Source organism: Amphiura filiformis, chromosome 11 (genome assembly GCF_039555335.1).
Source record: "Amphiura filiformis chromosome 11, Afil_fr2py, whole genome shotgun sequence".
NCBI lineage: Eukaryota > Metazoa > Echinodermata > Ophiuroidea > Amphilepidida > Amphiuridae > Amphiura > Amphiura filiformis.
In genome coordinates, this window is record NC_092638.1 from 33,367,210 (window position 1) to 33,439,298 (window position 72,089).

At 35.4% G+C, this 72,089-nt stretch overlaps 2 protein-coding genes across 2 annotated transcripts in view; both read right to left on the reverse strand.

Annotated features, from left to right (window-relative positions):
* Positions 1–40,766: 40,766 nt before the first annotated feature.
* On the reverse strand, positions 40,767–51,099 carry LOC140164751 (peptidyl-tRNA hydrolase 2, mitochondrial-like). Its single transcript, XM_072188117.1, has 5 exons — positions 50,781–51,099; positions 47,022–47,120; positions 44,616–44,737; positions 44,174–44,286; positions 40,767–41,357 (listed from the first exon to the last, which is right to left on the reverse strand). The coding sequence occupies exons 1-5, from the start codon at positions 50,925–50,927 to the stop codon at positions 41,308–41,310; spliced, it is 531 nt and encodes a 176-aa protein (XP_072044218.1). The 5' UTR covers positions 50,928–51,099; the 3' UTR covers positions 40,767–41,307.
* Positions 51,100–61,337: 10,238 nt separating this feature from the next.
* Positions 61,338–72,089, reverse strand: part of LOC140163640 (calcium-responsive transcription factor-like) — a 15,428-nt gene continuing 4,676 nt past the window's right edge. The window contains exons 2-7 of the mRNA XM_072186955.1: positions 71,212–71,393; positions 68,451–68,573; positions 67,348–67,497; positions 64,888–65,072; positions 61,781–61,879; positions 61,338–61,395 (exon numbers count right to left, since the gene is read on the reverse strand). Of these exons, the coding sequence (XP_072043056.1) occupies positions 61,338–61,395; positions 61,781–61,879; positions 64,888–65,072; positions 67,348–67,497; positions 68,451–68,573; positions 71,212–71,393 (797 nt within the window). The remainder of the gene's footprint in view (positions 61,396–61,780; positions 61,880–64,887; positions 65,073–67,347; positions 67,498–68,450; positions 68,574–71,211; positions 71,394–72,089) is intronic.

The following is a 72,089-nucleotide window of genomic DNA, read 5'->3' on the forward strand; positions in this document are numbered from 1 at the left end:
TAAATATTTTAAATATGTTTAGAATGTCATAAGGATCATTGCATTTAAATTTCAGCTCAATCGGAGCATTTTCGGTTAAAATGACCTTTTTTGACCCCTGTGACCTCTTGGATGACCTCTGACGTTAAACAACCCATGACTTTTGTAGCCAGCTACCCAATACTGCTTGTGACTGAGTTTGGTCAAAATCCGATCAAGGATGTGGAAGTAGTAGCAAATTGTGAGAAGAAGAAGAAAGAAAGAAAGAAAGAAAGAAAGAAGAAAGAAATGCCAACTAGAGCAACTGTGCCCTTTGCAAGGGCACGAGGTAAGTTAGGCGGATGACTGTGACGATCTGATCAAGCAGCAACACTGTGCTGGATAGTATTAATTTTAATAAGACTGTTTCATTAATTGCCGTTTTAATATACCTTCATCGTTGAAAGTTGGCATTTTGAAAACTTGATCTTTGACCTCTGTATGACCTCCTTAATGACCTTATATGAATTTTAAAATATTTAAAATATGTTAAGAATGTCATAAGGATCATTGCATTTAAATTTCAGCTCAATTGAAACATTTTGAAAACTTGACCTTTGACCCCTATTGCCACTTAATGACCTTAAATGAATTTCAAAATATTTTCAACATGTTTAGAATGTCATAAGGCTCATTGCATTTACATTTCAGCTCAATTGGAGCATTTTGGAACACTTGACCTTTGACCCCTTTATGACCCCTTAATGACCTTAAATGAATTTTAAAATGTTTGTAGAATGTTTAGAATGTCATAAGGATCATTGCATTTAAATTTCAGCTCAATTGGAGCATTTTGAAAAACGTGACCTTTGACCCCTTTATGGCCCCTTAATGACCTTAAATAAATTTTTAATATTTTAAATATGTTTAGAATGTCATAAGGATCATTGCATTTAAATTTCAGCTCAATCGGAGCATTTTCGGTTAAAATGACCTTTTTTGACCCCTGTGACCTCTTGGATGACCTCTGACGTTAAACAACCCATGACTTTTGTAGCCAGCTACCCAATACTGCTTGTGACTGAGTTTGGTCAAAATCCGATCAAGGATGTGGAAGTAGTAGCAAATTGTGAGAAGAAGAAGAAAGAAAGAAAGAAAGAAAGAAAGAAAGAAGAAAGAAATGCCAAGAAAGAAATAAGTTAGGCTGCACGCCTAACTTAATCACCGGGATGGGAATAACTGCTATACACATCGATGATGACATAATGAGGTTAATGAAAGTCGATTCCTTGTTTCCCGTTACCCTACTCCGCTCAAAACTAATTGCTGGCCAAATATTTATTATTTTGAATAAAATGTTGATTTCTAAAAAACTTGAACATAAAAAACATTGTAAAAAGCTCGCAGGCGAACTCAAGGCCTATAAAAATCAAAAATATCACACTAAAAGATACAATTTGATGCTTAATTTTAACACCAGGATTTAAAAAAATGTATATCCAAGCACCATGTACCAAGTTTTTAACTGACATTACTGAAGAAGAAAATATTGCTTTATATTTGACCGAGAAAATTAATTTCATAGCAAAAAGGTGTATCTCTGAATTGTGCTGATTTTAACATGTATCGATCGACTTTTAGCGCGACTAAGCATTTCTAAAGAATCGGTTGTCCAGGTAGGTGACTGCACATGCTCTTTTGTTAGTGAAGACTGTATTTACTACGAACCAGCTATTTACTCTTCCTTGTTTGACATGTCTTTTTCAAACGCGCGCGCAAGCTTTGAGACGAACCTTTTTCGCCAGCCCATTCGGGGCTGGTACCTGTTTCAGGGATGGGGTCAGTTTGCTCAAGAGATTAACTTTTATTGGTATTGGAATGACTTTTTTTTTTCTTGTGGTGGAATTTTTTTAATTATCGTAATTCGATTTGTAAGGAAAAGTAAGTATGTTTTGCCGTTTCAACGAATGAAAACGAGTGAGTATTACCAAAGTTATGTTTGAATTAATTATGACTTTAAAAGTTCTAGGTATAGGCCTAAATGTAACAATAATAGTCAATATACAGCATCATGGTCAGCAGAAGAAAATTACATCACCAATAATGTCATTTCAGTGTCCTTGACCCGGGGTCCTTGACCACTGAACAGTGTGATATCATGTTGATAACAGATCTAAGAATCAAAATCTTCATCATATGAACCATATTGACGTCAAAGTAATTATCTATCCTATCCTGTGTCGTTTTATGGATAAAAATGACTCAAAATGTTATTGATGAAATAGTTATTATCATAAACATTAGTTTTGTCTTTTCAACGGGAAAAATCCGATGCAAAATAAACTTTTTAGGGCCTAGCTATAATATAGGCATAATTTATGCATGTAGGCCTTTAGTATTGAACAATGTACCCATTTGACATGCACTTATAGATAAATAAATTGTCTTACTTTATTAATTTAATAACTTCTTTATTATAAATATATGACTTATGCATGTAGGCCTATAGTATTGAACAATGTACCCCATTTGACATGCACTGATAGATAAATAAATTGTCTTATTTTATTAATTTAATAACTTCTTTATTATAAATAAAATGACACATAACGTAAGTGAAGCTACCGTCTTTTTTATTTGATTCATAAACTTACATTCAACAAGCTGACATTGAAACACACAAGAGTGAAGATTGCAGTGAGTAATCAGTCCTTTATAAATGTGCTTGCCACCATCTATCAAATAGTAAACTATACATTGCGAATTAATATCAAATTATTTTAAAATAAAATGTACATGTAAGGTGAGTTTATATCATGTTATATGACGAATTAACTAAAACCTGCAGTCAGTGCAGTGTATTTGTGACTAATATATCGAAAGCAGACACTTTTGGGCAGGATCGTAAATCATTGTAAATGGAGAAATAGCCAAAAATCTGCCCGGGGTGATTTTTTCACGATTTGGGTTTATGATGTTATTAAAATGGCATCTTGTATTTTTGAGACATTTTTCAAGGTAATTCCTACTCTCAACATTGTCAATTATATTTTTAAAGGCAGCTTATCTATTATTAATATTAAAGGTCCATTCAGTGATTTGCTCATCCGGACGATCGTAAAAATCATCAAAATTTTGGTACCTTTGTTTTTACATAGATGTGCTAACATAGCCTGCGAATGGTTCAGCCAAAAGCCGTGTAGGCCTATTTGAGACAAAATAAGACATTATACGAATCTGTATTTTTAGATACTGACAGTGTATAAATTAGCTACATGTATTTGAATGGCGGGGCTTCAACTTCGTCATACTGCTGTTTTCTTCGTTTTTTGCCAAAGTTGGCATTTTAAAAACACCAAATGACAATTTGAATGACTTATCCTTCAATTTTAATTTTTTACTCTTGCGCTGGAATCACTGAATGGGTCTTTAAGAAATGTGGCGTATCATGTCAAAAACAGACATCTTTTGGGCAGCTTATAAATTTTGAGGCTTTTACATAAAGAGCTATTATGCTCCACAACGCAGTTTTCCCCAATAAAAATCAGACATTCCTAAGCGAAGATATTGAGTTCGTAAGTTATGGTATTAAAAAATTGGAAATTGAGATATCGTGGGTAAAAAGCTGAAAAAACCCAGAACAGAACAATTTGGAGAACAATAATAAATTAACAATAATGAACAATAATGAATTAAAGAGTTGACAGGAGATTAGGAGTTAATGTTTTCTGCTGTTTCAGTGTATAGTTCTCATCGTTGATGGTTTGGTGGACTGTCATGTAACATGGATGTAAGCCGTGATGCTAAAAATGCCTTTCACATTGACCAAAACTAATTACAAGACCTCTTCTACATTGAGGCTGGCTTTCCCTTTTAAAGGGAATTTTTATCATGTCCTTTTCTGCAGATATGGTTTCTTCTTGTCAGCTTCACGCACGATCAATGAGTCCTCCCAATTGATAGAGTGATTTGTAGAGGCCACGTGCGGGGATCGGTGATGGCAGATTTGCAAATATCTAAGTTCATTCTACAAATCGTATACTTCGAGAACTTGCTTGATTTATTGTTGTTGATGAGTTATGAACGTTTTACAAAAGTGTTGTTGTTTCAGCCCTCTTTACAACATAACTCAAGAACCACAGGACCTACAAAGTAGATCTGTGATATTTCAATTCTTCTACACACTCGTTATGAAATGATCAATGCAATTTTTGCCAAAGCTCACTACCATTCGCAAGATGCTGTGAACTACCAAATCGCAACAGTTTAAAACACAAAGAAACGTATGAAAAACGTATAAAGACGTATAAAGTTGTTCTCTAAAACAGAGTTTTCTCAGTAATCAAATATCGCAGCGAGTGAAATGTTGGTGCATTGGATTTAGCTTAACATTATTATTGTGTGTGTATACAAATTTTTCAGAATAAATTTGAAAATCCTTCGTTTAAATCCTTTTTACGTACCATGTTCACAAGATCAAAAACGCTTTCCATGACGTTTTTTTTTTTCAAATGTGCGCCTCGTATAAAACCACGCCGAGTGATTGTTTTCTTCAAGTTTTGACTTTTATTGTATGAATTATTGGTTTATAATTATGTACCCATGAAGTTGCGGATGCAGGGGTGTCTGAGGGGGATGTGCCCCCTCAGAAGTGAGAAAGTTTTGCAAAATGAAGACCTATCCTAATTGAAGCCATTCGGTGGTCTATTTTTGCCCTATTAAGCCTATTGTGTAAAATTCCAGGGTAAAAAAGTTTGAGAAAGAAACTTTTGGAAAATAAATACCCAATTAAAGGCATTTGGTGGACCATTTTGTCACTATTATTGTGTAAAATTTTAGTTTGAAAATGCCTAAAATTTGCAAAAAGACGGCCCAATTGAAGCCATTTGTGGACAAGTTTTGACTTTTACAAATTGTATGAATTATTGGTTTATAATTATGTACCCATGAAGTTGCGCATGCAGGGGTGTCTGAGGGGGATGTACCCCCTCATAAGTGAGAAACTTTTGCAAAATGAAGACCTAATTGAAGCAATTCGGTGGACTATTTTTGCACTGTTAGGCCTATTGTGTAAAATTCTGGGGTAAAAAAGTGACCTTTATTGTATAAATTACCCGGTATTGCTTTACATGTAAACATAAAGTTGCGCACGCAGGGGGGGGGGGTGGTCAGAAGTGAGAAACTTTTGCAAAATGAAGACCTAATTGATGCCATTTGGGGGACCATTTTGGCAATATTATTGTGTAAAATTTTTAGTTTGAAGAAGCCGAAAATATCAAATTTGTGAAATGACAGGCCAATTGAAGCCAGTTTTTATCGCTGTTATCGTATTTGGTTTAAACATCAAGTGCTGGGTATTAAATACAGAAGCGAAAACGGGCAGACTTTGTTATACGCAGGGGTGTCTTGAGGGGATGTTCCCCCTGAGAAGTTTTGAAATTTGGAAAATGAAGGTCCAATTGAAACCATTTGGTCCATCATTTTTACACTTTTATCAAAAACAAAAAGGGCCCGAACTCAAATTGTAAAATTTTAAATGTTACATTTTAGGCCTAAGACTTGAGATTCGCAATTAAAGCATGCATAGATCGATGTTGAATTGACAGTGTGGAGTCCGTCTTAGGCCTACTGACGTTGGTGACAAAATGTGACGGGCCCTATCGGCGGGCCCGCCGTAATTTTCACATGCTTTGGGGCAGAGGACCCGCCTTCAAGCCGATGATGCCTAATTTTTTTTTGGGGGGGGGAGGGGCCGGGGCTGGGCCCGCCGGCCCTCTGAATCCACGCATGAACGGTATACAACTAGTAACTGCTCAAAAATGCTCAAACTATATTATACTTGCCCGCCCCCCTGGCCCAAACAATGCTATGATTCGTTGTGCCAGAAAGGTGTTTGTTTATGATACTTATTGATTACGGAATATAGTGCATACACACAATATGTTTTCTCAGTTAATTTAACAAATTTTTCGTTATATTTAATATCCCGTCAAGTTTGAATTCGTCCTTAAAATTTGGAAGTGTCTATTTGTAAACTTAAATTTCGTCTTTGGTCGAATAAATTCATATTTTGATCAAAAAGATTCATACAATGTTCATTTGATTTCGTCATAGAGCGCATTGAAATCGTCTCACCTGCTGCATGGACAGTACTTGCACAAATATGATTCGTCTGTGTTCATTAATTTTCATGCTTTGATCAAAGCTATTCGTCCTCCATAATGCATCGTAGGCCTTCATTAATTACATCTTAGATTTCAACCAATGGTATTGAGTTCTCACTAGTGTTATTTCGATTCAGAAAATTAATTTCAATTCAATTCAGATTCACTCTTTTATTATAAAATCATTTTGATGCAATTTCAATTCAATTCTTCTCTACTTAAAATCATTTTGATTCAATTCAAATTCAATGCATTGAAAATAACTGCTAACCAATTTCAATTCCAATTCACAGCATTTGAATTCAATTCCAATTCACAGCATTTGAATTCAATTCATATTCAAATTCTTATGACCGACACTGATATATTCTACCGGGCATTTGGCTAGCTAAAAGCAGTTAAGGAGGAAAGTTCATTGCAACTGATAAGCTGACAATACAGGTGAAATGGTAGAAACAAAATACTTGTTGTATGCATTTTCGATTCAATGAATTGAATTGAAATGAACAAAAAATACATTTCGATTCAATGCATTGAATTGAAATGAAAGAATAAAAACGTTGAATTGAAATGAAATGAATTGAATTGAATTCAAATGAAACAAAAAAAATAAACATTTCGATTCACTTCACTGAATTGAAATGAAAAATGGCCTAAATCAAATTCAATTCAATTCCTATTCCAATGCATTGAAATAACACTAGTTCTCACCTTGCTGATATAAATCCGAACAGTCGTGTCTAAATAACAGTTATCACAATAATACGGGAGCGAGACAAAGAGGGCCATACAACCACGTTTTAAATATATAATGATATAAAAATTAGAAAGAAACAAAAACAAAAAACAAAACAAAAAAGAAAAAGAAAAGAAAAGAAAGAAATAACGAAAGAAAGAAAACAAAATAAAGAAAATAAAGAAATATGAAATATATATAAATGGAAAGAAAAACAGAAAGAATGAAAGAGAAAATGACAGAAAGAAAAAGAAAATATGCAGGCCTACTTCTACATGCTTTATGTTAAAGACGAAATTAAATGACCCGAATATGAAAAGATTTGATCAAAGACGAAAAATATTTACACATTAAGTTGATAACCCCTACATTGGACGAAATTAAATACATTTGGACGAAATTAATTGAACAATGCATGAATATGTTTGATCAAAATATGAATAAATTTGACCAAAGACGAAATTTAAGTTTATAAATAGACACTTCAAAATTTTATGGACGAATTCAAACTTAACGAGATATTAAATATAACAAAAAATGTGTTAAATTAACTGAGAAAACCTATATTACTAGTATATAAGTACTAATAAATACGAATATAATCCTAACCCTAACCCTAAACCCTAACCCTAACCCTAACCCATAACCATAACCCTAACCCTAACCAAACCCCCTAACCCTAACCCTAACCATAAGACCCTAACCCTAAGACCCTAACCCTGACAATAATGAACCTTGCCTCGGACTATGCGGTTAGTGATATATTGCGCCCCATTATGGTTGCAGAAAGAAATTAAGCGTCCGGCTGTATGTGATATAGACTATGGGACATGGGCATTTATCTTTCACTTCCGTAGTCCACTCTTGGGCAGAACATAAAAACATAACAAATCAAGAGTAAATATATGTCTGGATTAATATCCAAAAAGTTCCCACGTTTTACTTTACTCATTTAGGAGTTATTTGGGGTTAAAAATGTGTTTTTCGTGATTTTTTTCCATTTTTGCCCAAAAATGTCAAATATTAAAATAGCTGTAACTTTAAAAATAAATTGAGTAGAAATTTCATTTCTATTGTAGATGTTACATGTCATATGGATTTCCAACACTGGTGAATAAAATGTCATAGCACAACTCTAAAATATAAAAAATGGCAAAAACCATATTTTGTGCTATTTTTGGCCATTTTGACCTAAAATGTAATTTTGCATGGGAAAAAAAAATAAGTATATATTTTCTTGATTTAAAAAATATGTCATTATATCAACCTAGTTATTCTGAACAAAAAAAGTTAATGATGGTGAATGTCTGTGACCTATAGTTTTTTGATCTATGGTCCTTTCAAATTCACATATGGACTAAAATAGCATGTTTTTGTCAATTTTTCCAATATTAGGCTGAAAATGGTACTTTTTTGTAATTTTAACAAAATTTTCACTGTTTGGAAAGTGGGAACTTCACATTTATTATGGATATATTATAGTACTTTCATTTTAAGCTAGTTGTAGATCCACTGGTAGCTCGGTTTCCATGGCAGAAGCAATTATATCGTCGATTTTACTACTTTCAATGCAGCAAAATCATTTTAGTCATCATTTTACTGCATTGAAAGTTGCTGCTACCACGGTAGTGGGCATACTAGTGGATCTTGAAATAGCTTAACATTAAAGTACAATTACATGTTCATATTATTAAGTGAAGTTCCCACTTTCCAAAAACTAACAAGTTGGTTAAAATGGCCATAAAGGACCATTTTTGGCGTAATATTGGAAATATTGAACAAAAACATGCTATTTTAGTCCATATATGAATTTGAAAGGGCCATAGATCAAAAACTATAGGTCACAGACATTCACCATCATTAACTTTTTTGTTCAGAATAACTAGGTTGACATAATGACATATTTTTAAATCAATAAAATTTATATTTATTTTTTCCCCATGCAAAAATTACATTTTTAGCTCAAAAATGGCCGAAATAGCACAAAAATATGGTTTTTGCCATTTTTTTTATATTTTAGAGTTGTGCTGTGACATTTTTATTCACCAGTGTTAGGCATCCATGTAATATGTAACATCTACAATAGAAATGAAATTTCTACTCAATTTATTTTGAAAGTTACAGCTATTTTAATATTTGACATTTTTGGGCAAAAATGCACGAAAAACACATTTTTAACCCCAAATAACTCCTAAATTACACAGTAACGTGCAACTTTTGAAAGTGGGAAATGTTATATTATTGATCAGTGATATAATAGCTATATTTTCATGTATAAACCATCCTCTACCCAGAAAGGGAGAACGAAAACTACTTTCTGAAGCACTTAGCAAGCCTTGTCCCATGGTCTAATACTTTTGACTGAAGTTTCGGTCTTATATGAATAGTTTAAATCCTATTGCAACCCAACTTTGTTGGTCATAGCGGCACTATGTTTACATTCATGTATTGTAGTGCAATTGGTTTCAGTTTACATGCACTACAATTAATCGTGCAAATTATGTTAAAGTTGTCACAGTTGGCAGATAATATATAGGCTATGGAGGCATTTTAACAGTATAATTCTAGGAAAAAAGGTCATTGAACTTTGCACAGAGGGTCAAGTTCAAAACTACTCAGACTTGTTCAATACTCACACCCATCGTGATCCACTGGTAGTAACGATTCAGAAAAAGTATACTTTGACCTATCTATGATTTACGGTTATAGAGTTATGGGCAAAATAGTAACATTGTGACGATATGCCTAATTTTGCCCCCGCTGGGGGAAAATAAAATTTGCTCTGATTTTGATTAAATTGGTCTCAAATTATTGGTCTTGTTGCAAGAAATCAAAAAAAAAAAAAAAAAAAAAAAAAAAGGATAATTTTAACTATCTTGGGTGCTTTCTTATCCAGGTAACACAGCAATTTTTCAAGGTCAAATTGATTCAATAAAGAACTCAATGCGATTCAATAGGTATTAATTTTCTGATTGATCATGGAAAGGCCAATAATTTGGGACCGTTTTCAACCAAATCGGAGCATTTTTAAATTTTGGTCCATCTGGTGCCAAAATTAGATATGACTTCACAATGTTACATTTTTGCTCGTAACTCCATATGGAGTATAGCCGTACATAGGTGAAACTATACTTTTTCTGAATCCTTATGACTAGAGGAACACATTTTAGTCAAGTCCAAGCAAATTTGAACTTGACTTCTGTGTAAAAGTTCAACGACCTTTTCCCACCAAATATAAGGGTGCTGTGCTGTTGAAGTGCCTTCATAGCCTATAATGATAAGGGCTATAGGTCAAGTACTCCATCTCTGCAAAATATGGCGAATTTAACATGATTTGCACGATTGTTACGGGGATTTATTGGACTATTGGTGGTATCGGAGGTCACATACATACATCGGCTTTGGGCCCCCTGAAAATGTTGAATTTGCAATAAATTTCATCTTCATGAGGGCGCTGTTCGAAATGTAAATGAGTTGTGACCTCAATTTTTTGGATATGCATTGTATTTATCCTATATAGCATCAGTGATAACAAAAAATAATTAATCTGACAAAAAATGTGAATTTAGGGGGACTAAACTTGCCAGTTTACAAAACATTACATTTTTGCTTGCATATTTAATGACCCCGTGACACAACGCGCAATTACAGAATGTTTTTATTTTTTATTTTTCGACAAATTGCATGGGCATGCAGTTAGTGTGTATACAAAGTTTCAGACCTCTCCTTCTTTTTATAAAGAAGGCACTGACTCCCAAAGATGAAATTTATTTAAAGGGCAACTTTTGGGTCCAAATTTAGACCCCCTACTCCAACTTTAAATGGCTGCCACAGAAAATCCGTAAGAGCTACAGACCTCAAATTTGCAGGTTTTAATATTTTTACAGGTACAACATATGACTAAAATATAAAGCAAATCTGAGGGGGTCAGGTGGGGCGCCTCCTTGATTTCATATGGAGTGACCTCAAACTTGGGCCAAGTTGCACTATGGGAACTTTCAGGTAATGGTGGTGTTCAATGTCACGCCGGCATATAATAGGCTTAAAATTTCAGTTAAAATCAAATGAATATTTACGTTTTACTTCTGTAACCAAAATAGACCGAAAGCAGGCGGTCGTGAAAGCAGGCGGTCGTGAAAGCAGGCGGTCGTGAAAGCAGGCGAGACCGATCACGACTCGTGGTTCGAGAACCGCCTTCTCTTTTGCAATAGTTCAAAATGAACGAGATCCTCTGGTTTTTTCGGAGACAACCTATTTTGAAAATCTGTAGATTCACTGACCATTTAATTTGAAAGGTTTAGTGACTAGTGTGCAGGTATTTTCGTTGTGTCCTGTTCTTACTTTCACTAAAAAGTTGAATGTTTGTGATCTTCTCCTGACTCTATAGGTGCATTCCAAGTTGTGACGGCGGGATCAATCTGTGACCTGTACTAGCTCCACCGCATGAAGATTCGGTATGTGTTAGTTGTTCGCACACTCTCAGAAAAAAAGTTCTAGGATGTCCTGAATATGCAGTATGTAGAACCCTCTTGGGAAAGACCAGGTTCTGGGAAATTGAAAGAACTCAATAAGCTCTAAGATGGTCTTTCCAAAACCCGTTTTATATATATATAGTTCTTCCTATAATGATTTAAGGCTCTGCATACAGGACAGTTCAGACAACATGCAACCTTTTTTTTTCTAAGAGTTGATGCATTTTCTTATCTTGAATTATAAAAGTACATTAAAATCAAAACTCATGATATTTAGGATTCCACCAGACTATAATTATTTACACGTAACATTAAAGTACTGATTTTGTTCCATAAATTTCTTCACGTTATTAAAGTGTTAAAGGAGTATTTCCTGATCCTAGCATCCTCTTTTTATGACATTTGTCAGTACATATCCACGAAAAAAGCATATTCCCAAAATTTCAGTTGATTCCGATTTTGCGTTTGCGAGTTATGCATGATTATGTGTATTACACTGCTCCATAGACAATACGTTGTAATTTCGTTCTGGTGCACCAGAACGAAATTCAAATTTCGCGATATCTTTGCTAAACGAATTAATCTGCAAGAAATATTTTGTACATAAACATTATGTAGCCAGAGTATTCCAGTGATATAAAAATCTCAACTTTTTTGAGAAAAGTGGGGGATGAGGCTGTGGATCACGAAATGCCCCTTTAAACACACGATTTCCACGCATGCATAGTGTAAATTTGATGATGAAAAACAGGCAGCGAAGTGATTCCTGATCGACCCCTTGACGTAAGATGACCTGGCACAACCGTAAGAATAAATTACCCCTTAATGTTGTACCTCTTTAACCTATATAATAGGTGTATCCTTAAGTTAGCAGTAATAGGGCGGAAAACCTATTTACTTTCACCTCAGAATCCCGGTTCAAAATGAGGCAAGAATTAATGAGTTAGGTGCGGGATTGTAACTTTTTTTTTCATTTTTAGATAATTTGGATAATTTGTGTGTTGTAGTATAGGGTGAAAAATCTGCTATTTTAGATAGTTACAAGGTTGTTTTTGGCTATTTGGCTATTTTTGTGGATCATAATATCTCATATTATCTAAAATATCTGATATTTGTATATTAGGGACTTAGCAAATTTTTTGTGAAATTTTTTACTTAGTAAGTGATGGATATTAAGATATTATCGGCTATTTAGCTATTATCTAAATTAGCCAAAATATCTGCTAATTTGGATATTAGCTAAAATATCCGCTATATCAGATATTTGTATATTAGGAACTTATAAAATTTTATTTGAATTTTTTTTACTTAGTAAGTGATGGATATTAAGATATTAGCAGCTATTTAGCTATTATCTAAATTAGCCAAAATATCTGCTAATTTGGATATTAGCTACAATATCCGCTATATCAGATATTTGTATATTAGGAACTTATAAAATTTTAATTGAATTTTTTTACTTAGTAAGTGATGGATATTAAGATATTATCAGCTATTTAGCTATTATCTAAATTAGCCAAAATATCTGCTAATTTGGATATTAGCTAAAATATCCGCTATATCAGATATTTGTATATTAGGAACTTATAAAATTTGAATTGAATTGTTTTACTTAGTAAGTGATGGATATTAAGATATTAGCAGCTATTTAGCTATTATCTAAATTAGCCAAAATATCTGCTAATTTTGATATTAGCTAAAATATCCGCTATATCAGATATTTGTATATTAGGAACTTATAAAATTGTTATTGAAATTTTTTGACTTAGTAAGTGAAGGATATTAAGATATTATCAGCTATTTAGCTATTATCTAAATTAGCCAAAATATCTGCTAATTTGGATATTAGCTAAAATATCCGCTATATCAGATATTTGTATATTAGGAACTTGTAAAATTTTAATTGAATATTTTTGACTTAGTAAGTGATGGATATTAAGATATTAGCGGCTATTTAGCTATTATCTAAATTAGCCAAAATATCTGCTAATTTGGATATTAGCTAAAATATCCGCTATATCAGATATTTGTATATTAGGAACTTATAAAATTGTTATTGAAATTTTTTGACTTAGTAAGTGAAGGATATTAAGATATTATCAGCTATTTAGCTATTATCTAAATTAGCCAAAATATCTGCTAATTTGGATATTAGCTAAAATATCCGCTATATCAGATATTTGTATATTAGGAACTTGTAAAATTTTAATTGAATATTTTTGACTTAGTAAGTGATGGATATTAAGATATTAGCGGCTATTTAGCTATTATCTAAATTAGCCAAAATATCTGCTAATTTGGATATTAGCTAAAATATCCGCTATATCAGATATTTGTATATTAGGAAGTTATAAAATTTTTATTGAAATTTTTTCACTTAGTAAGTGATGGATATTAAGATATTATCAGCTATTTAGCTATTATCTAAATTAGCCAAAATATCTGCTAATTTGGATATTAGCTAAAATATCCGCTATATCAGATATTTGTATATTAGGAACTTATAAAATTTTAATTGAAATTTTTTTTCTTAGTAAGTGATGGATATTAAGATATTAGCGGCTATTTAGCTATTATCTAAATTAGCCAAAATATCTGCTAATTTGGATATTAGCTAAAATATCCTCTATATCAGATATTTGTATATTAGGAACTTATAAAATTTTAATTGAATTTTTTTACTTAGTAAGTGATGGATATTAAGATATTATCAGCTATTTAGCTATTATCTAGAGTTTTGGATGTAAATAAAATACATGAGATGTGCAAAAACACTGCATTAAAGATACACTTATGCATAATAGTTGATGAATATTCAACAAAATGTTGTAATGCCTTCATAATGTATATTGTCATCCATCATAATAATTGACATTTTAGGTGTTATTGCATAATAGTTGAGCTATGTGTATGACATACATGTTGCCTTATATTTCATAATAGTATTTTATTGTGAAATTGCATATTGAACAATATTATGACCAGCCTACATCATGCATGTTGTCCAAAACGATGGATATAGTTGGAAAAGGCTTTTAAAGAACGACGCATACTATATTGTACATTAAAGTTGCATATGCATAAAGTTTCCTAAAGCACGTATAGTTGGAAAATACTTTTTAAGAACGACGCATATTGTATTTTACATTGTGACGCATACATGATGCATGTTGTGTTAGTTCATAACCGGATTATAGTATACATTAATGTTGCATAAACCAAAACGATGGATAAAGTTTGAAAATACTTTTAAAGAACGACGCATACATCATGCATGTTGTGTTAGTTTATAAAAGATGTGAAATTAATATGCCTGAGAACCATTTAATGAACAGCCTACAATGAATCATGCATGTTGTCTTCTAGTTCATAATAGTGTAATCCTAAACGATGGATATAGTTGGAAAATACTTTGAAAGAACGACGCATACTATATTGTACATTAAAGTTGCATATGCATAAAGTTTCCTAAAGCATTTATAGTTGGAAAAGACTTTTAAAGAACGACGCATATTGTATTTTACATGTCAGTGTATTTATGGTGATGATGATAATTAAAGTTGCATATGCATAAAGTTTCCTAAAGCATGTATAATTGGAAAAGACTTTTAAAGAACGACGCATTGTATTTTACATGTCAGTGTATTTATGGTGATGATGATAATTAAAGTTGCATATGCATAAAGTTTCCTAAAGCATGTATAGTTGGAAAAGACTTTTAAAGAACGACGCATATTGTATTTTACATGTCAGTGTATTTATGGTGATGATGATAATTAAAGTTGCATACATTGTATGCATAAAGTTTACTTTAATGTACAATATTATCATCATCACCATAAATACACTGACATGTACAATACAATATGCGTCGTTCTTTAAAAGTCTTTTCCAAGTATACATGCTTTAGGAAACTTTATACATATGCAACTTTAATTATCATCATCACCATAAATACACTGACATGTAAAGTACAATATGCGTAATTCTTTATCAACTTTCCTAAATCATGTATACTGCTGTAAATATTTTAAAGAACGACGCATACACCTGTACACTAGTGAAATTGCATATTGAACAATATTATTAACAGCCTACATCATGCATGTTGTGTTTTAGTTGATAATCCTACACGATGGATATAGTTGGTAAAGAACTTAAAGAAGGACGCATACATGATGCATGTTGTGTTCGTTCACAAAACATGTGAAATTAATATGCCTTTGAACCATTGAATGAACAGCCTACAATGGATCATGCATGGTGTCCGATAGTATAATAGCATAATAACGACCTGTCTTCAAGCTGGACAATCTGATTGATATCAATTGTTTCTCATGGTCAATACACCATGAAACATGCATGTTGTCTTCTAGTTCATAATAGTCTAATCCTAAACGATGGATATAGTTGGAAAATACTTTAAAAGAACCACCCATTTGCATATGCATTAGGCTGCGATCACATAGAAGTATACGGTATGCGGTATGCGCTATTCGCTATACGAAATACGCTCATTCGATCAGGCTAAGTTCACATAGTATACTCCTATATGAACTCAACCTGATCGAATGAGTGTATTTCGTATAGCGAATAGCGAATACCGTATACCGTATACTTCTATGTGATCGCAGCCAAAAGCATGTATAGTTGGAAAGGACTTTTAAAGAACGACGCATATTGTATTTTACATGTCAGTGTATTTATGGTGATGATGATTATATTGTACATTAAATCCGAATGGAAGTTTTGATGTTAATCAGTTGGATGCTCGGATGGAAGTCAAACAAAATTATCTAAGGGCAAGCTCACCAGAAAAACACTTGAAAACCAACTTAAGTATCATCTCTGCAACAGTCTACATAATAACCCTAACTATTGTCTGTCCAATTAACTTAGACACCCAGTTTTTGTTACTTATTTGAAAAAATATACACTTTCAAAGAAAGTCATGAAAGAAAAGTGTTAACATTCGCTGAGACCTAACGGGATTTTTGTGTTTCCAAAGCATTGAGTGAGTTTACCAGAAATTCTATTGAAATTGGAAGGTTTTTCTCAACACTTTAAAAATAATCCGGTAGAAGTTGGGTACCATTATTTTGGAAGGTCTCATTATACAGATTTGTAGGTATGGTGATTTTGGATAGTGAATGGATGAATAGTAAATTAATTATACTCCTCACCAAAAACATTTTATAAAAATGAAAAATATAATTCAGGTCATAAAATTCAGACAGTGTTTCTAATTGGCATATATTTATTCTTAGTGTATTAACTCAGTGATCCCAGCTGTCCCTCAACCAATTACAACAATTCGGCGCAGTATTTGAATCTTCTTCTGTGCATGCTTTTGGCTTGGCACAATTCTAAGAAAATGCAAATTGTATGCCATATAAATGTTCTGATGTTATTGGTGAGGAGTATAATTCACAATACACTCCAGACGCATAGTAACTTGCCCTATCATTTGTTATAATGCACCAACTGTGACCTCTTTTGAGTTATAGAGGTTGTGCATGAAATTATTGATTGGCTCCAAACAAAGGATTTGAACCGGTGTCTTTCACCGAAATCATGGCACAGTGTAGTCCATTCAATCAAATATTGTCATCAACCTATTTGATCGTAGTGTATTTGTTATGCGTGTGACGACCTCTCGCGGTAGATTGCAAACATGCTTTTGTTGAATGCATTTGAGCAGACCGCCATTATTGTGAATTAGTAAAAGGATCAAAGAAAAAAGGGTGGAATCACTGATCAATATGCATGATTACAATGTTCAAACACCCCTTACTGTAAATAGATTATCCCATCAAAAGTTTCAAGTCATTAGGAATATTCGGCTGGACCCAGATATCTTGCTGTAAATTGGTCAAAATTGAATAAAAGTAGACAAGGAAGAATATTTGTTTATCGCTTTACTTATAATTTCTGTTAGGTCTGACCGTGTTTAGCCACTTTTCTTTCATGACTTTTTGCCAAAGTAAAAACTTTTCGAAATATATCCTAAAAACCTGGTGTCTAAGTTATTTGGACCATTTACTTAAGGGATCTAAAATGAGCGTTTATTGCGTTTCGATAGTATTTTTTGTGGGACATGAGAGCACCTCGGACCTATCGAATTGCATTCTGAATACGAAGCATGTCTTTCTGATGTCAATTAATTTTCATTTTCTGAAAATCACAATATAATACAAATTTTATGACAAATTATAAAAATTTGATATTTTTCAAATTTTTGATATATAACAGTCCTCGAAGTAAATTAAATAAATCTAATGATATATTCTTAAAGTGTATGTAGCAGGGATGTAAATTCGACGGTCAATTGAAAATTTTGACTTTCATATTGAAGATATGGATTTTTTTCCCAAAAAGACCTAATTTTTTTTTTTTTTTTTTGTAAAAAAATCCATATCTTCAATACGAAAGGTCAAAATTTCATTCGTCGGCTTTTCATTCCACCTACATACACTTTAAGTATAAATCATCAGATTTATAAAGTTTCCTTCAAGTACTGTTAAATATCAAAAATATAAATTTTTAATGATTTGCCATAAAATGTGTATTAAACTGCGAATTTCAAAAAATCAAAATTATTTGATATCAGAATGACATTCTTCGTATTCAGAATGCAATTCGATATGTCTGATGTTCTCTGATGTCCCAAAATAAATACTGTCCAAACGTTCATACCCCAGCCCTTAATGACTAATCTTAACAATACATAACCTGATAAAGAGATAAAACTTTCTCATGAATAATTCATAAGTAGATCACCTACCATATTAAGTTAGTGTGGCACTTAACTTATTGGGATACAATACACACTCATATGAAAGGAATCACTTGAAATAACTTAAGTGTACTTAACATAAAACTTCTATGAATGGAAGACAATAAACAATGAAGACATAAAACATTTGATGAACTCATAAACTTGAGAATCAAAGGATGCAGCGTGTTCATGATCAATGCATGAGGTGAATGACCTTTTCAAATTAAAGATAAACCATGATCTATTAAAATAATTTCAAAGACAATGATGATTATGATGGAAAATAACTTAACTTGATGATGATCATGATCGATTAATTACACAACGGATGGAAAATAATAATTTGATATGAAACCAAAACCTACATTTAATAAGAATGACACAATCAAAATAAACAAAATAATAAACATGGCAAATAATGATATTACCTTGAGTCCTAACATTTCAAACCCTACCCTTATTATTACGACCAACCATTCTGATGCCGGTTACATATCCAAAATATCTAAAATATCCAAATTATCCAAAATAGCCCTAATAATATCCCAATTATCTAAAATATCCAAATAGCTGAAATATCCAAATTATCCTAAAGACCCATAGGGCCTAATAATATGAAAAATATCAGAAATATCCAAATTATCCTAATTAGCCATCATAATATCCAAATTATCTAAAATATCCAAATTATCCAAAATAGCCCTAATAATATCCAAATTATCTAAAATATCCAAATAGCTGAAATATCCAAATTATCCTAAAGACCCATAATAATATGAAAAATATCAGAAATATCCAAATTATCCTAATTAGCCATAATAATATCCAAAATATCTAAAATATCCAAATTATCCAAAATAGCCATAATAGTATCCAAAATATCTAAAATATCCAAATTATCCAAAATAGCCCTAATAATATCCAAATTATCTAAAATATCCAAATATCTGAAATATCCAAATTATCCTAAAGACCCATAATAATATTCAAAATATCAGAAATATCCTAATTATCCTAATTAGCCATAATAATATCCAAAATATCTAAAATATCCAAATTATCCAAAATAGCCCAAATAATATCCAAATTATCTAAAATATCCAAATAGGCCTATCTGAAATATCCAAATTATCCTAATGACCCATAATAATATGAAAAATATCCAAATTATCCTAATTAGCCATAATAATATCCAAAATATCTAAAATATCCAAATTATCCAAAATAGCCCTAATAAAATCCAAATTATCTAAAATATCCAAATATCTGAAATATCCAAATTATCCTAATTAGCCATAATAATATCCAAAATATCTAAAATATCCAAAATAGCCCAAATAAAATCCAAATTATCTAAAATATCCAAATATCTGAAATATCCAAATTATCCTAATGACCCATAATAATATGAAAAATATCCAAATTATCCTAATTAGCCATAATAATATCCAAAATATCCAAATTATCCAAAATAGCCCTAATAATATCCAAATTATCTAAAATATCCAAATATCTGAAATATCCAAATTATCTTTAGCCATAATAATATCCAAAATATCAGAAATATCCAAATTATCCTAATTAGCCATAATAATATCCAAAATATCTAAAATATCCAAATTATCCAAAATAGCCCTAATAATATCCAAATTATCTAAAATATCCAAATTATCCAAAATAGCCCTAATAATATCCAAATTATCTAAAATATCAAAATATCTGAAATATCCAAATTATCCTAATGACCCGTAATAATATGAAAAATATCCAAATTATCCTAATTAGCCATAATAATATCCAAAATATCCAAATTATCCAAAATAGCTCTAATAATATCCAAATTATCTAAAATATCCAAATATCCGAAATATCCAAATTATCCTAATTAGCCATAATAATATCCAAAATATCCAAATTATCCTAAATAGCCGTAATACTATCCAAATTATCCTAATTAGCCATAATGATATCCAAAATATCCAAAATAGCCCTAATAATATCCAAATTATCCTAAATAGCCCTAATAGTATCCAAAATATCCAAATTATCCTAAATAGCCCTAATAATATGCAAAATATCTAAAATATCCTAATATCTGAAATATCCAAATTATCCTAATTAGCCATAATAATATCCAAAATATCCAAATTATCCTAAATAGCCGTAATACTATCCAAATTATCCTAATTAGCCATAATGATATCCAAAATATCCAAAATAGCCCTAATAATATCCAAATTATCCTAAATAGCCCTAATAGTATCCAAAATATCCAAATTATCCTAAATAGCCCTAATAATATGCAAAATATCTAAAATATCCTAATATCTGAAATATCCAAATTATCCTAATTAGCCACAATAATATCCAAAATATCCAAATTATCCAAAATAGCCCTAATAATAGCCAAATTATCTAAAATATCCAAATATCTGAAATATCCAAATTATCCTAATGACCCATAATAATATGAAAAATATAACAAATATCCAAATTATCCTAATTAGCCATAATAATATCCAAAATATCTTAAATATCTTAATTAGCCATAATATCTAAAATATCCAAATATCTGAAATATATAAATATCCATAATATACTTGATAATATCCAAATTATCTAAAATATCCAAATATCCAAAATATCCGTAGGTGCAACTATTATCCAAATTATCCATAATATCCTTTAATAATATCCAAATATCTTAAATATCTAAATAGCCTAATAGCTGAAGCTAATTGGATATTTGTCGGGATATTTTAGATAGTTACAATCCCGCACCTTAATGGAATTAATCGCACCAATCCCATTTCTTCTTTTAAATATTCACAGAAAAAAACATCAAGACCAGTAACTGAGCGGACGTTCCCTATACTTATACTGAACTTAATATGGCGAAGTTTGCTCTCGAAGGTCTAATGCTTGTCATATTGATTACCGTTGCTGCACCTAAGCGGGCTAAGAAGATACAACAGGATATAGGTACCAATAATACAACGACCGTTGCGGGGTTGGTTGTCACTCTGGTAGCTCTGAAACTTGTACTATAAATAACTATTCGGACGGAGTCTTTTTGCATGGCACAGTAAAAACATCGAAACCAGTAACTGAGCGGAGGTTCCCTATAGGGCCCCCACCCTTTCTTATACTGTACTTAATATGGCGCAATTTGCTCTCGTGCTGCCTCTTATTACTGTTAGTGTTACTGTAAAGAGCATACGACTGGGGGCACTCCAACTTTGGAAGTGACGCGTATGTAGGGCTCAAGACCCCCTTTTTCAGCGTCGCTATCACCCAAAGACCCCATGTTTTTTTAAGAACACATGTTCTGTCAACCGAAGACCCCATATTTTTTCATTTGATCTGTCACCCAAAGACCCCTACAAGTTCAATTTTAACAGCATCTTTCATTTATCACTGATTTTGTCACTTATTTTGAAAAAACTAAGAAATTTGAAGCCATATAGAACTAGAAACTCGATTTTCGAGGTTTCTGTGGCGCTGTTTTGGCTCTCACCCTAAGATTCCATTTAGAAAAATGGTCATGTTCTCACCCAATGACCCCATATTTTTTACAATTTGCTCTCACCGAATGCCAAAAATCATGCTCTCACCCAATGACCCCATATTTTTTACATTTTGCTCTCATGACCGAATGCCCCTTAGTGCGAAAGTGCCAGCCCTACACCTATATCCATTTCAAATTGAAGTGCCCCCCGGGACTGGATGTAGCTATCAATGGCCATTGCGGGGTTGGTTGTCACCCCGGGGGCCCGGGGGGGGGTGTTCTTCCTGGTTGAAGGTATACGGGGATGTGCCACGGTTTTGGGGTACCTTTTCAGCAATTTTGGTATATCGATGGGTGGGTTATCAGCGGAGACCAATGCGCCCAATTGGGCGCATTTTCGAAAAATTGCACTTAAGGCGCCCAATTATGGCAAATTTGGGTGCTTTTTGGGTGCTTTTTCTTGAAAATTGGTATACTGATGGGTAGCAAAAACAGCAAAAAGTAGGTATAGAGAAAGTCAGCATCCGAAAGTCTGCGTGGCACACCCCCGTACAAAATTTTTCGAAGAACCTCCCCCGGGCCCGGGGGTTGTCACTCCAATTTGGAATCATAGTAATGGTAGCTTTGAAACTTGTACTGTAAAGTAAAACAACCATACGGACGTAGCCTTCTTGCATGGTAGGAATTACTTTTGCAGTGTGCATGTCAGAGCATCTCAAGGTTTTGCAGTGTTGGTTACACTTCTAAACGGAACGACTCCCACTTTGGAGGTGACGCGTTAAGACCCCCTTTTTCAGCGTCGCTGTCACCCAAAGACCCCTTATTTTTTTACGAACACATGCTTTGTCACCCTATTTTTCCATTTGATCTGCCACCAAAACATCCTTCCCAGCAAACACAAAAACGTTTTTAAAACGTTTTAAATAAGTTATATTTTGGGTTTTGGTTTAGGTAAAAACGTTTTAATAACATTAATTTGAAAATGTCGGGTTATATAAAGGTCATGAAATCGTTTTAAAACGTTTTGTATGAAAACACACTACAACAATATTTTTAAAATGTTTTCGAAATGTCATTGTAAACTTTTTTTGCAAACATTTTTGGCCAAATATTTTGTCAACACTTAAATAACATTATGTTAAAATATTTGCACCCAGCAAACGCAGGAATGTTCTTAAACTGTTTTTTACAAAACGTTTTAATAACATTTGATTTAAATGTCGGGTTATATAAAGGTCGTGAAAACATTTTAAAAACGTTATTGTAATACAGACTTGACATTTAATATGGAATATTTTTTCTCAAAATTCCAAGGCTAGTCTGGATCGAGTCTCATAAACCGCACGGGCTAAATATTAATTGGGTGTGTCGGGAGATGGTGTAAAATAATTGTTTGGCAGAAAATGTGCTTTCCATTAGTTAACATTATGGCTCTCATAATGTAGCGAATTTGCCTAAAATGGCGGATTTATGGAAGCTGAATTTGAGCTTTGTGGGGGACACAATTTCGGACTTTATGCAACATTGTTCTGTTATTATCAAATTTATTGGTGTTTGAGATGATTTTTCTTTAACTTTGTCAGTAATTGGCATTCATCACAGCTGAAACAAGCTTGCAATGTACCAATTTTTTTAACATGGGAGGAGTGTAATAAAAATCCCTTTAAAAAGGGATGTACCGGCAAAAGGATGAATTACAATGAGTAACATTAGATTTCGTTTTTAAAACATAAATATTCAGTAAAAATAATTTTTAAGTGTAAAGATTATGGTTGTATTTTGAGCCAAATTCCATTTGTTGCTATTCTCTCAAAATCAGTCTTTACGTTGTTACATAAATTTGAAATAAGATGAAATAAATTCCAAACATTTAATAACATTTAGCACCAACTGTGATCATTTGGTACCAAATGTGATCGTTTGATGTGATCCCTTCTACATCCTTAAGAATTTCGGAAGCTAATTCGTTAGCGATTTTGCCCAATAGTTTATGTATTCTTCTCTCACTTACGTCAAAACTGTCTATATAGTATAATTGTGACACAATCTGGTCCATGGGGGCCAAAGGCGGCAAATTTGAAACTGAGATAAAGGCAAAAATATGGAGTAAAAAACAATGAAATACATAAGAAAACAGACATCAAAAAACTTCATAACTTTGGAACCAAGTATGCTAGACCTTTGGTGTTTACAGTAAATGATAGCCTATTGTATGTATAATGTGATAATTACAGTAGCTCAATTTTCAAAAATGCCTCCTTTGGCCCTCATGGACCAGATCATGTCACAATTGTGATTGCACAAATGAAACTTGTCAAAGCAAACAACATTCGCATCTTTTAGTATAGATTAATTCATAACAATCTAGTTTTGAAAATTTAAACACACAGAATATTAAACACTATATCAAGAATAATTATTTTTGGAATATATATATAAACAACAAATATATTATAGGCTTAAAGCTATTTTATTAATTTTGTTAGCATGGTTAAAGACTAGTGATATACGTATAGGAATATAATTCGTTACATCTGCATTAAAGCTCCATTTTTCTGATTTATATCATCATTATTATAGACCAAAATATATGAAGTTAATCAACTTATCCAAAAGAAGGTAATTGTTTATCATGTGTGCAAATAGGTTTTAATAGCAGACTTTTGATTAAGGGCATAACATTACACCCTCTTCTATCATAACATCTAATTATTATCCTGTGAGTGTGAAACTCCTATTAAAATGTGAGAACCAATTGTCCTTAATTTTCATGTGTAAGTTTTCTGGAATAGAATGTGTAATGACATCAAAACAGTTTCATTAACTTATAGCAAGATCGCTGCTAGATAACCTTGACCCTGCTTGAAAAGCACTATGACCACAGACTGACACACAGATATTGGAACTTGCACTGAGTATTATACTGTCCCCTGTGCATTATACTCTAATAAGGTCAACGTGCATGGTAAGAGGACCAGCGAATTTGCCAAATTTTTAATTTAGAAAGAAAGTTCCTAAAATATATACTGATTTAACCTTAGTAATGCAAAATCAACACAAAACTTCTGTTGTCTTCACACACCAATTTTGGTATTTCTATTTGCCTTGACAACTTGATAATTTTTTGACAATATTTTCTGTTTTTTCATACGCTATATCTAATAGAAAGTTAGAAAACAGCAACAAACTTGAGCCAATTAATAAGTACCGGCCAGCTGTGGCTGGCCGGTACAAAAATAGGGCTCTTATAAGTGTTACGTACTCAGAAAGTTTGAATGGCCCCCTGGGGTCAAATGTTATAAACTTATGGTACAAAAACCACTGCGCTGATTCTTGGTTGTCCAATGAACTCACGCTGCTTCTTTGTGTACAGTAAGTTTATAACATTTGGCCCCAGGGGACCAGTCAAACTTTCTGAGTACGTAACACTTTTAAGAGCCCTATTTTTAAAGCTCCTCCCACTTTCAAAACTGGTAGATTACAAGTGCAATTCAGTTCTGACGAACACTTATTGGTATTTAGGTTCAGTAAAATATCGCCTCAAACCTCAATAAATTTGATAATATCAGAAAAATGTTGCTAAAATTCAGAAATGTTACCCCCACAAAAATCAATTTTAGTCTCCTTAAATCCGCCATTTTAGGCTAATTCACTACATTATGAGCGCCATAATGTAAACTAATGGAAAGTACCTTTTCTGTAAAACAATAATTTACACCATCTCCCGACACATCCCGATTAATATTTAGCCCGTGCGGTTTAAATGAGGTAGAAAAGTATACATACCTGGGTGCAAATGTCAGCAACCAAGGTGGATGGGGAGAAGACATGAGGAACAGAATTTGCATGGCAATGGGATCATTCATGAAGCTCAAACAAATCTGGAATGCAAGCAAACTCACTTTAGGAACCAAACTGAAGCTGTTCAAATCTCTGGTAATTTCAGTATTATTATACGGCTGTGAAACCTGGAAGATCAATGATAGTGATAACAGGAAGTTGGACACTTTTCAATTCAAATGTCTCAGGAGAATACTGAAGATTAGATGGCCATATGTCATCTCAAACAATGACTTACTAAAGAAAACCAAAATGAACAGGATATAAGTGAAGAAGTAAAAAGAAGGAGGTGGAAATGGATTGGCCATGTGCTAAGGATGGAGGATAATATAGCCACTGCATGGCAGCACTTTCCTGGGCTCCAGAAGGCAGAAGGAAAGTTGGTCGCCCTAAGACAACATGGAGGCGGACAGTGGAAAAGAAAGGAAGAAATTAGGGTGGAGGTCATGGAGTGAAGCCAAGCTAGTAGCTAGAGAAAGGGACAGCTGGAGGAGGAGACTTGCAGCCTTATGGGCCACAGGGCCCGAAGAGGATAGGTAGGTAGGTAGGCGGTTTGTGCAGACCCCTACCAGGCCAGCCTTGAAATTTTGCGAAAAAATATTCCATATTAAATGTCAAGTCTGTATTTTGGGCAAACATTTTTTGCAAAATATTTTTTCAACCCAAAAATAACATTCTGTTTAGAATGATTTGTACCAAGTTTTCAAAAATGTTTTTGGAATGTTATATGTGACCCGGCAGCACAAACGAGCCGTAAATTCCCTTGTATTCTGAGTTATGGTGTAAAATGTGTACGAAGGTCGTATTCATCGGTCACTTAAGCTGCCGCGACATCTGTCTTATTTTGATAGTCACAACACCAATCAATAATCCTATTATTGAAGTGGGTAATAGCTTCTACCTTAGATGGCTATAGAACTTTTAATAGCTCTGGTCTTTGTTTGCTTTTGCTAAATCCTTTTCAAGTGGTGGGTTATTTGTATAGGTATGCATAACCAACAATTAACAATGAGAGAACCTTCTTAAACCTCGTTGACTTGGGGATGATTTGAAATGACCGCCAATTATGACTGTTTGATATTTATTGCCAGCAATGTGGAAAAACAGACACATAGAAACGAAAAAGCTATAATTTTGTTGAAGGAGCAAAGTTTAACTAACCATAACTCCGCTTCTGGATATCGTTTGAAGTCATAGGCTATACCATTTTTAAGTTTATGATGTTTATTTTTTAAACACGAAATAAAACAAAATTGACCGGGGGAGGAATTTACGGCTCATTCGCCGTGGACGGTCACATATAAAGGGTATAAAAACGTTTTAAAAACGTTTTAAAAAACGTTTTATACCCTTTATATAACCCGACATTTAAATGTTTTCTGTAAAACATTTGTGTTTGCTGTGCAGTAAATTACCAACAAATGTTATTTAATGTTATGAAAACGTTTTATACCATTAATGTACCCTTTATATAACCCGACATTTAAACGTTTTCTGACAAACTTTTATAACCTTTTGCGAATGATGTCGAAAACGTTTTGTGTTTGCTGGGTTATAAGTTCAATTTGAATAGCAACTTTCAGTTATCACTGATTTTGTTACTTATTTTGAAAAAGAAAAAGAAATTTGAAGCCATTTAGAACTAGAAAGTCAATTTTCGAGGTTTCTGGGGCGCTGTTTCGGCTCTCACCCAGAGATTCTATTTAAAAAAAGGTCATGTTCTCACCCAATGACCCCATATTTTTGTACATTTTGCTCTCACCGAATGCCAAAAATCATGCTCTCACCCACTGACCCCATATTTTTTACATATTACTCTCACCGAATGCCCTTTAGTGCGAAAGTGCCAGGCCTACACCAATATCCATTTCATATTGTACGGGGGGATCGGAGCTACCATGACATTGGCAGAGCGCTTAGGACCACATGATCATGTATGCTCAGCTAAGTATATCGCTGTGTAAGATCCACAACAAACCTGCAACATTCTCTTCAGACATTCCAATATTCAGCTTGATCTTATATTTCAATATTTTTATTTTTATTATCAACTATATTTATTAAAACCAACATACCGTAAAATTCCGTCTACAAGCATATATATGCCTCTAAACGAGGTTTTTTTGACACAAGAGACAAGAGGCAGACACTCTCAACAAAAACGTTATTTGGAGTTTGAACAACTATATTACTGATAAAGGCGGCTGTACAAACATGTATATTTGTAAGACCAATGTCTTGCAATGTTTTTGAGAAGGGTATTGGCCTTTCATATCTTTCGTTAAAAAACCCTCGTTTAGAGGCATATATGCTTCTAGACGGAATTCTACGGTATTGTGACCCGAAGGTCAAATCAATGTACAGATAAATAAGAGTAAAAGCATTAATTAAAAATTGATATAAACATGAGTGAAAAAAATATAATATAAAATAACATAAAATGGCAGTCATAGGTAAATACGATAAATTCGCAATATTATTGCACAATTTATGAACACTTTCTAAGCATATGTGAATGTGTGCGTGTGAAGTTGGGTAATTTTACGCCAACTAGTACCCACATTTAAGCGTCTGAACATGCCTTTTTACATGTTTAATACCTTTATAGAATATAATTATGTTCATCAACTGCATTGTGACTGACCATTTCCAATTAAGGTGGTACAAGCGTTTAATAGAAACCCAGAAATCATCATTATATCAAAATGTTTTTTTTTCAATTATTAGTACATACATGTACTTTTTTAGATAATACATTTAAGGGCTGGGGTATGAACGTTTGGACAGTATTTATTTTGGGACATTAGAGCACATCAGACATATCGAATTGCATTCTGAATACGAAGAATGTCATTCTGATATCAAATAATTTTGATTTTTGAAATTCGCAATTTGATACACATTTTATGGCAAATCATTAAAATTGATATTTTTGATATTTAACAGTACTTGAAGTAAACTTTATAAATCTGATGATTTATACTTAAAGTGTATGTATGGGATGAAAAGCCGACGATCAATTGAAAATTTTGACCTTTCGTATTGAAGATATGGATTTTTTTCCCAAAACCCCCAAAAATTAGGTCTTTTGGGAAAAAAAATCCATATCTTCAATATGAAAGGTCAAAATTTTCAATTGACCGTCGGCTTTTCCTCCCTGCTACATACACTTTAAGAATATATCATTAGATTTATATAATTTACTTCGAGGACTGTTATATATCAAAAATTTGAAAAATATCAAATTTTTATAATTTGTCATAAAATTTGTATTATATTGTGATTTAAAAAAAAAAAATTATTTGATATCAGAAAGACATGCTTCGTATTCAGAATGCAATTCGATAGATCTGAGATGCTCTCATGTCCCACAAAAAATACTGTCGAAATGCAATAAACGCTCATTTTGGATCCCTTAAGAAATTACAAATTATGTTTATGCAAATTGGATTTTAAAAAAGCTCTGAAAACAATGTGTTTTTATTATTTTCTTTGTTTTTCTTTATTTTCAAACACATTTTTTAGACTATTTCCTAGTCTTGGACCTACAATCAAATTGAACTGGGACATTGATCATGTTTATAGAAATATTTAGTCAAATTAATTTACACAATTTGGTACATACATTATTACAAAAACACAAAACCCTGATGTTAGCTGAGGTCCATGATATCTTCGCCAGTTCTTTAATTTGACACCTCACGTATCTTAATAAGACATTATATAGTGGAGCTACATTTTATTAGTTTACAGAATTTTCCCTAATTAAATATGCAAATTAGCTAATTAATATGCTTAACATTTGAGTTAATGTATTTTTGTTTATATCAGTTACTTTGTACCAGGTTTAGAATTTCTATGATCTTCACACAAAAACCGATTACACCTGTAAAGCCAAATTTTTACGAGCTGCATAGTCAATAAGATAACAATAATGTTAATTGGACAATTAAGTACTAATCTTGGAGACAAACATCTGCATGAGAAGGAAAACTAGAAACAATTATATTGAGGGTTTAGGACCATACACTGCAAACCATAGTGCCTATATTTCAGCAAATCGACTAGAATTGGTTTGGCAGTAACAATGAGGGATTAATTACTAAATATAGGCACAAATTTAGACCACTATTTGGGGAATATACCTCAAATCCAGAGAAAGTCAGACCTCAAATGTAGTTGATAAATAGACTCAAAATTAGACACTATAAGCCCAAAACAGCATTGGTGGCTCTAGAATAAGAAGCAAAATGGGTATCATTATGGGCTCTTATAAATAATTTCCAGTTCAGTGAATTGCTAGCAAATAATAAACATGGATTTCAATGGTGATGTTATTAATATTATTATTTGAACAGTAATTTTACATATAGTTGTACAACAATCAACATTGAATAATCAGGGCTGTCAATTAACTCTCACGCATTGGCCGTGAGTCTCACGCATTGGGTCACTTTCTCACGGTCTCACGCCAAGGTAGTATAATCTCACGCCCAGGTAGTACATCTCACGCAAAAAGCTGGAAAATGAGTAAAATCTCACGCATCATCATGAATAATTTGTTGCTCCTCTACCCCCCCCTCGCTTTTCACATTCGCGAGCGCCGTGGCTCAAATATTCATGGTACAAAATGAACATTGGAGTCGGTAAATCACGGTACGCCTCTGTCTCACGCCAAGCAATTCCAAAAAGTTGACAGCCCTGGAATAATAGTTAGTGATCTTCAGAAAAAGTGTATTTAAACAAAACATTTGGGCTGGTAAATTGGGAGCTAGCCGACCATGAATGTGTCTATAATTGTTACCATAGGTAATTTTGTCCAGTATCAGTTTAACAAAGGCTAATACTCTATTCATATCTAATCTCCAATACTAGAAGTTTTGCCGAATTTAGACGTTCTGGGTTTGCAGTGATAGCTGCTCCATAGACATTTGGGTAATTTCTGCATTCTATATTGTACACATTTTACACCTGGCAGCTATTGCAGATAGATATTTCTTGCCCTAAACCCCTGTGTACTTTAAATCTCTTATAAACAAAATTGTAAAAACACATATCTAGGGTTTATGCAATAGCTGGTTTATTTTTAAGAATATGTACAATATAGAATGCAGAAATGGTCAAATTGCGGATACAACCTTCTCGATATCATTACAACTTTCGCAACATGTTTGCCTGGCCTAATTAGGTGTATTTAATTAGCTCTCAGTTTCTTTACTCAGTATTTTATGACTGCTAAGCCTTTATAGTTGTTTACTGGTCCCCCAAAAACCTCCCAATTGGAAACATTACACATATTAGCACATAGTAGAACCATTGAGTTATTAGTTGGCCTTGGTGCGATATCTTATGGACTTGCCGAATGTAAGGCAAAGCAACCCTGAAAAGCAAACATTGAGTGAGAATATATAGGCAAAATTCAACATCTCTTTTACAAAATGCAACAGCATCGCCAGATCAAGGAGTTTGTACAGTGTTTGTAATGATCAGCAGGACAAACAGTCTGCAAAGGAGACTATTCTCTGAAATTTATACAAATTTTCATAACAAAATGCTCCAAAAATCACATTTCCGGTCCGAATTTTTCTAGCTAAATAAGTAACAATCATGCACAATCATGCAAAGACCGTTCCCTCAAATTACCAGCTCCATTACTCAAACGATGTAGCAAGAGAAAGTAAACAAGAGCACCAATGGTGCTGTAGCTCATTTGTTATGGGTTATGGTCAGGAATTGAAATTCATTGTGTTGGTGGTTGTGTGCAGGTTTTATTTGTTATGTTGTTTGTAAGTGCAGTTGTTAATTTTTATTAGTTTGTTGACAGGACTGTGATGAAGAGTGTTGTTAAGTTTAGTTTATTACTTTCATTGCACATAAAAATATCAAAAGGGCAACCCCGGACAGGCACGCAAGCCCACTTGATGGGGTCCGTTATACACACACCAAATAAAAGAACTAAAATTACACAGTACATAATTATAGACATATTTAAAAAAAAACACTATAAACTACATTAGAAATATAATATTATACTAAAATTGAGTTGCCAAATTACTTCAGAATTCAAATAAGCACTAGTGAAATTGCACAAAGTAGGTATACTGACAAGTTAATTTGAGATGTAGTGGTTAGTAGTGTACCGGTCTTATTAATTGTAGATATTTGTTAGTGTACTTAAGTTGGTGCTGTTGACACCTTTTTGGCTGGTTGCATTGGGCAGGCAATGTAGATTTGGTATAATAGAATTGTTTCATGTTTGCTGGTTTGTAGTTTATAGTTGAAGGTATTTTATAGGGATGCGTTGTGTAGAGTTGGTTGCTGGGAATGTTAGAACTTTTGTTGTGTGAGTGAGTATTTTTGAAAAGAAAGAGGAGAAGTACATTCAAAGAAAGAACCAATATAAATATTTATAACATTTCAATAAATAAATCCAAGTAAGGTAAATCATCCACAGTAAAGTGCTCAACCAAGAAGGGAGCTGGAATACATTTAAAATAGACTTGGTGATTTATTAGAGCATTATTTACAATATTGTTTCATGCAAGCCAGCAATAAATAGACATTCCACAGTTCACACAAGAAATTGATAGTTGGGTTGGAAATGGGTGAGGTTATTAAATAATGCCTAAATTTTAGATGTAATTTTGCTATGTAATGTTTTATACACTCGGTATGTGGGAAGTGAACCTGTGTACTTTGTTTGCTGCTAAATAAGGGTGGTCTTATTCAAACAAGTATAACTTGGGTTTGCTAGCTGTGAGCAGTTACATCAATTCTTTTATTTATTGAAACATGTAGAATTTGCTCTTTTTAATTAATGCTATTTTCATTTACAGCCTATTATAGATCTGCAGTTACAGCCCTTTAAACATAAATTTACTTTTTTTTAATCAGATTGTATGATCATCTACTGTTTGGAATTAAGGCCAAAAAAAATTGTTTGCTTTGAAAGAGGACGTGCGGGCGGGCAGATTTTTTTCCTTCGGATTTGGCGTATTCCTGGACCTTGCTAGAGCTAAATGCTACTTAGGGATGACCTTCATAATTTCATGTTGCCCCTATTGCTACAAAAGATTGTTTTCTGGAAAGAACTCATCAACAGAAGTATTTTGGTGGTTAAATGGTCAAAATCGGTCAAAAACTTTTCGAATTATGAATTTTCAAAGTTTCCCATTCCGACCGGTCATTGGAACGAAATAAATTGACAAAGTCTAAAAATAGCAATGTGAGCAAAATTGGTATAAGCATATATTTACCTTTTTATATTTCTTTATAAAAATTATTTTAATATATATGCAAACATGAAACAAGCATATTGTGAAAGTATCAAAGGGTTTCTTATGAAATGGCACTTTACTAGTCAATAGCATTAAGTATTTCTTCAAACCGAGGCACTGAAATCATGCTTTTAGAAAACATTTGCTCAAAATCATCCATAATGGCCGAAGTGGCACAAAAGTCCAGGTGAACTTTTTTCCACAACAATATACACTACACATAATTAGAAAAATACTAATGTACTACAAGAGATTTTCAACATAGCAATCCAAACAATCAAGTGCCAACATGCACAGCTTTGTCCTGATATCAATTCTGGGGTTTTAACAAAATGTTTAACCTCTATTGTGATTGGTAGCAGCATAAGGTATCTCTTTGTTAGCTGATAATGCCCAGCCATTCAGCAAGTGGCTAATAACTGACCTTGATAGGCTTGAATGAATACTGTCATCTGCTACAAAACCATCACACTCTAGGACCTGGTCACTCCATATGCTACAGGGAGCACAGTACTTTAACAATGGAGTGAAAGACTCATTATTGATTAGGCGCGTATTTTAAAAGTACAGCTCCTGTGCGTGTATAGCAGCAAGTCAATGCAGATGGTATAAATATAAGAAAATGTTTAGGGTTGAGATCAGGTGAAAAATACATCAAATGAGCACGAAACTTCACATTTATGTTCAGAAAGGTGTCTATTTAACATGATTCGAAAGGTGTATGGAAATTCCAAAGGGAAGCCGGTGATTCAATTTTTAACTCGAGATCTACTTGTCCATTTTTGTTAACCTTTTTACAGATGGTATGATAGAGGTAATAACGACAACTTTGCCAAATTACAGCTCAGTAGGTCAAGGTGTTCACCTGATCTTATTCATCTGAATATTTTGTGCCATTCTGAGCAGTGCTGCATTTTGCCACTGGCAATTAAGCGCACTGTGGCGATGGACCAATTTTGACTCACACTTACAGAAAAACCAAATAAGTTATGTTGCTGTAATTTGCAGGATAGTTACAAAACATAGTTGGCATTAACATCTCCAATTTTTACAGAAAAATTATGAAAAATAAAAGAATGAGCTCAATTTAGAAATGTCTGTGCAAGCAGTGCACAGTTGAGCTCCCTGCATGTCTATGGGAGTGTTCTAATCAAGTTGATGGTTCATTTTGGTCATCCCTACTACAATCATTCATGGCAACTTTTCAAAAACCCAACATTTTGTTTCTTTAATATGCAGTTAAAGTTATAATTTGTATTCATGTCATAGTCTTTTAATAATTTCAAATAGACTATGACATGAAGTTATAACTTTGCATATTGAAGACACAAATTGTTTTTGGAAGGGCTTTTTTTAATTTTCAACCATGAAAGATCTTAGCATTTAGCTCTAGCTAGGTCCAGAGATACTCCAAATAAAAAAAAAAATTGAATTTTACTTATTTAAAAAAAAAAAAAAAAAATATTGGTCAGGCCTTAATCGGAAGAGCGGGCGGTGGAGGACAAACAAACAACTTTTTTTTTTTTGCCTAAGGGTATTTGCTCCACACATATCTAGGGCTAGGGTTTATGCAATAGCTGCCAGGTGCTTTATTTTAAGATTATGTACAATATAAAATGCAAAAATTCTCGATATTGTTACAACTTTTGCAACATGTTTGCCTGGCCTAATTAGTGTATTAGCTCTCATTTTATTTACTCAGTAGTTCTGAATATGCACAAATTGGGAGAATTTGAGACACTAATTGCTCATGGCTCATGCACAGAAGTAGGGGCCTATAGACAGCACGAGCCCAATTGGTGCTTTATCTATTGACTTGCTGAATGTAAGGCAAAGCAACACTGAAAAGAAAACATTGTAGCCGCACTGAAGCAGTAAAGTTCAACATCTCTTTTACAAAATCACCAGATCAAGGAGTTTGTACAGTGTTTGTAATATGAAAAGCACCACAAACAGTCTGCATAGGAGACTATTCCATGAAATTTGGTAAAAATTTTCGGAACAAAATGCTCCAAAAATGACACTTTCCGTCCAAATTTTCCTAGCTAAATAAGTAACAATCATGAACGATCATGCAAAAATCGCCGCCTCAAATTACCAGCTCCATTTGCGTTGCAAATGAGCTAAAAACAGAGAGAAATCCGGAAAGGACCCATTCATATACCAAAATTGGCCTAGAGAAAAGGGTCATTGATATACATAAGGCTGAAAATGCTATAGCCGTATACCTTCCTCGAGTCAGTAAAGTAAAATCTAATTATAAGATTTTCTCTAAAACTGTTGATTTTTACAGGAATCTGTTATGCCAGTTAGACACCTTGCATAGTTTCCTTTCTGAAAATTTATAGTTTTAAATAACAATATCTAAACTACTGACTCGAGGAAGTTATACAGACTATACCCATGTTTGTAATTTAATTACAATAATTTAATTTCAGTAATTTAAGAGTAAACAGGAAAACATTATTCTTTCTGTAACAGACACCTTGTTTGGATTTATTAAGAAAATGAGAAGAACAAGTGTATTAACAAATTTATATTTGGTAATACAGGGCGAGTCAAAAAAAGTGCAATAGAGAAAAGAATCCATTTTTACTTAAGAACCGAGTTGAAACATTTTATATACTATATGGTATATTCATCAGTGACCTTGTGTGAAAAAATTAAGGAATTAGCATTTACCGTTTTGTTTTTATGACACATTATATAGCGCTACCAAATTTTAATGTTTGTCCAAGAGACATCTAAAATTTGAATGTCAGCCCACTCTGTGTAAGGTAGATTTGGAATAACTGCCATTTTCTTAACCTCATTGGCATTAAAATAAAATGGAGCACCCAAAGTGTTATTGCCCTTGGTCTTGTTTAAGGAGAAGAAACATTATTTGTTGTTATTTTAGTTTTACCTTACTTTAAAGATATTTATTCTCTATCAAAAACATACAAATTTGTAGGCGGGTTTTTCAAATGTCAAAATGAAATACGCGCAAAGTGATTTACAAAATATCCAGTAAGTTGTACCTATTTGGATTTAAAAAACTAGAGTTGGAGTCGAGTGAGGTATGAAGTATTGTTAGAAAGTTTGTTTGAACAGAACAAAAGAAATTAAAATAATACAAAAATCAACCTTATTTAAGTTAAAGTCAGTTTCAGATATGGTGCCTTTACCGCGCACTGTGTGCTCTCATTCAAAATACATGGTACCTCATGGACAAATAACGAAATTGGGTATCGCAGCAAAAGGACTCATCAAAATTAAACGGTAGTCGCGATTCACTTCATATTTTCACAGAAGGTGGCCATTGAGAGGTGCATTTATAGAATCTTTCAATATTGGGAAAGTTCAATTTGGTTCTTACATAAATATCGATTCTTTGCTCTATTGCAGTTTTTTTGACTCACCCTGTATGTACACATGTATCAGTAAAATATTATAAATATGGAAAGCAATACAATCTGTTGTATTTACTTAAAAAAGAATTGCATTTAAAAAACTTGGTGTAAAAAAGAAGTTTAAATTGCGTGTAATGGCAATACTGAATACTATATGAATTATTGTACGAAGAAATGAAAAACGAAAGGTAATAAACTATTATGAAATACGAAAAAAATGATAATGGCACACAGTGTGACTCATTCAAAGTATGTGATATATGTCGTGGTCGGGAACCTGGAATAAGTAATAGTTGCAATTTTCTTCTTCTTTTTTTTTTTTTTTTTTTTTTTTCTTGATTCTCTGACATGTGCTCTGACTGATGCCACTTTGTCATCATTGAGCAATTTAAAACATGACCAAAAATTACCAAAAAAGGTTTTTATGTATTTTAAAGTTTTCTGTAAAGCATTTTGTTTGCTGGGATGGTCTATAAAGCTCCTTTGACCCATGATCATCCTTTTCTTCCATGTTTGCAGAGTTGTAACATTAAAGGCGCGGCAGCGACAATAAGAACACAGCACTTATTTAATTAAACTGTTAAAATATACTCCTCAGTTTAAACAAAGTGTAGTGTATTCTTCCACAATATTCCATGGGATACCATACCATATGCTGAAAAATCTGCCCAATGATCCTTTCCCAACAATAAACTTTGAGGATTTTTACCACCTATCTGATTCTTCATGAACTATGTACACCTTTGTTTCGGATGGACGTTTTATTGCTTGTCATTGTACGAGCAATACGATAAAAAAATTCCACATAGCCCTCGAATGAAAAGTATTTAATGTCATTGTACAAGCAATACAATAAACAAAATTCCATATAACCCCTGAATGAAAAGTATTTAATTATCTTTGTTATCACTCAAAAAGCATTTTGTGTGAATTTTACATCCGGACTAAGTGCTATTCAATTTTTATGGGCCTTTTTATTTTACTTGTAGTCTATGGGGGGTGACGATTAGAAATGGACGGCAATATTGAAAAACCCTCATTTTGGGCGGCCATTTTAAACACTAAAATGACTATAAAAAAGAATAGCACTTAGTTTGATGTAAAATTCTCACACAATGCTACCTGAGTGAGTACAAACATAATACATTTAATTCAGGGTCTATCACAAAAACAAAAAATGTCCCATACCTTAATGGTTATGGAACAAAGGTGTGTATAGTATATTTTGAGGACTGTAGTGGAAAAAGTGCCCAACTGTGCACTGTCTAGGTAGACATGACTGTAGTGGTCCCCACAGGGGAGTGTGAATTTCATATGGGATTACCAGAATTGAGGCTTGATCTATTCGAAATTTACAACCCTCTGTCAGGGAGTTTAAGGTTGTGTCTTCAATAGTAATAGGGGTTTCAACTGGAATAACCCATTGTAGTTTCAAGAACATACAGCAGCTGTGGATCAGAAATGTCGCTCCGGTTTTAAACTTTAGGTACAATCTTTTGCAAGGTTCCTTTTTAAGCGTATATACCATCATGTATATGTGCGCGACGTCAAGCATGTGCATAATAATATGTGCTGGATGGTTAGCAGCATACTTCATTTGTAAGAGGAAATCTACAAAACATATCGTCGCTGGGCAGGAAAAACCTCCTATATGGTTTTGGCTCCTGAGCATGATTAAAACAAAACTGCCAACAGGTTACATAGGTTTTTCAGGGGCCAATGACACATAGGTTTTTCCTGCCCAACGACGATATCAACATTCTGCATAACTGCAGGCTATCTGTAAATTTTTGAGGTCATTGTGTCAAATCGGAGGGGTTTGTTAAGGGCCGATGTAATATTCTGAGTGAGAATACCGCAAACCAACACAAACCCCGATGATTTCACGCAATTACCGAAAAACAGGTGGTAGAAAGTTATTGTCATTCATTACCACAAATTTGTTTCATGAAAAGAACATAATGTGATCATCCAGTGTAAAGTTGCACTTTTGAGTATCTTATGGGTTAATAAACAGTTGAAATATCCATTAAACAAGCTGTAAAATGATATATCGTATCACTTGTCATAACTGTTTGGGAAATAGGTGCTCAAAAATTTCTATTTATATCTGTAACGGTTATTGGTCCATATGTTTTGAATAAGCACAGGCGATTTTATACTAGGTTCATCATGGATGGTCACATATTTTGTTTGTTAAAAGACGATTGGAAAAAAAACCCATGCCTTTTGGTGCTGTATCAAGTGACAAAATCAAGACTTTTAATAAAACAATGTGTCCTGTAGCTTTATTCACACATACGAAAAATTAGTAAAATGCATACACATGTTCATAACACTTATGCACTGTACGTATATGGCATGAGGGATGGTCAAAGCACATCAAAGGACCGAATTTAGCATGACCAACGAAGTGATACACATCGGGTTACGTCATTTGTTCCGCTCAAAATTAAAATGGGACATATCTGACATTAAAAAATAACATTTTCTGGACAAGAGATGCAAATACAGGGTGGTCCAAAACAACTTTACCCAATTTCAAAGTTTCATATCTCAAAATTGTAAAGTCTATTTAAAATTGTTGCAAATTCTTAAGAGTATTTGATGAAAAAATTAACGAAGAATTTAAATTACGAATGTGATGGCAGTTTTAGACAAAGGGTCACAATTGAGTTTGTCCACGCGTAAGCCTATGGCTGCTACGTCACAGCACATTATATATGGAATGTGGACAAACATTATTTTGACCCTTTAGCTTAAAACTGGTGCCACATTTGTTATTGACATTTTTTCTCAATCAACTTTTCACAAAATACTTGTTCTTTCAGGATATTTAACAAAAATTTGAAACAGATTTTTCAACTGTGAGAAATCAATCTTAAATCAAATTAAATGATGTTCTGCGTATTGCGTATCGCATGCATTTTACACGTCCTGTATGCATGCGAATCGGGCATCTTACCGTATTTGAATGATGTTCTGCGTATTACGTATCGCATGCATTTTACACGTCCTGTATGCATGCGAATCGGGCATCTTACCATATTTGCGTACAGCGCCAATACGCTCTCAATGACTAGATAAAGCGTAAATATGCGCTCACTGACTAGATACAAAAATATATCCGGTTAGCGATGTTCTTTGGCGTTCCCCTTAGTGGTATGAAAAAACAAAACATACAAGAACCCAGCAAACACAAAACATTTTAGACATTATTTGCTAAAGGTTAGAGAAGGTTGCCAGAAAACGTTTTAAATGTCAGATTATATTAAGGGTTTTAAAACATTTTTACAACATTCAAAAACATTTTCTGAAAACTGTAAAATATTCTAACATGTTATTTCAATGTTGACGAAATATGCTGTTATATAGTGTGTTTTAGTACAAATCGTTTTATGACCTTTATAAAACCTGACAGTTAATGTTATCAAAATGTTTTTACCAATACCAATGCCCACAATATAACCTGTTAAAAAAGTTTTAAAAAACGTTTTTTGTTTGCTATACGCTGGCGAGTTATTTAATAATTGGATTAACCACCATAATTGGTGAAAACAATGTTTGAATATACCGCACTGCACTGGTACGTACACGTGGTACCTCTGCATTGAACCATATCATGCTGGTCACTTGCACCTGTAAGCTTAGTATATTTGAAAGGACCGGTATTGTATTCAATCTATGATTGCAGACATGTAAAGGTGATTAGTGCAATCTGCGCGATATATTTAAAATTGTTTTCACCTATTGCTATGGTAGATTTATTACGTCACTTCGCCAGCATATAGAAGCATTATCAGCCAAGTGTAACAGTGTCTTAGCTATGGTCACCAAGCCACCTGTTATTTACATGTGTACTCTTCGGATAGTCAAAATTAATGTCATTGACAGAGAATTAACTTTTTGGAAAAAGTTTAGTGAGCCCAGAAGTGAATTAAATTCATAAATGAAGGCCATAGCAATAGAAATTTGAAGTTGCTGAACCCCTAGTAGGTTGTAGAGGCAAACCTTGATTTCTAGATGCAAGACACTTTTGTGTGATTGTACTGTAATCACTTCATTCTGCATGTATGTCCCCTACTGTCAAGGGGCTACAGGCCTCGGGCTCATTTCATCATTCCTGTTACGTGCCTACTGTAGCTCATTGAGTATAAAAAGCACACCACCAGGGTACAACTCGACTTAATTATTAATGTGAACCACGGACTCATTTTTTTCACAAAACAGGTCTTTATTTTCACCCTTGCCTACAGTAAATCATCTATTCAACAGTCTTGGTCTTTCATCTCTGAAGCACATTATTTTGAGTTATATCCTTCAAGACGTCAACTTCCATTTCACTTGAGAAAATGAGCTCAAGTGATGTTCACACTTCGTAACTACCTCCTCTGTTTGATGAGTACATACATGTACTTATACACCCGAGTCACAGTGAATTGCAGATCTGATACACATGACCCCACATGCACACAATAGTAAAAGCTGATGAGAGTGCATTGTATCAGTGAAAAAATAAGATTGGGCAGTGACAGCTCTATATGAAAGAAATAACGCTATGGAAGCCACCATTACCCTGCCATCACACAGGCCTGGAATGTTGCCGCGATCTAACAAGTGCATCACGCATGATCCTCACGCTTTCAAGCCCTAATATTGTCATTTGCTGCATCCACTGTTAGACTGTTTTTGGCCTGCTATGTGCAATTTTTCAAATGTTGAAAAGGTACAAAATGTACTTCTGTTTTTTTTTCTTCAAATTTTAGCCTGGTTTTTAAATTCAATCAACATGAATCAAATAGATAAAACTGACCAAGGTCCACCCAAAAATAGAAAGAAATACAGAAAAATTGTTCTAAATTACAATCATAACATGTCCTGCACCGTTAGACTTGGAATCAGTCTATTCAGAAGTCGTCGTCAGGCTGACACTGTGAACGCGTATTGTACAGGATGCTGATCGCGTAGTCGAGGGTGCAAACGGAGGCACTGTTAGCACCCCCCATGCGTGCATCAAATATTGTGAATCACTACCACTTCTGTTCCAGGCTCTGTAGCGTGTGCAAGTTGGCTGGTCCGCATTTCACAGTCAGAGCCTTGATCACAGGCAATACATATTATTGTTTGGAGCAGTGGCTTCTCGATGGATGACTAGCCAGGCTTACTATTAGAAGTTGTTTGGTCAGTAGAGTTTCAATTCTCCTGTAACTCGATCTACTAGTGCTGCAGGACCTGAAATATGAGAAACAGAGGTGAGTAAATATGTGTTGCAGGTCCCCTGCATTCCCCTTCTATCCCACTACTCCTCTCTCATCAATCCCTCCTTCTGTCTCTTCCCACTCCCTTACTCTTTATGATACCATACAAAATCATTTTTATATGCAGGCAGGGTTCGGTTTTGCAGGTAAAGTGGCAATAACAGTTTTTGCCTTGCTTAAACCGGCAAAAATGGTGAAAACTGGTAAAAAACTCATATATATCTATAGTCGCTCAAATATTAACAAGTAAAACAGAAAGCTCATGAACAGTAAACATTCAACATATTTGATGTCCTTCTAGGTTAAAAGGAACAAGTTTTGAGCTTGATATGCAACATTTCAGTTAAATGCACTAGTGAGCAATGAAAATGCATGCCTTTAATTTCTTAATATGTTACTTATAATTGGCTCAAAATATGCTAAGGTGTCATATTATAGCCATATATTTTGACATCTTTTTTTTAAAATAATAATTATAGAAATGGAATATTTGCTAGTTTAGTGGCAAGTTTAGGTAGTAAAGACATAGCATACACAATTTAAGTAAAATCCTTTCACTCTAAATAATAAAAAAAATAAAAAATAGCTGTAAAAATGCCTATTTTTACACTTTTGTTTGTAACATGCCAAGAGACGCCTTTTTTTCAACAGCTTTTAATTTTTTTTATGGATCCTTATAGAAATTCATGTGACCTGTTTCCCAAAATGGTGCAGTAAACCAATCAAAAAAACAGAAAGAGGCATTATGAATTATAAGTTAACAGATCAAGAAAAGGATTTAAAAGTTTGCCTTGCGTATGTTACTATTGTCTGTCAAACTTTTGATTGATTTTGAAGTCCCTCAGTTTTTTATAAACAAAGACTTGAAGCATAAACTAAAGGGTAAATCTATTGTAAATAACTTCATTTCTCCATATTATAATCAATTTGTAAGTGGCTGCCATCTTTTTTTGAACATATAACAATTTTAAAATTTTTCTTGAAATGTCTGTCAAAATATAACATACGCAAGACGGTGCTGTAATTCCTGCTAAACTAGGGTGATACAGCTAATTATGCTACATGACATAGCATTTAGCTCCACCTAGCTTTGTGGCACTATCACTTTGTGAGGAGAAGCTTTTTGATGACACAATCCATTGTTAAGTGTTGTCTGTCAAACATTTGTACATAAGTAACATACGCAAGATTTGTATGTGTCTGTCAAAATAACATACATGAATTTGTTTAAAAAATTAAAAATCACTTGATGTTCACATTATGATGATAGTTTAGAGTTTATAAAAGTGTTTTAAAACATGTGATTTATAAACTGCATGTGATCTTTATTCAATTTCCCATCTTGAACTACTGTTTTTGCCAAATTATTATTCTGTATGTTACATTTGACAGACATCTTGCGTATGTTATGGCTTGACAGACACACATATTTTATTTATAACAATTTATCCTCCTTATTGTAATATTTGGACACATTTTTTTCCACAATCAGTTGCTGTAGGTCCTACACCTAAATAACCACAAAATACCTTATGTAATACTTTATAAATTTTTATTTGATTGCAGAAAATCATCAAAATTGTGTCTGTCAAATATAACGTCATTTAAGGGCTAGAAAATTAAATTTGTGAAGTAAATGGTCTATAACTTATCTTTCTTTTAGTGTATTATGAACGATATATGTGCATACTATAATTTAAACCTGGTTGGAGACCAAAAGAAAAGAGCTGGAAAAATAATTGTGTGTTACACTTTTATGACACCTTAGCTTATTTTGAGCCAATTACAAAACCTGGCCTTGTTACACTCGGACTCAAGAAATTTTTTAATTTACGAAAAATCTGTACGATACTTTGAATCAATTTTTTAGTTGTGCCATTTTTGTTGGCAAAAACTGTTTTTGCCAAGCGGTTAAAACCGTGGTTAAAACCGCTGGTTTTTTTTCACCTGCGGCAAAAAACTGCGAACCCTGTATGCAGGTTTAATATAAACAAAGCTTCTGGTTTTGTTTGACCGGTTCAATTGATGGGAAAACCCTTTTGAAAACGAAACAATAAAATAATGGTATTTTGGTTTTCACACTTGGGCAGCATACATTAATTGTGCGCTATATGCCAAAACAGCAGGCCTCAGCACACTTTACAGAATGGGATTTTCCTGTTGAAATCCATACATCTCCTATATGGAACACATGACCTTAATCTTCCATGCAGGGAGTGTGAATATCAAATAGTGGGAATACCCAAATGGATGACTCCATTTGAAATCTACAACCCGTGTAGTACATGTAGATTAAGGTAAAGCCAGGTCCTCCGCATTGCAGAAAACCACGAAAATTGGGAAGAAACACAGAAAAAAGGTTTTGCTAAAAAGAGAATAAAAAGAGAAAAAAAATGAACTTAAAAAAAGCGAAATTAAATAAAAAAATATTTTTTTAATTAACTAAAAAATAAAATCCACTTCAAAATTCAACATTATAAAGTGAAATTAAGTTAGTAAACTATCATTTCACTGGCATAGGCCCAATATATCGATCTACATATCGGACAAATCGTAGGCTTAAGGTTTTTTATGTGCAAATTTTATGATCGCAAAATTTACAAAGCGGAGAAAAGCGGAATTTGACATTTGTAAAGCAGACAATTTTGGGCTTCAGATTAAGGTCATGTCTTCCATATACTTGCACCCGCATGGAATCAGAGTATAGCACCTTACCTCCTGAGCTATCTTGACTTACACTTCAATTTAAATTTACGCTTAATTTTGATGTACATTTTCAATTCAACTGACCTGGTCCGACACCTAATACTGTCTTGGATCCTGGAGCTATTTGTGTTCTTCCCGCATCCTGGATAATTGAAGTCACTAATCCCAATTCTCTTGCCTTCTGTGCCAGTTGAAGTCTGTAGGTAATAAGAAAACACTTTCAAAATGCTAGTAGTAAATTTTTTTGACATTGCTTAATGTGAGTGTAAGGCTACGAAAAACGGGCGATGGACTTTTTAAGTAGGGTCAACATTTTTAAGGCTTATGATTGACAGAATGACATCATCAGTGAGAGATATCCTGATTGTAGACAAGATATCAACACAGCATCACCATCTGAAGATGCTAGTCGGACTAGTGAAAACGTTCAAAATCAAAAAAAAATAGTGTAGTGTTGAAGTAAAAACTTTAATTCATTTTATCTACCACTACGTATGAATATCCACTCGTATACTTTATAACTTACAGTGATTCTTCATCCTGTACTTTGGTGACTACCTTTGGTTGGCCATAGAACTCCCATTGTTTTAGCATGTCAGGATTTTTCTTGGCTATCTGTTTATAACAAGATACTGACGCATGACTGCACTGTAATGAAAACGAGAAGACAGGACAATCTCTGAATCAGTAACTGCCACTAACTGGATGGCTGTAAAAAGTAACTCAGTGTGAATATAATGTTACATAAAAAGCAAGCTTGCCCAAATCGTAAAAATTTAAAAATCATGTCAAGTATTAGCACTACTTTCGGGCTCTGTTGCTATTAGTATACTATCCCTGGCGCTGACTTTCGGGCTCTGTTGCTATTAATATACTATCCCTCGGGCTCTGTTTCTATCAGTATACTATCCCTTGCTATTAGTATACTATCCCTCGCGCTGACGCGCACGATTAGCGCTCGGTTCGGTTCCTCGCGCTACGCGCTCGCTAAGTCCGTGAGGGCCACAGACTGCGGCTAGTCAAATATGTGATTTTGGTCTAATATTGTGGTAGCTACTATATTTTCCGAAAACATACTTGTTTCTGCGGAAATGGTGTTCATTGTTAGAAAAACATCGTAATTTGCATGATAGGGCCTACATTTGCATATTCTTGACTAGTAAAAGCAGCAAAACAAAATTTGGCATAAAGAGAGGATGTCCACGATTTTTTGTTTTCAAATGGATACTGATAATTGTTAGTTTACATCCTAAGCTTTACATAAAAGTAGCAAATTTAATGTCCCAGTATAACTCACAGTTTGCCAAAAACGTTTTGGTGAAAAAAATACTGCTCCCGTGCTATTCACCTAGTGGTGTTAATACATTTTTGGTGAGCACTACATTAAAAAGAAATTTGTAAGAACGCATATTGCATCATTCCACAACACTTGAATTGCCCATAATGCTATATATATATATATATATATATATACAAAGTAATGAACTAAAGTTTCTTCAGAGAGTGCTCAACTTTAAGTGTAAAGGAGCGATAAATAAATAAATATACAGATGGATCAGTTCATTAAATTTTATTCATATCCTACAAACTTGTTTCAAGAAGACTGCTGTCTCCTCTCATCAGGGATAGTCAAATGTAATGAAAACAAAACAAAACAAGATGAAGTGTATCTTTCCTGTGCGTAATTGCGAATTAGCGTGCGATTTAACTCTCGCTGCTGCGCATTTAACTCTCGCAGCGAGTATAGGTTGTGTCTACGCGAGATTTTTACGCGAGATTTTTCAGTTTGAAGTTTGCCGCATGTCGGCATGCGCTAATTAGTTCAGTTTTTTTATTAAAAGATGCCATTTTGGGGTGGCGTATGATGAAGTATTTCTCCATGATGCATAAGTTGCATCGTTTGTCACATTTGAGTATGCATTGGCATACTTCAATATTTTCCATTCGATAGTGAAATTAACATTATTGTCCTTTAGCTTCCAGATGTGTTTGGAGAGTTCTGTCTGGTGTTTGTGCTTTTCGCTTTTGAAAGATTGCTTGTGGTTAGCGAGTCTTAGCTTAAACTCGTTGCTGGTTAGGCCTACGTGCGATTCTTCTCCTTTATCAGATTTTACAATTGCTTGGTAGATGATGTTAGACGCCCTGCATTCTCCGCTCAGCGGACACTCAGGTTTTTTCTACAATTACATGGTTTTGCTTCTTGTTTTGGCAATTGAGCCTTCATAGTGTTATTGTTGTGTGTGTCTATAGCTGTCTTCATATTAGGCATGCAGCTATATGATACTTTTATTGTGTTCTTATTAAAGATCTTCTGCAAAGCGTGGCCTTTGGGAAAACTTTTGTTGACGATTTTTAAGAATTGACCTCCAACGTTTGTTTTAACTCTCAAATCAAACGGCGGGTTGAACCATGTTATGTTTCTCTTTCTGTTTCGGGTGTTGCGCTTTCTTTGGTCCCTCGGTTTGAATTCTAGCTTGTAGTCGTATCCGCTTTTCTTCAAAGCTTCTTGATATTCTTTGCATGACTCATTAAATTCGTTCTTCGACGATGAAATAGCCTGGGACGATACTTCCATATGGATATATAGCAATATAGCAATATGTATAAATTAAATTGCACCAGAAGAATAGTTACACAGCAGGGATAGATTGCGTTGCCAAATGCGATGCAATACCAGCTATATTATGCCCTGGGCCCCACTGCATATATGCACCACTCCCCTTAATTTGGATCAACACATGAATGAATTTAAGTGTTTTTCAAGTGTAGCAAACTTTGCTTTCATGACTGTTCTTGTGGTACATTCATACTTCAGTGTGTAAGTCTATGGCATAAAAATGCTACTGAACTCCAAAATTATTTGATATAATCATTGAGCATTTTGCTATGCGATACCAGCTATTTCCAACGCTGGTCAATGGATTTCACTTACCTGTGCTGCCACTTTGCCTTTGCCCATTTTCAAGTCATTCCTTACTACCAAGATTAACTTGTACTCCCCTAGCTCCCCCATTACATGTGATTCTGTTTCCTGCATGAAAAAAAATAAAATACATGATACATGTTGTGACTTCCACATAAAAATTGACAGTGGCAGTGTTTGCACAAAATAAAGTACATATTATGGGTTACGCATCCTGCACAAGAACAAAGCACAATGGGCAGACCTGCCAACCTACCTTAGACAGAATGATGAGGGACATTGAGACCAAAACCTTGTACACAAATCAGGTAGGCCTACTGACAAATTCAAAGACTTGAGGTGTGCAATACTTTCAGGATTCAGGTAAGGTTTTGCAGGTCTAAATTTATGACAATAGATTATTAAGTGAAATTTGCATCATTTTCTGAGCAGTACTTAGTATTATTTTAGAAAAAACACAAACAATTTTTTTTGTAGGTCAACCACAAATGATCTAAGCATTTAGATTTAGGTCCAGGGACATATTTTTTTCTTCTTTTTAATCTGGGACACATAAACAATTCGGAAATCCGTATTTAGTCACAGCCCTGAAAAATTCATCTCCACTTTCACACTTTTCATGCTGACCACCCCCCAAATTTCAAACTGATGTTGTGCAAAAACGAAACAGAGAATACTTTTGAGACTCTTCAGGTTTCTCATTTCTATCAATATCCAAACTAAGAAAAAAATCCATGAGTTATGGTGTACACCCCTTGGTGAGTTGGCATGGAATGGCCCATGTACCTGTATGGTGCCAAAGTGATTGGGCTGGAATGAAACAGTCCTATAGATTAAAAATGTCTACATGTAGTTACCACCTATCCCACATTGACTGAGAAATATATCCTCAATCCAGGCCACTGGTATTACCAATGATGGATATGAGGTTCAGTGGCGGCCCCAGGAATTTTTTTCGGGGGCATTGGTGGGCAAGGTGAATTTCGGGGGGGGGGGGCAAAATCAGCAAATTTTGCACAAAATTGCCGCAAAAAGTGGAAATTTACGTACTTTAGGGTTTTTACTGGGGGGGGGGGGCAACAGGGGGGGCAATAGGAATTTGGAAGTAAACAACACCAACCACAATGGGTATAGTGCCCGCAAAAGTTGCTCAACTGACACGATGTGAATTGTTAACATGGTTAATCTCTTACAAATGAGCAAACTTTGCTCTGATCAAAGATATACAGATACGGTACCGGTAAGTCATCAAAATTAATTTCAGTAACATTAAACTTCACAAAGAATTGTTTTAATGCATTTGAAAATTGGCAACGATTGAGTGACTGACTAAGTTCACAGTTCCATGAATTCTCTACTCCATCCACACAGTAAGTATTGTGTCATCGTCGATAGTAGATAGATTTCTTGATCAACTCCCACATTGCATTTTTCCCAATTGAAAAAAACAGGGAGCAATATTACAGTAGCAAGGTCACAAAAATTTGCAACTCTTGTCCTGGGAAACCAACAATGAGTGTAACTACCCGGGCCGTACATCAATAAGATATTTAATCACCCTGGGTCTCTGAAAATGACATGTCAAAACTTTCTTGGGCCCAAGTTTGCCCCCCCCCCCACTCCTTTTGGCCTTAGCCTTGAAGTTGAGGCATTTAGTATACTGTCACAAGCAAAATCTAATAGAGGTATTGTTCAAAGACAACTTGTGATTAAATTGTGCTGGGATTGGAATGGAATGACTCAAAATCATTACGGTACATGATTATTTTATTGTTTGTTTGTGTATGGTGTTTCATCATGATGATGATGATCATCATTGTTGAAATTATATATAAATTTAATGTAGTCAGTGATAGTTAACGTTAAACATGATAACATGTCAATAAAATTGCATCATCATGCTATGCCTATGCATGCATGGCAATCAGGTCATGGATTGTCTGGAAGTGCAACATGTGCAATGTAAATGTCACATTAATCACAATCCACATTCACATGCAATATTCATGATGATCATGACATCATGATCATCATGACACGTCGGCCATATAAACATATCGTCACCCTCATTAAACCAAAGTGCCTAAGTCATTTTTACATGTTTCTCATTTACAATTTTGATTTTCTGAGTAATAATTAATTAATGATATGACAAAAATTGACAACAGAGTCTGTCACAGACACAGTGTAGGTATGCAAGGCAAACACATTTGCTAGTCAGCCAAATTCGCCGACAATGTCAATGCAATGATTAAAGAGTTTAACTTCAACACTACACTATTTTTCGCTCACCTGGAACGTTTTCACTAGTTCGACTAGCGTCTTCAGCAGATGGTGATGCTGTGATGGTATCTTGTCTACGATCGGGATAACCTTCACTGATGGCGTCATATGATTGACAAAATCACTCCATAGGATGTTACGGTGGAGCGGCCCCCCCCCCCCCCCCTGGGCATCAGTAGGTTGTCCCAAATTGGGTATATTTCGAGTCCTTTGTCACGATTCAGTCTCGGTTTCTGAGTTCTTATGTGTATAGCTTCCAGAACTCTGCGGGAATATTCTTTTTGTTCCCGTTCAATCACTCTGCCTTACATAGAAGGCCTTTCTGAGAAGTTACGCAGAGCGTTTAGGACTGCGGGAGTTTCGACCAATTTCAAACCACAGAATACACTCAGGAGTGCTTTAGTAGCCCCTAAAGACAAGACAGAACCCATTAAGCAATCTGGTATTGTGTATGAGATCACCTGCGCTGATTGTGATGCTAGTTACATCGGTGAATCTGCTATACGCATCTGCTACGTAGTGAACACAAATCCACTGCCGGCAGTTCCAAATCAGCGGTCAGGGAGCACGTAGTCAGATCAAAAGGACACCAGATTGACTGGGAAAATGTGAAAGTGCTTGAACGGGAACAAAAAGAATATTCCCGCAGAGTTCTGGAAGCTATACACATAAGAACTCAGAAACCGAGACTGAATCGTGACAAAGGACTCAAATAGACCCAATTTGGGACAACCTACTGATGCCCAGGGGGGGCGCCGCTACATCGTAACATCCTATGACGTCATTCTGTCAATCATATGACGTCATCAGTGAAGGTTATCCCGATCGTAGACAAGATACATGTACCATCACAGCATCACCATCTGCTGAAGACGCTAGTCGAACTAGTGAAAACGTTCCAGGTGAGCGAAAAATAGTGTAGTGTTGAAGTTAAACTCTTTAATCATTTTATCTACCACTACGTATGAATATCCACTCGTATAATGTCAATGCATTTTTACATAGAAATTTAAAACTTGTGCCCGAAGAAAGAAACCTACATATATGTTTTCTATACGGTACTTCACTTGACCCAAATATGATTTTTTATGGTGATAAATCACTCGCACATGGAATTTTGATAGCAGTTCCATTAAAAAAAGCTGCTATCATAATGAGACTAAGATCTAGAAACACCCCCGAAATGCCGTTTTGGGGGATTTTGCTAGCTGAATCTTTTTGACATTGTTTGATGAAAGTCAATCTTTGACAAGATGTAACTTTGCTACGGAAAGTGCTATGAAAAAAAGGTTATCAGTTTTGGCTTTGTTTACTCAAAGGCTTTAATTTGATATATAAAATGATGCAGTTTGATGGCAAATTTGAATTCACCTAGTATACCTACGAGTGTGACACTACACAAAATTAAAAAAAACAGGTATAAACAAAGTTGCAGAAATACAATGCCGCATCCCTGTAGAAACTGGCAAAATTTACTACATTTACCGCTGTTTCTGCTGCAATTGCTGCTGCTTGTAGAGCTTGCTGACGGCTAAATTTACCCCTCAGCAGCCATCCCATTAACGTCCCCGCAGCTAAACTGACCAACACATTCACCGTCATTGGAGTCAAAATATCATTAAATTTCGACATAGTTATTCGGTGTTTGTAACACTCCAAATGCAATCAAAATAAAATGGAACGAGAAATAGACGCTGTTCCTTTTAATGCTGATCTTTATGTGTTAGGGATCACATAAATGACTGAACAAGAAAGAAAAACATGCCGGAAAAGTACACTACTGAGTGATGAAATTTCTGCTCGCGATGCGAAACATGTGAATGACCTTTGAACCTGCGTGAACTTTGACATAATAACAAATGCTCTACTTTTATGCATGATTATTCAATAATAAATATATCACTGTGCAAAAAAAAAAAAAATAGAGAAATATGCAATTAAATTTTAACAAAAAAATATTCATGATATAAAAATGTATATTAATTATATAAATGAATATTTATGTGTTTAAGCGTAATTACAGTAATTTTTAAATATTAAAACTTCTGATGTTCAATAAAAATTGAACAGCGGTGAATGAGCTATGGGTTAGTAGACTTGAACCACCAGTCCTTCAACTGCTTACGCACGGTCATTTTATTCCGCCATGTTGATTGTTTCGAGATCGGGGCCGAGGGACTCAGGCTAATGGGTTAGGGCCACGAGGAGGCTATGAATATTAATAGATATGACGTCAGTTTGAGCTTCAGTACTGCCGAATGTCATTCATTCCATTGGTCATTCACGCATGTAATTGACCCGGGAAATTGACACAAAATTTGACCCCCCCCCCACCCCCGAGTGATATACGTTCACTAAAAATGGGTGACGGGGATCGATGTGCGGCCACATGGACCCCCCATTTTTTAACTCCCTCGCCCGATGACCCCCCTTTTTTTTTTTTAATTAGGGACATTCACAAACACTTGGGGGCCCTGATGCAAAAGAGGCCTTGTAATTTTTTGACCCTTCTAAGGAGAAGGGACTGAAAAAAAATGACCACAAATTTTCCTGGGAAAATTGTATATGCTTTTCTATGGGATTGACCCATAATTTTCATGTCAAAAGGGGGGGCTGAAATTTTTGAGATCTGTAAAAGGGGGGGGCCCAAAAAAAATTTTGCATGATAAAATATTTTTCATCAGGCTCCCCCCCCCTAACAACGGTCCCTTATCCCTTTTATTGTTTACTGAACTCTCTCATCCAATGACCACGTTTTTAATTTTCTGTCACCAAAAGACCACCCCCCCCCCCTTCAAGAAATGGACAAAATTCTGATAATGTATCCCCGAATTACCCCATTTTTTCATTATTTTCTTTCAAATTTGTCAAATTTTAAAGACTTGTATCAATACAATACAATACAATACAACTGAAATTTATATAGCGCCTAAAACCAAACAATTGTACTAAGGCGCTTTCATATTTCGACCCAAATTTTTCCCAGTCTCACAGAAAGATGCTTTTTTTCATTTTTTGTAAGATTTTCCCCAGTCTCACTGAAAGACCCTGCCCCCTTTTTTATGGGGGCGGGGGGGCTTCTAACCGAAAGACCTCCTTTTTTGTTGTCTAGGCTCTCACCGGAAGACCCCAAGTTTGTAACTGCTATCCGCACATCCCTGTCACTACCAAGGTCAAGTGCACCCCCCGGAGTTTGTCTTTTGGGCGAAAAATGAAAGCATTTTTCGTCCTTATTGCGATGGGTTTTGGCATACTTATTTCCTCACAGCGTTGCAGAATAAAAATAAAATAATCGTGCTGTCTATGTAATCAGGAAACTACAGAGGCGATAGTGTACATTTAAATTTGTCATTACTACTTCATGTTGATATTCAAACAGTGCTATAAAGTTGTCTTACCAAGGAATGTGTTTGTATTAAAAGAAATAATTGTTTTACAACTTGGATGAACTAGAATTACTTTTATGCAAATCCGAAAATTGCAACAGATATTTTTCATTTCTTAAAGATTTAGCGGTATTGCCAGATTGTACGTACAGTTGGGCTACATTAATAGCCTCATTGTAGTTTTATTGATACTGGCAAAATACTTGCCTGTATGTGCTTGTTGTTTTGTATAGCGTATAGAATCTGTTATTGATACTTTTAACATGTTTAACCACACAGTCAATTAATTTATGTCAACATGACCTTTTTACAAGGCTGTGTTTATATAACTGAATTAATTTATACAAACACAACCTTGAGTAAATTAGAGAGAGTACTTAAGGGATCTGGAATGGGCGTTTCGATATAAAAGTATTTTTTTGTGGGACATGAGAGCACATCAGACATATGGAATTGCATTCCTAATACGAAGAATGTCTTTCTGATATCAAATAATTTTCATTTTTTGAAAATCACGATCTAATAGGCCTACAAATTTTATGACAAATTATTAAAATTTGATATTTTTGATATTTTTGATATATAACAGTCCTCGAAGTAAATTTTATAAATCTAATGACATATATTCTTACAGTGTATGTAGCTGGGAGGAAAAGCCGTTCAATTGAAAAATTTTGACCTTTCATATTCAAAATATGGACTTTTTTCCCAAAATGACCTAATTTTTTTGTGTTTTGGGAAAAAGATCCATATCTTCAATACGAAAGGTCAAAATTTTCAATTGATCGTCGGCTTTTCATCCCACTTACATACACTTTAAGTAAAAATCATCATTTGCGAATTTCAAAAAATCAAAATTATTTTATATCAAAAGGACATTCAACATGTCCGATGTGCTCTAATGTCCCACAATAATACTGTCCAAACGTTCATACCCCATCCCTTAAATGGGGAAACTTAGGCAGGCGATAAAGAGAAAATATATTTACTTTAGCACTTATGGACCCTGTCAATTGAGACTTAATGTCTGTTAAGGGTGGTGCAATAATTATGTGTACTGGGGTGAATTATAGGGGGGGCAAAGATTTTTGGCAGGCCAAAAGGGGGGGGCAAGCATTTTTGGCAGGTCGAAAGGGGGGTCAAGCGATTTTGGCAGGTCGAAAGGGGGGCAAGCAATTTTGGCACAGATATTTTGGGCACCGTTTCTATATTACGCCCTAAAAGGCGTGAGGAAAACGTTACTGAACATGTTCAAATATGCAAAATTTCCTCCTCGCTGCGCTCGCATTATATGTTAAGACAATTTAAGGTTTTAAATTCGGGTTCCCAAAAATCTTGCATGTGTAAGGGGGGGGGGCAAAGATATTTTGGCACGTCAAAGGGGGGGCAAAGGTTTTTGGCACGTCGAAGGGGGGGGCAAAGGTTTTTGGCACGGCCAAAGGGGGCAAGCGATTTTGGCAGACCATTTTGAGAATTCACCCCGGGGTACACATAATTATTGCACCACCCCTAAGTGAAGGCTGTTATTTGAACAGTTATGGGATTAGTTAATAATATTATTTTGATAAGTCTCAGGTGGTGGTCGCAGTGCATTCTCTAAATTCAGTAAATTTCCACCGTCAACCGTGTAATTGAATGGGATTATTTTGACATTTTAAAACGTTTGAAATATCACTAACAAATAGGCCTATGTTAATAAATAATATAAATACAAGCTAAAACCGTTGGGGTTCGATACCGGTTCGATAATGATCGAAGCGAATTATAGAAACAGTTCAAACAATAAAATAACTATACCTTTATCTTGACACTTCCTCATTTGTTCGCCCTGTTCCTTTTTAAAGGAATTTTTATTAACTTAGTTTTCATGAGTCTATAATTGTTCAGAAAAGAAAACGCAAGAAATTAAGTGAGTTGGTCTGTAACCTAAAAGGCGGATGCCTCCCCGGGGGATACCTATGTCAATACCCTTACCGTATAAACTGAGTTGAGGCTCTAAAATAAGCCTTCTTAGCCTCGACTAACGAGGCTAAGAATTTACGGGTGACAAGGCTAAGAAATTAACCTCATATATTGCAGTTTGATGCTGGCTGACCCAGGTGAAAACGTGTTACTGATGTCAAGTGTTAATTATTTTAATTGATGTTTGGGGATGTTTGTAGGCCTACTTTGAAGTGGGCAGGCTAATTTAGAGAGTTCAAAAATATGGTGAGTCAAGGGCCGGGCGGATCCAGGACTACTTCCCCCCGGGGTGCTTTAAAAAATGATCGTAACTGTAAACAAGGCGGTTCTCGAACCACGAGTCTCGCCTGCTTTCGTGACCGACTGCTTTTGCGATTACTTTGGTAGAGGTAAATGAATTTGGCGGTTATCGGCTGGGCACGATTATCTGGCTGATGGTGACTGTACCCACCAAGTTTCATGCCCATGCAACAGTTTTTACTAATTTGACTTCACATTACCCCTGGTGGACTCGAAATGACCTTCCCAAAATTTGGCTTTAAATGATGACTGTACCCACCAAGTGTCATGCCCATACGACAGTATTTACTCATTTGACCTCAGATGACCCCTGGTGACCCAGAAATGACCTTCCAAAATTTGACTTTAAATGTTGACTGTACCCACCAAGTTTCATGCCCATATGACAGGTTTTACTAATTTGACCTCAGATGACCCCTGGTGACCTCGAAATGACCTTCCAAAAATTTGGCTTTAAATGTTAACTGTACCCCCCAAGTTTCATGCCCATCAGACAGTTTTTACTAATTTGACCTCAGATGACCCCTGGTGACCTCAAAATGACCTTCCAAAAATGTGGCTTTAAATGTTGACTGCACCCACCAAATTTCATGCCCATAAGACAGTTTTACTAATTTGACCTCAGATGACCCCTGGTGACCCCGAAATGACCGTCCAAAAATTTGGCTTTAAATGTTGACTGTACCCACCGAGATTCATGCCCGTCCAACAGTTTTTACTAATTTGACCTCAGATGACCCCTGGTGACCTCGAAATGACCTTCCAAAAATTTGGCTTTAAATGTTGACTGTACCCACCAAGTTTCATGCCCATACGACAGTTTTTACTAATTTGACCTCAGATGACCCCTGGTGACCTTGAAATGACCTTCCACAAATTTGGCTTTAAATGTTGACTGCACCCACCAAGTTTCATGCCCATACGACAGTTTTTACTAATTTGACCTCAGATGAACCCTAGATGACCTCAGTGACCTTGACCCACTAACCAATACAAACCGGTTCTGTCTCGGGTCAAGATGCACCCACCCACCAAGTTTGAGGAACGTGCAACCCCTAGTCTCCGAGAAAATAGGCGGAAGGCAAACTTTAACCAAAACTTTAACCAAATTTGTCACATCCACACACACACACCCCCACACATACATACACACATACGGAAAAGTGATTATATAGTCTCCTGCCTTATCAGGCGAGACAAAAATGGGCGCGAAGTGGAGTGTGTGATGTGCCCCCCTCAGAAGTAAGAAACTTTTGCAAAATGAAGACCTAATTGAAGCGATTTGGTGGACCATTTTGTCACTATTAGTGTGTAAAATTTTAGTTTGAAAAAGCCGAAAATTTGGGGAAAGCCTTTCGTGGACAAGTTTCCCTCTAGTTGTAGGCCTATAAATTATTTTGAACATAAATTGGCAAATGTTGAAAGCAGAAGCAACTAGATGGACCGCGGTTTGCGTATGTCGCAGTTTTCGACGCACATCGTCGACCGTGATGCCTCCACCAAAGGGAGCAATGTGGCACTCGCAAGTTGATACAAAGCTTCAAGCCTAAAACAGTTTTTACTAATTTGACCCCTGGGTGACTCCTGGTGACCCCAAATTGACCTTCCAAAAATTTGGCTCTAAATGTTGACTGTAGGCCTACCCACCAAGTTTCATGCCCATCCAACAGTTTATACTAATTTGACCTCAGATGACCCCGGGATGACCTTGGATGACCCCAAATGAACTTCCAAAAATTTGGCTCTAAATGTTGACTGTACGAAAAATACCCACCAAATTTCATGCCCATACGACAATTTTTACTAATTTGACCTCAGATGACCCCAAGTTTCATGGCCGTATGACAGTGTTTGCTAATTTGACCTGAAATGACCCCTGCATGTGTTGGAAGGGGGCAGCATCCCCTTGCCTAAGGAATTCTGCATTTCTGAACTCAATTCGCGCAATTTGGTGCATAATTCTTTATTTCTTTCTCTCTTTCTTTCTTTCTTTCTTTTGTTTCTTTCTCTCTTTTTTTGCGATTCATACCCCGGGGTGCTACAGCCACCAAAGCACAGTCCCCCCTGGATCCGTGCTTGTGGTGAGTTACCCTGTTACCGTAAAATACAATACAATACAATAAACAGAATTTATATAGCGCCTTAGCATAAGTATGAACAAAGCGCTTTACAATGATCTTAAAAGTACAACTTACACTACATCTTAGGCTACGGTAAAATGTACAATAATTTAAAAAAAAACAAAAAAAAAACTTAGTTTGGAAACAAATAGGTTTTCAGATTAGATTTAAAAGTGGCCAGACTATGAGCAGTACGAAGTTTTACAGGTAATTTGTTCCAGAGAGCTGGCACAGAATTGCAGAAGGCATTATTCCCATATGTTGTTTGAGTTCTTTTACATTCAAGCAGACTGCCATCAGCATGTGATCGTAGGAACATACCATCAGAAAATGTGTGAGAATTTAGGAGATTTTGTATGTACAGTGGTGTTGTTTCATGTCTACTTTTATAAGCGAATGAGTAGTTTGTAGGTAATACGCTCATTTACTGGAAGCCAGTGAAGCTCTTTCAGCAGAGGAGTGGTGTGTTCCATACGGTTTGCCTTGAAAACAAGTCTGGCAGCTCTGTTTTGTATCTTTTGTCGTTTTTGTGTTTTTTTTACAGTTGTTCCATTTAATAAAGAGTTACAATAATCAATTCGAGAAATAACAAGCGAGCGGACAGCATGGTTGCAAGTATCTTTATCAATATAACAGCGAATGCGTCCTATATTACGAAGATGATAATTTAAAGAGCGAGAGACAGCAGATATTTGAGATGACATAGACATGGTTGAATCAAAAAGAACTCCAAGATTGCGTACAGAATCAGATGGTTTGATAATTGTTCCACACACGTTAAGAGTTGGTTCATATATATATTTCAAATTTTATGCAGAGCTAGCAACGAAGAATTCGGTTTTATCTTCATTCAGTTTAAGCTTATTTACATTCATCCAATTCTTGATTTCAGCAATACATGATTCCAATTTGAAAAGAGCAGTTACACTATCTCCAGGTATGCGGGGATTAAATTCTGTATATATTTGTGTATCATCTGCGTATATGTGATAGTTCAATCTGTGTTTCTGGATAATTTTTCCAAGTGGGTATGTGTAGTAGCTAAACATCCCAGGACCTACCACTGATCCCTGGGGTAGGCCAAATTCCATTGTTTGAGTTTTAGAAAAATCACCACCTATACCAACTTGGCTATTGCGTCCTTTGAGGTAGGAGAGTATCCAGGATCACACGGCTCCATTAATGCCAAGAGATTTTTCAAGAATGGGGTAATTCGGTCAGCGGGGTCACTTTGGTCGGTAAATAATTTTTTAAATGATCATATTTCCAAATAGCAATATTGTTTTGCGTCATATTTGGTGTCAATTTGTTAAGAAATTATTTGGAAGACTAGTCTTTTATGTCAAATTTCCTTGAAATTGACAAATGATTGGGATTTTTGACCAAAAAAAAAAATTATGAACAAGGATGTGTGCTTGATTAATTTGGAAATTGGTCAAATGTCACAAAAAACAACAACTTGCCTATATACAGCTAAGATTTTTTTGATATTTTTTTCTTCATGGAATGTAATGCTAACCAAAGTTGCCCCAAAATGCGGGGTAACTTTGGTCATGCTATTTTTTAACCCCTAGGCACCCTTAAAAATTATAAAAATAATCCTTTTCAACATCAAGGTGTAGAAGGAAACCCTACTGTCATAAAAAAGAGTTAATTAGAAATATAATTGGTTTTTTCCGGAAGCAATGGCTGAAAAGTGAATATTTGGCCATTTCAGCCTCTCGTCAAATTAATCACCAATCGAACCGACTTTGCTTACTACTTGGCAGCATATATTTTTAAAAAGATTGGATTGATACCAGAAAGCAAGTACAATCTGTTTTTAAATATTTCCAGAGGCATAAAAGTTGAAAGTTTTAGGATTAACACATAAAGAGACAAATATTAGCTTCCGATTGACATTGAAAAAAGTAGCACTTCCAGTTTATCCCCGGGGATGAGAATGTAATCTCCATATATCCCTTTAATAGCTTGAACACAATACCAAGTTTTAATCTGAGCAGCCAAAAATTAAAAGGAATTTTTCCGGGGAATCTTTTTACAATTTTGGCAGTTATAGCATACTATCAGTGAATCTAGAACTCCCTCAACAGAGGGCAGAACACTATACACCCCTTGAAACCAGACGATAGTGGCCGACGTCATTTAATGCGCAACAGCCAATATCGTAAGCAAAACAGACAATATGACGGCAACACTGCCTGGACGTAATCCAGGGGGGGGGGGCACTTCAATTTGAAATGGATATAGGTGTAGGGCTGGCACTTTCGCACCAAGGGGCATTCGGTGAGAGCATAATGTAAACTAGAATTACGCGGTTCGTAATTAAGGTGGCCCCCACACAAAGGTTTGTAAATAACAAATGTTTGTAAATACAAATAATATGCAAATAAGCTCATTAATATTCATAAATATGCAAATAACATGACACAAAACTATACAGCACATCAGGCCAGCATATCCAATCACCAAACCAAGTTTTAAGTTGATCAGTTATTATGTTTAAGCTGTAGAGTGGATTGATGAAAATGTAGGCAAAATATGCAAATAAGCTCATTAATATTCATAAATATGCAAATAACATGACACAAAACTATACAGCACATCAGATCAGCATATCCAATCACCAAACCAAGTTTGAAGTTGATCGCTTATTGCGTTGAACCTGCAGAGGGGATTAATGAAAATGTAGGCAATATATGCAAATAAGCTCATTAATATTCATAAATATGCAAACAACATGACACAAAACTATACAGCACATCAGGCTAGCATATCCAATCACCAATCCAATTTTGAAGTTGATCGCTTATTGCGTTTAACCTGCAGAGTGGATTAATGAAAATGTAGGCAAAATATGCAAATAAGCTCATTAATATTCATAAATATGCAAATAACATGACACAAAACTATACAGCACATCAGGCCAGCATATCCAATCACCAAACCAAGTTTGCTATAATATTGGATGGCTGAGCATGATACCATAACATATCGGATGAGTCATAAAAATATCGGACGAGCCAACAGCGAGTTCGATATTTGTATGGCGAATCCGATATGTTATGGTATCATGCGAATTAAGCCATCCAATATTATCATTATTAGGTTTTCTTAAAGGAGGATTTCGTGATCCTAGCATCCTCTTTTTATGACATATTTCAGTAGATATCCACGAAAAAAGCTTATTTCCAAAATTTCAGTTGATTCCGATTTTGCGTTTGCGAGTTATGCATGATTATGTGTATTACACTGCTCCATAGACAATGTGTTGTAATTTTGTTCTGGTGCACCAGAACGAAATTCAAATTTGGCGATATTTTTGCTAAACGAATTAATCTGCAAGAAATATTTGGTACATAAACAATATGTAGCCAGAGGTATCCAGTGGTGTAAAAATCTCAACTTTTTTGGGAAAAGTGGGGGGATGAGGCTGTGGATCACGAAATGCCCCTTTAACTCCTAATAACCCTGAAAACATAATAATGAAGTTGATCGCTTATTGCGTTTAACCTGCAGAATGGATTAATGACAATGTAGGCAAAATATGCAAATAAGTTCATTAATATTCATAAATATGCAAATAACATGTCACAGAACTATACAGCACATCAGGTTACCATATCCTATGACCGTACCAAGTTTGAAGTTGATCCGTTATTGCGTTCGGGCTGCAGTGGATTAAAGAATTTGCTTCCGCCCGGACAGCCAAACAAACAAAGAAACAAACAAACAAAGAACCAGGCAACCATCTGGATGATAACATAAGCCCCACACATGTGTACGGGCCAAAAAAATATGGGGTCAATGGGTGAGAGCATTATTTTTGGCATTCGGTGAGAGCAAAATGTAAAAATATGGGGTCATTGGGTGAGAACATGACCTTTTTTTAAATGGAATCTTTGGGTGAGAACCGAAACAGCGCCACAGAAACCTCGATAAATGATTTTGGATTCACAATTAATGTGTAGAAAAAAAAAACCTGCGCCAGGGTTGGGGATTGAACTCGAACCAAGCGTGGGTGACAGGAAAAGCTATGTACCACTGCACCATGTTAAATTGTATAACACATACTGTGAAATTTTAAATATATATCATAACATATCATGCGTTATTCATACAAAAAATTCAAAAAACAGTACTTACAATGAGGTTCACTTTCGATCCTCAACAGATTTAAACTAATAAAATATTGCTTGATAAGATACATACACTTTTGGAAATATTTGAGACATTTTCGTGTTTACGTGTTAAACCAATGACGACGTCATAATTCAGTCAATCTTGGCCGCCCCACCTGCTTGAAACTTCTTCTTCACGATATCTACATTACTACATAGTACATATTATACAATGTATTTAATATAAATAAATACTATACAAACATTCGATGGGTCAAGGATTTCAAAATGACGTCCATGGTTTCAATACAGGTTTAAATTTTTAGAAACAGAAATTGGAGCCTAAATCCTATAAGTGTAAGTACAACCCTTACCTCATCAGAATATTCAACCTCTTCCTCATCTCGATGTTCGCTTTCCCAAGCAGCAATCAACAACTGAAGGTTGGCTTGGTCCAGTGGCTTAGCCAAAGGTGGGCAAAGGGCGCAGCTGACCGCTCTTGAGAACTCTTACCCTCTCTGTGGGATGCTGGCCGCCCTGATATTTACGCTTTTTAGGCCTTTTTTTGTACTTTTTGCCCCCTTTGTCTTGCCCGCCTTTGCCCACCCTCTGAAAAAGTGCTGGCTACGCCACTGTCTTGGCCATTAGCGTGTATGCCCAGCCCCAGAGACTTTCGTGCCATGTTCATATGATACCTGCAAGTAATATAATTAAGTGTATACACTCATCTCATATATTCCCACTTAAAACTTAGGAAAGGGATGCAAATGGCAAATTGCTTTACAAATTTTTGACCTGTTACAACAGCCTTTTTTGTTTGGATGCAGTTGTGTGTTTCACCACTCTGTTTATATGATGGTTGATATTATTGAGAAAGTTTTGTGTTTATAATTAAAGACAGAGATAAAAAGATTTTATCGCGTCTGACGTCATCTGTCAATCGGATTCGAGCAAGGTTTGTTTACAAGTGTCGTGATGATGACTTGCTGAATGCGGCGGTATAACCGGGCGCCTTATTGTTAATTTTGCACCTTCAAACATGCAAACAATCTCAAAAGTTTGGTCTTTATAGTAGGAAACTTTCTTTCACGAAGGCACCATGTCAACAATGCCTAAAAAATCTGCTTTTTGCCATAAATGTACATAATTTTTCGCCATTTGCTGCTATTCCTTTTCTCCGATCAGCACCAGATAGATTGGTCTTCCTTTTACGCGCTATTAACCTGTGTAAAACAATCAAGGATCGTAATTGACAGTGACATCAGACGCGATAAATTCTTTTTATCTCTAATTATAATTGATGTGATTTGATTGACTTTAACGGTTAAGCTTTTGTTAACTTGCACACAGAAATTTTTACATGACATGATGTGGTTGTGACCGTGTGGAGTTTATTACCTCGTAATACATGGTGTTTGCTGAGTTACCAATTTGATTGAAACTTTGCATAATTTGGTAGATGTTACTTAGTTCTAGTTGGGGTGGATTTTTGCTTGGGTTATTGTGGGGTTCTGTACCTGCATGGCATTGTGTGGGAGTTTCTCTGTGTCACTAGCATCCACAACATGCTCATCTATCAAGGCACAGTTCTTTAACCCCAATACATTTGCACATTCATTGAATGACCTTTGACAATTTGGGTACAAAAACTCATACTCTGAAACTTGAGGCCAAATTTTGCACTATGATTGTTTAATTAAGGTTGTTGAACTATGTCATTGGCATGAGGCCATTGTGGTCCATAGTGTGTGTTTTCCGGTGCTATATATGGTATATATCGTATGTGAGGTGCACTGACTGGCCTGCTGGGCACTTGTTGGTGGGCCTTACATCCTTGTGTCTTTATTTCATTTTTTAATAGTTGTGTTTTTATTATTAATGTGTATTTTTAGCAGCTGGTCTGTTGTAACCCCTTTTAAGCATGATATTGTATGTTTATGTGCTGATTTTAAACCTATATATTTATTTGAATTTTTAAACCATTTTTAAATTGTGTAATCTGTAATCAAATAATTTTGCTATGATATGTATAATTCTGATTATATTGTTGGCTAATATGTGAGGCGCATTGAGGAATTTTTATTCATAATGCCCCAAGTAACAGTGCTGTTTTATTCAGACCTTCATTTTTGAGGAGCTCAATCGCACCAGAGCTCCTACAGCTCTCCTTAACAACATTTCAGGAGTATGATTTGCTGAGCTCCTCACTACTTGAATCACTATGTTTTTAAAATACAGATATTAAAAGATTGAGCTCCTTGTTGAGCACATTAGTAAACTCAGAAGAATGATTAACAGAGCTCCTGCAATTTTCAAAAATAGGCGGTTCTCGAACCACGCGATCCCCCTGGCTGGGCGGTTTCGTGCCCATCCTACAGTTTTTACTAATTTGACCTCAGATGACCCCTGGTGACCCCAAAATGACCTTCCAAAAATTTGGCTCTAAATTTAGACTGTACCCACCAAGTTTCATGCCCATACGACAGTTTTTACTAATTTGACCTCAGATGACCCCTGGTGACCTCTAAATGACCTTCCAAAAATTTGGCTTTAAATGTTGACTGTACCCAACAAGTTTCATGCCCATCCGACAGTTTTTACTAATTTGACCTCAGATGACCTCAGTGACCTTGACCCACTAACCAATACAAACCGGTTCTGTCTCGGATGCACCCACCCACCAAGTTTGAGAAACGTGCGACCCCTAGTTTCCCGAGAAAATAGGCGAAAGGCAAAACCTAACCAAAATGGAACACACATACATACATACATCCCTACAGAAGGAATACACTATTGCAATATCCCCCTGACCCCTGGTGACCTTGAAATGACCTTCAAAAAATTGGGCTTTAAATGTTGACTGTACCCACCAAATTTCATGCCCATACAACAGTTTTTACTAATTTGACCTCAGATGACCCCTGGAGACCTTGAAATGACCTTCAAAAAATTTCGCTTTAAATGTTGACTGTACCCACCAAGTTTCATGCCCATTCGATAGTTTTTACTAATTTGACCTCAGATGACCCCTGGATGACCTCAGTGACCTTGACCCACTAACCAATACAAACCCGTTCTGTCTCGGGTCAAGATGCACCCACCCACCAAGTTTGAGAAACGTGCGACACCTAGTCTCCTAGAAAATTGGCGAAAGGCAAAACCTAACCAAAATGGAACACACATACAGAAGGAATACACTATCGCAATATCCCCCTCATGGCTAAAGCCAGGGGATAAAAATGAAGGCCTGTGTGTTATTATTTTTATTTGATTCATTCAACATGATTTCTCATCTAGTATGACTGACGTATGATTAATGCTATGCAGAGCAGTCGGTAAACTGCTTTTTCGAGCAACAAAAAAAAAAAAAGCGCCGTGATTTATAGTGCGCTCGCTGAGGCACCTCTAGACGTTGATCCACAAGCCTCAGCACACTTTACAGGTTGTCGCTGACCACTACGGTCCCACATCATTCCACAAACCATTCAACAACAATTCAGGGACTTTGCTGCTTCAAGAGCGTACACCCTAGACATTCCACAAGTAGCCATCGCAACCAGGATCAGCTCCCTGAGTTTCGTACGGGTTACAACGAGACAAATTAGCAGTGATCGAGTTCCTTGTCCAAGGGAATTTCAAGCTAACTCAAGCAAAAAGGTACGTATCATGCTAATGCAATCATTAATGCAAAATAAAATGTTACCTTATATCAGAGTCACGTGGAAAAAATCGTCGATTCTTTTCATGCGTGTCTAAATTAAGTTTTTCCTTAACAAACATTTCTATTATAAGCTTCATCTCATGAACTGTGCTGACGTCAAAGCTCCCCACCACTTCATGAATTTTATCAATCACTCTTTTGTCCAAACGTTGACGAACACCATCGTCCTGTAGAATGAAAAGGATGAAAATCATGATGTAAAGAACATAATTTTGGGTTTTACTTAGGGGGCAAGAGCTCTGCCAGGAGGGGGGGGGGGCCTGAGAAATCAGAGAAATCTGAGCTGAGGAAAAAGTACCACAACATTACCATATCGTCAGCCTGCTACGCTTTTTGCCCAAGTCATTTTTTGTAATTTTGAGAACAACAAACAAAATATGGTTCAAGCATGCTTTTAAACATATTTATTCACCAATCTTTGCACAAGAACAAATGATAATGATACAAATGAAAGGGAATAATCCAAGATAATTAGGGTGATTATACATAACTGATGTATGCTTGAACCCCATTTTGTTCTTTGTTCACAAAATTACAAAAAATGACTTATGCAATTAGAATAGCGTAGCAGGCTGACAACTAGTTTTCAAGAATCTTTAATTCCATTCACGAAATCTTTGTCACAAGTTTGCAGATGATGTTGAGAAATATTGTCACGGAGGTATAAGTGAGTTAGTGTTATAGACCTGGGCTGATATTCATAAAACCACGCTAGGCCTAGTTGACAGCTAAAATTGACTTTAGCAAGCTGCTAAGCCTAGCTGATTGCTAATTCTTATTCATAAAACCCAGTTAGAGTTAGCAACATTCTAAAATTTTGCCAAAACTTAGAGTTGATCTGGGGCAGCGCTAAGTCACTAGTTGACAACTAGTCAGTCTTGTAAAACCTATTCAACATAGGCCTACGTTCATATAATAATATAAATTAAGGTGTACTGAATTTTAAACAATGGACGAAATCGTTTGTTTTATTTTGTTTTTTCATTATTATTTTATTCAAGTTCATTCATTCATTCATCAATATTAAAATTATATTAATAACATACAAACGACAATTGACTAAATTCCAGTATAGGCCTACTTCCCCTACCCTCCTGGTCAAAATGGACTGCCTAGGCAATGCAAATCTTTGTGCTTTGCATCAATTATTGACTTAAATTCTTCATATTTATTGCTAAGAAATAGAGCTTCAACTTCCGAGAAGTTGTTCTTTCTCGGACGCTTATTTGAAGGCTTACTCATGGTGGACATTTTGTTATGATTTGCCGTAACAACCTTGTAGGCCTATATAGCTTACAAAATACACATGTAATTTTATTAACGAAATCTCAATGAAGACCATCAGCAATGAGTCATTACATTTTGATCATTTTGACTGTGGTTCAGAGCTCAAGTATAATAGACATGTATTATATAAGCCTATTGTATTAGATGTTACACAACTGTTGAAGGCCATAGCACCCAAAACACCCAAATAAGTTATCAGCTAAATATTTCTAGTTGATAGCTAGTTAGCAAAGTGTTTAGCAAGGTTTTATGAATAAGAAATTAGTTGATTGCTACGTAGCTATCAACTAGTGGATTTAGCATCTTGCTAAGCACTAGTTGGTTGCTAATTTAGCAAGGCTTTATGAATATCGGCCCTGATGGGAAAGTCCTCTTTTGGTCTATACACTAGACTACTAGAGTCATGGGTTCAAGCCTTGGCAGGACCAGAAGTGGCCCGTGAAGGTGCAGAGTGAGCGGTTTGTGACAGAAATGGTAGCAGCAGTGGTCATCCATCCGAAGGGGTTAGGCATTCATATAATGGCTGGCAGTGAGTCCAGGAAGTAAGGCACGAGGACACGCTTTACAAGGAGGGGAGGTATAAAAGTTGTTAGTGTTATAGACCTGACGGGGAAGTCCTCGTTTGGTCTAGACACTAACACGCTCGCCTTCTAATCCCAGGGTCGTGAGTTTGAGTCGCGCCAGGGCCAGAAGTGGCTCAAGAAAGCGCAGGATACTTCTGTGAGACTGTGAGCGGTTTGAGTCAATATGCTGTAGAAACTGCAGAAGTTTCCAAAACAAAACTACCGTATTTCGTCAAATAGTCGCCCCCTCTCAAATAAACGCCCCCACCACTTTTTTCAACCAAGATGTTTAAAAAATGCCGATATTTCCATGCTATCTTGTGTAGTAAGATTACCAAGTTGCTCACATGGTCGATAACAGCATCCCTTTTTGGCAAAAATCTGGATTGGAAACCCGGAAGTGAACCAGAAGTCAGTGTTTCTAGTTCATAGTTCGTAATTTTAGCGCGAGTTTTAAGTTTACCTAATGATTTTAATGTGAATTTTCGTTCTAAAATTGACCTTGAATAAACGCCCCCCTTTGGGAAAATGACGAAATACGTACGGTAATTAAAACTAAGGCTACAATGTGGACAGCAGAATCAAACAGTACCTCTCCGGTATCATGGGTATTTCCATGGTCTTCACTTGTTGGCAGGTAAATGTAGAATCGCCGCTCGCCCTTGGGAGGATTTGGTTCACCTAAAGACTCCCGAAGCTTTGTGGATGATGTTTTCCTCCTCGATTCGGTATTATCAGTTACCTAGATATAATTCAGGAATTTATGAGAAGTACGGTACTTATTTTACTCTTTATATGGTAGATATTTAAAAATTACCATTTGGGTCGTTCAATAAAAATCTAGTCTTCATTAATTCAGTCATAGTTCGGCCATTATCAACTAAAAATGAACTCATAATTTTTACTTCAAGATAAATTGATGAAAATTGAAATAAGGATATTTATTTTAAAATACAGACCCTTTTTAATTGATTTTAATTTTATAAACTCTTCTTTTTCCTTTGAAAAATGCTAACCCCTTACATTATCACCCCCCAAACACACCCCCCCCACCTACTCATTTTTTGACTAATTTTGCATTTTTCTCAAAAAATAACTACACACTGGTAACAAACGTTATATAAGGGGCAAGGAATCCGATTTCTTCACTGAAATTTCAGTGATTCAAGACAAGTGGTTCATTATATGTGACATGATCAAGGGAAATGAGTCGGATGTCACTAATATTGATTTTGAGATATTGGCAAAGAAAGTGTTCAAATTCTTTTGTTTTATATTGTTTTCAGCGATTGATAAATTGATGTAACTTCACAAAGAAAAGTTGTATCAACATGGGCTTTTCAGTTTCTGAAAGCTCTAAATGTCCTCTTCAGAAACATGTGTAAAACTCATTTTCGACCAGGGCCGACATGCGACTAATTCCCCTTGATCATGTCACATTATATATATGTTAACAAATCAGGTACATCCTAGCGGTACCTCTTTCCTTATCATAAATAAGCACCGCTTGTGTTGAATCACTGAAATTCTGGATTCTTTGCCCCTATAATATACATTTTTTGAGAAAAATGCAAAAATAGTCACAAATTTATCAAGGGGTGTAGTGTAGTACCACCTTATGCCTGCAATTTAAAGATAATTTTACTCATTTCATATGGTCAGACCTGTGTGATAGAAAAAACTATATCCACGTACCTTGAATTCAGGGAACTTTATAACCTCTCTCACTATCAGACGTGCTGGACAGTCCAATTTTTTAGTACCTTGGATGGGCTTCCGTGATTTCTTCTGAACACATCCATTGGCATCAACAGGTAGCTACTAGTTAGTAATCATGATAATAGAAAATGTATACATCACAATGTGCATGTCTGAACTTTGTTTCTCAAATTGTGTAACTAAAAACATGCACATATTTTGGGGGGCTTTGGGGGCGCCAGCCCCCAGGGTAAAAGCATGGGGTGGCCAAAACGAAGGAGCAACAAGAATTAGTAAAGGAAAAAAAACTTGGGTCCACCTTTGCGGGCTGTTGAGGAAGGGCCGGCAAAATTGGATTTCCTTCATCAGCCCCCAGTGTAGGAGCAGCCACGGTATGCCACTGCAAAAGCCAAATCAAGATAAATTATCAATCTCATCTACTCGAGTCTATACCCATTTCAAAAACACATACATAATACATATACCTAGTAAAAGATTCACATCCCCTCGTTGAGCAAGGAACAGGACCCTCGATCAGTGTGCAACATAAATTACATACGGGACCATTCACAAACACTTGTTAGGGGGGCCTGATGCAAAAACATTTCATCACGAGGCCCCCTTTTCTGACCTCAACAGTAGTAAGAGGACTACTCTCAACTTGATGGACCGCGGTTCTCGGGTGTCACAGTTTTCAACGCACAGCGTCGACCGTGATGCCTCCACCAAAGGGAGTGATGTGGCACTCATGCCCATGACAGTTCTAATTTGACCTCACATGACTCCTGGTGACCTCAAAATGACCTTCCAAAAATGTGGCTCTATATGTTGACTGTGCCCACCAAGTTTCCTGCCCATACGACAGTTTGTACTAATTTGATCTTAGATGACCCCTGGATGACCCCAAAATGACCTTCCAAACATTTGGCTCTAAATGTTGACTGTACCCACCAAGTTTCATGCCCATATGACAGTTTTTATTAATTTGACCTCAGATGACCCCTGGATGACTCAAGTTTGGTTGCAATAGGATTAGAACTGTTCATATGAGACCAAATTTACAAATTTACCTTGTTTGACCTCAAATGACCTTTGACCTCAGTATACATTTTTGTATGACCTTGAACCCTACCCCAAAAAAAGTATCCAGAGTTTTTGACCATGACCAACCTATCCTGAAAATCTGAAGTCAATCCGCCCATCCATGCCTGAGATACAGCATCCGGACGGAAGCACGGAAACACGGACATTGCAAAAACAGTAAACCTCGCGGTGGAGGCATAACAATTTTAGCCCCCACCCCCAACTGTTGTCCAGTAGATTGTCCTTTTGCCCGTGCCATAGGAAATTTTGTTTGATTTTATATTGAACCAATGGAATAAAATGCCATGACAAAAAAGATGTTGCTGATCATTTTAACAATTTTTTTACTCAGATACTTACTGTGGACGTTTCGAAATCTGTCAGATTTCTTTATCAACACTGATGTTGTTGTGACCACCTTCTGTGTACAACTTGTTGTTGCTTAGCAACTTGGTTGCCAGTTGGTTTCTTCAGGAGATCGTCAAATATGTGAGTTAGGTTGTATTGCCCCTCGTCTCTGTTCATATTTCGTATTTGACGATCTCTTGAAGAAACCAACTGGCAACCAAGTTGCTAAGCAACAACAAGTTGTACACAGAAGGTCGCCACAACAACATCAGTGTTGATAAAGAAATCTAACAGATTTCGAAACGTCCACAGTAAGTGCTGTTTTATTGGACTAGAACTATGAAATTCGTCTTTATTTTCAATAACAGTCCTGAAGAACATGTTCAGTAATATTCTTTCTGTTGTTTCAAAGATTAGAGAAATCAGTTTTTACTCAATAGACCAATTACTTGGTTGAATGAAAACAAACTTCTTTATTATCAATTTCAGTCTGGTTTTGGGGAATCATATTCAGCTGACACCTGCCTCATTCATTTGCAAGATCATATTAGAAAGCAAACAGCCCCCAGTTACTAGGGATGATTTATAGGGCATCCAGAAGGCGTTCAACAGTGTAGATCACCAAATACTGTGCAATAAAGTTCCGCGGCTATGAGTGTAAAATAAATGCCTTGGTTTCATTCTTATTTTTCTTATAGAAAGCAGATTGTTTTAAACATCAATAGGGTTGAGTCTGACCCCTTTATCATAACATGCAGGGTACCTCAGGGTAGTATCTTAGCCCGGGGGGGTTCTTCGAAAAATTTTGTACGGGGGTGTGCCACGCAGACTTTCGGATGCTGACTTTCTCTATACCTACTTTTTGCTGTTTTTGCTACCCATCAGTATACCAATTTTCAAGAAAAGCACTTAAAAAGCGCCCAAATTGGCCATAATTGGGCGCTTTAAAGGCACTTTTTCCAAAATGCGACCAATTGTGCGTAGTGGTCTCCACTGAAAACCCGCCCATAGATATACCAAAATCGCTGAAAAGGTACCCCAAAACCGTGGCACATCCCCGTATACCTTCAACCAGGAAGAACCCCCCCCCCCGGGTATCTTAGGGCCTCTTTTATTTCTATGTTATAAATGCCAAACTCTGCTGAAGACCCAGAAAAAATTGGTGAGAATCTTAGCACTACTTTATGTAAGTTCTAATAAATGGTTAATTAAAAACAAATTATCGTCGCTTCACATGGGCAAAACTGAACGGATTCTCTTTGGATCTGTATTTCACCATTGTTGATTGACCTGAAATGATATAAGATTTAAAAACAAACAAACAAACCTGTTTTATCTTCTCTTTCTTCCTCTTCTTTTGTGCTTCTTTCCAATCCTTCCCATGATGGCATTCCAAAATTTTTGTGCCTACTCTTAAGTATGGTATTCCATCATACTTTATTGCTCCTGCTAGTCCTATACTTGATGTTCCCCTGTGCAAGGTATTCCAGCACACTCTTTTTCCTACAGCTGCAAAGTAGGTTTTAAGAATGTTTGTTCAGAGTCATATTCAACTTATTTATATTCAAACCATGCATGAGATCTCGTCACATGGACAGTAATCAGGGGCGTAACCAGAGGGGGATGGGAGAGGTGGGCTTGAGCCCCCAGTCAGAAGCCCATCTCCCCCTGGGCCTTGAGCCCCCCATGAAATGACATTTACTACGGGACTATGGATGGAGAGCCACCATTTTGAGCCCCCTCAGCCCCTTATAACTCCACCCCTTCCACCACCTCAGTTGTGAAATCAAAACATCAGAATTGCTGTTTTTGTGCACCATCAAGATCCCAACTTTTTTTCTTGGTTTTTGTGATGTAACCATTTGGTACCGGTACTTCAAAAATTTGAAAAAATGTAGGTTGGGATGATGATGGCGCAAGATGTTATGCAACTCCAAAGTTTGTCATTTGTAAACTAGACTCAGAGAGCCAAATTTCAAGAATTTATTCCAGCTGAGCGAAGGTGCTGTGCATGCTCATATGTAGGCTACCGTATATTCATTCCAATAAGTGCCCAGGGCACTTTACAAATTCATTTTGGGTGGGCCCTTATTTTTTACCTGGTTTACCTTATTTTTTCGTAAGGGCCGTTTATTAGAGACAAATTTACCTACAGGGTCCCGAAACGTTCTATTAGCTTTTCTGATTCAGTATACATGTATGTAC

What these genes read in the sequence shown, in the direction of transcription:
- LOC140164751 (XM_072188117.1), bottom strand. Translation starts at nt 50,927, where the DNA reads ATGTCGAAATTTAATGATATTTTGACTCCAATGACGGTGAATGTGTTG. An exon ending in CAATTGCAGCAGAAACAGCG is followed by an intron (nt 47,121 to 50,780) that starts GTAAATGTAGTA and finishes TTTTTCATGCAG; the next exon opens with GAAACAGAATCACATGTAAT. An exon ending in AGTATTAGGTGTCGGACCAG is followed by an intron (nt 41,358 to 44,173) that starts GTCAGTTGAATT and finishes CTCATATTTCAG; the next exon opens with GTCCTGCAGCACTAGTAGAT.